This window comes from Nicotiana tomentosiformis, chromosome 10 (assembly GCF_000390325.3).
Source record: "Nicotiana tomentosiformis chromosome 10, ASM39032v3, whole genome shotgun sequence".
Classification (NCBI taxonomy): domain Eukaryota; kingdom Viridiplantae; phylum Streptophyta; class Magnoliopsida; order Solanales; family Solanaceae; genus Nicotiana; species Nicotiana tomentosiformis.
In genome coordinates, this window is record NC_090821.1 from 59,804,543 (window position 1) to 59,876,097 (window position 71,555).

At 36.6% G+C, this 71,555-nt stretch overlaps 6 protein-coding genes across 9 annotated transcripts; 4 read left to right on the top strand and 2 right to left on the bottom strand.

Annotated features, from left to right (window-relative positions):
- The first annotated feature begins 7,787 nt into the window (after positions 1-7,787).
- On the top strand, positions 7,788-12,463 carry LOC104089626 (uncharacterized). Its single transcript, XM_009594572.4, has 3 exons — positions 7,788-8,198; positions 10,625-10,698; positions 11,852-12,463. Exons 1-3 carry the CDS (start codon positions 7,956-7,958, stop codon positions 11,931-11,933), a joined length of 399 nt encoding a protein of 132 aa, XP_009592867.1. The 5' UTR covers positions 7,788-7,955; the 3' UTR covers positions 11,934-12,463.
- Positions 12,464-16,191: 3,728 nt separating this feature from the next.
- LOC104089632 (phosphate transporter PHO1 homolog 10) lies at positions 16,192-25,563 on the top strand. 4 transcript variants are annotated; one of them, XM_009594581.4, is made up of 14 exons: positions 16,192-16,326; positions 20,287-20,958; positions 21,134-21,470; positions 21,591-21,639; positions 21,782-21,853; positions 21,979-22,108; positions 22,272-22,392; positions 22,516-22,768; positions 22,849-22,953; positions 23,041-23,085; positions 23,170-23,319; positions 24,152-24,430; positions 24,519-24,655; positions 24,869-25,563. In XM_009594581.4, exons 2-14 carry the CDS (start codon positions 20,397-20,399, stop codon positions 24,972-24,974), a joined length of 2,346 nt encoding a protein of 781 aa, XP_009592876.1. In that variant the 5' UTR covers positions 16,192-16,326; positions 20,287-20,396; the 3' UTR covers positions 24,975-25,563. The 4 variants fall into 4 exon arrangements, with proteins under 4 accessions (XP_009592876.1, XP_070043873.1, XP_018624099.1 ...); XM_070187772.1 differs by having other exon boundaries at positions 16,218-16,326; positions 20,280-20,958; XM_018768583.3 differs by lacking the exon at positions 16,192-16,326 and adding an exon at positions 16,333-16,560.
- Positions 25,564-26,098: 535 nt separating this feature from the next.
- LOC104089643 (uncharacterized) lies at positions 26,099-27,189 on the top strand. Its single transcript, XM_009594592.4, has one exon. It carries the CDS (start codon positions 26,179-26,181, stop codon positions 26,770-26,772), a length of 594 nt encoding a protein of 197 aa, XP_009592887.1. The 5' UTR covers positions 26,099-26,178; the 3' UTR covers positions 26,773-27,189.
- Positions 27,190-31,417: 4,228 nt separating this feature from the next.
- LOC104089653 (ribulose-1,5 bisphosphate carboxylase/oxygenase large subunit N-methyltransferase, chloroplastic) lies at positions 31,418-36,464 on the top strand. The gene is made up of 6 exons (XM_009594598.3): positions 31,418-31,995; positions 32,594-32,622; positions 33,767-33,978; positions 34,171-34,296; positions 34,819-35,223; positions 35,844-36,464. The coding sequence occupies exons 1-6, from the start codon at positions 31,508-31,510 to the stop codon at positions 36,057-36,059; spliced, it is 1,476 nt and encodes a 491-aa protein (XP_009592893.1). The 5' UTR covers positions 31,418-31,507; the 3' UTR covers positions 36,060-36,464.
- Positions 36,465-37,038: 574 nt separating this feature from the next.
- On the bottom strand, positions 37,039-43,683 carry LOC104089664 (rhamnogalacturonan I rhamnosyltransferase 1). The gene is made up of 8 exons (XM_009594610.4): positions 42,812-43,683; positions 40,591-40,658; positions 40,343-40,431; positions 40,101-40,263; positions 39,483-39,772; positions 38,412-38,616; positions 37,865-38,022; positions 37,039-37,780 (listed from the first exon to the last, which is right to left on the bottom strand). Exons 1-8 carry the CDS (start codon positions 43,071-43,073, stop codon positions 37,507-37,509), a joined length of 1,509 nt encoding a protein of 502 aa, XP_009592905.1. The 5' UTR covers positions 43,074-43,683; the 3' UTR covers positions 37,039-37,506.
- A 6,885-nt stretch (positions 43,684-50,568) lies between these two features.
- Positions 50,569-51,045, bottom strand: LOC138900259 (uncharacterized). Its single transcript, XM_070186979.1, has one exon. The coding sequence runs from the start codon at positions 51,043-51,045 to the stop codon at positions 50,569-50,571; it is 477 nt and encodes a 158-aa protein (XP_070043080.1).
- Positions 51,046-71,555: the final 20,510 nt, after the last annotated feature.

Sequence of the window (71,555 nt, forward strand, 5' to 3'; positions counted from 1 at the left end):
CAATAACCTCTCTCTTCATCTCAATTCCTTATGCATGTTGCCTTCCATTGAAAGTTAATATCAAGTAATATAAACTAAGAGAAAGAAAGAAAATTGTGGTAAAGGCTACACTACTCAACACCAATTCAGCATGATGTTACTATGAATAATTCTGAGCTTCGACTTCTAGAATATCTTGACTTCCCATTTAGATGCAAGATTATTTGGTTCACCAAAAAAGCAAGGGTGTATGTGCTTACCCCATTTCTAACTCTGTCAGTTACCTTCACCTGAAGCCTGCCTATTCCAAGTGTATTGCAGCTTATTCTTCTGAGGTAGAACCAAGGTCCTTTTGTGAGGCTGATAAAGATCCTAAAAAGGTTGATTCTATGCAACAGGAGATTCAGGCTTTGGCGGACAATCAAACTTGGAGCTTAGTACCTCTGCTACCTGGGAAACAACTTATATGGTGTAAATGGGTATTAAAAATTAAACACCAAGCCTAAAGAGAGGTTGAGAGGTATAAAGTAAGACTTGTGGCTAAAGGGTAAACACAGAATGAGGGTCTGGAATACACTGACACTTTCTCACATGTTGCTAAGATGGTGACTGTCATATCCATCATAGCAGTAGCAGCTCACTCTGGATGTCTCTCTATCAAATAGATGTTCATAATGCCTTATTGTAAGGTTATTTAGTTGAAGAAGTCTACATGTTTATGCCTTCAAGATTTTCTAAGGGGACTACAAAGCAGGGGAGTATCTTCTATGCAGATTACATAAGGGTTTGTATAGCCTCAAGCAAGTATCCCAACAATGGAACATCAAACTAACTGAGGCACTACAAGCAATGTGATTTTCACAAAGCCACTATGATTATTCATTATTTTACCAGAAGGACAGATACTTGTATTGTCCTAGTGCTGTATATGTGGATGATTTGATGGTCACACCGAAGAAATCGACAAGACAAAGGAAAGCTTGCAACAGTTCTTTAAGATGAAGTACTAGGATAGTTAAAATTCTCAGACAAAGGCATATACATGAGTCAACTAACATATGCTCTAGAACTGATTTCAGAACATGGACTAGCAGAATCCAAACCTACTAGCACACCATTAGAAGTAAATCATAAGCTGACTTATGTGGTATCACGATCCAAAATTCCCACCTTCGGATCGTGATGGCGCCTAACATTTCACTTGCTAGGTAAGCCAACGTTAGAGTAATATTATCCATTTTTAAAATAATTTTAAATTTATTAATAACAAGGAAACAAATGCGGAAGCAAAGTTTGAAATATAGTGAAATAATCCATCAAAAAACGGTGTCTAAATACCATCCCAGAATTGGTGTCACAAGTACACGAGCTTCTAAAATAAATACAAATAAAGGTCTGAATAATATAAAGCTGTTTGGAAATAAACACACAGCTAAAGTCCAATAGACGGAGACTTCAGAACTGCGGACGCCATACAGTTATACCTCAAGTCTCCTCTGATAGCTGAAATCCGAGCAAGTCTATGGTACGCCGTTGGTACCAACTCCAAAATCTGCACAAGAAGTGCAGAGTGTAGTATCAGTACAACCGACCCCATGTACTAGTAAGTGCTGAGCCTAACCTCGACGAAGTAGTAACGAGGCTAAGGCGGTTCACTTACATTAACCTGTACGCAATATTAGTAACAACAACAATAATAGGAATAAATCATGTAATTCATTTATAATAATTGAAGGCAACTCAGCAGTCATAACCAATTATCATTTCTATTATTTCTGTTGCAGCGTGCAACCTGCTCTCACAATATATCCACATTCAGTTTTGTTGCGGCGTGCAACCCGCTCCTCCAACATATTCATTTTTAATCTAGTCTGTTGCGGCGTGCAACCCGATTCTCCAATATTAACTTTTTAACAAGTCTGTTGCAGCGTGCAACCCGATCCTCCAATATTGACTTTTAATAAGTCTGTTGCGGCATGCAACCCGATCCTCCAATATTGACTTTTAATAAGTCTGTTGCGGCGTGCAACCCGATCCTCCAATATGGACTTTTTAATAAGTCTGTTGCGGCGTACAACCCGATCCTCCAATATTGACTTTTAATAAGTCTGTTGCGGTGTGCAACCCGATCCTCCAATATTGACTTTTAATAAGTCTGTTGCGGCGTGCAACCCGATCCTCCAATATATTCACTATAATCAATCTTGTTGCGGCGTGCAACCCGCTCCTCCAACATATTCATTTACCAATCAATTCTTATAGAAGAAATTCCTCAATAAACGTAACAATTAATATAAAATCATAAGATAACAAGTATACAATAATTATAATTTAATTATGAAGCAAACAATGACAAATAGCAATTTATTATGGAAATCAGGGAGCAAATAGGCAATTTAATATTTAATATGGTAAATGTCAAATAACAATTAAGGCACATAATTCAAATAGCATGTAGCAATTAATGCAGGAATTTAAGAATTTATATTTGCAAAGAATAAGAGAAAAACAATTATTATAATAATTAATTTATGATTAAAAATAATTTATGATTTTTCAAGTAAGCAGGCAAACAATTAATTTGATGACGTATAGACACTCGTCACCTCGCCTATACATCGTTTACATGCAATTTACATAATAAATAATTTAAGGGTTCTATTCCCTCAAGTCAAGGTTAACCCCGACATTTACCTCGCTTTGCAAATTTCAATCAATTATTCAACCACAGCTTTTCCTTTTAAATTTGCCTCTGAAAGCTTCGAATCTATTCAAAAATAATTTAATATATTCAATACTAATCATAGGAATTAATTCCATATGAATTTATAATTTTTCCGGATAAAAATCCGAAATTCATTAAAATATTCGGCAGTGGGATCCACATCTCAAATCCCGGAAAAACTCGCGAAATCCGAACACACGTTCCGATACGAGTTCAACCATACCAAATTTGTCCAATTCCGATATCAAATGGACCTTTAAATCTTAATTTTTCGTTTTTGAAAAGTTTTACAAAAATCTCAATTTCTTGTATCTAAGTCCGAAATAAATGATGAATATAGATATGGATTTGTGAAATACAATCACTATATGATAAAGAACACTTACCCAGTCCGAAATCGTAAAAAAATCCTTTGAAATCGCCCCCAAGCCGAGTTATAATTGAGGGTTTGTGAAAAATGGGGAAAATCCCGTTTTTGGTTTTGTTTAAGTCACAGGGGTCAGGCCTTCTTCGCGTACGCGAAGGGCCTGTAGCGTTCGCGATGAGTAGCAGTCCGTGGCTTTCGCGTTCGCGAGTCCTCCTTCGCGTTCACGAAGGTCCCCCCGGCCTTCGCGTTCGCGAGGCATAGCTCGCGTTCGCGCTGAAGGAATGATCGACCCTCCCCCAGGTGTGCCTAACACTACGCGTTCGCGAGGAGATGGTCGCGTTCGCGAAGGGTAATGCCCCCATCGCTTCGCGTTCGCGAAAAAGAAAGATCCAGCTGCCCAGTTTACCCTTCGCGTTCGCGAGAGTACCTTCGCGAACGCGAAGAAGAACATGCCAGAACACCTGCTGTAGCAAAATACCACATTTTCAAAGTCAAAACATCCCGTAGCCTATCCGAAACTCACCCGAGCCCTCGGGGCTCCAAACCAAACATGAACATAAGTTTTAAAACATCATACGAACTTGCTCTCGTGATCGAATCGCCAAAATAACACCTAGAACTACGAATCGGACACCAAATCAATGAAAGTTTTCAAGAAAACTTTAAAACTTATATTTTTACAACCGGACGTCCGAATCACGTCAAATCAACTTCGATTCTCGCCAAATTTTGCAGACAAGTCATAAATATTATAGTGGACCTATACCGGGCTCCAGAACCAAAATACGAACCCGAGGTCAATAAATCCAACATCTGTAATTTCTTAAAAATCATTAAACTTTCAAGCTTTTAATTTTTCATCAAAATTCCATAACTCGGGCTAGGGACCTCGGAATTCGATTCCGGGAATATGCCCAAGTCCCAAATCATGATACGGACCTACCGGAATTTTTAAAACACTGATCCGGATCCGTTTGCTCAAAATATTAACCAAAGTCAACTTAGTTGAGTTTTAAAGCTCTATTTCTCATTTTAATCCATTTTTCACATAAAAACTTTCCGAAAAATTGTACGGACTGCGCACGTAAGTCGAAAAATAATAAATGATACTTTTCGAGGTCTTAGAACATAGAATTACTTATTAAATTTAAAGATGACATTTTGGGTCATCACATGTGGACTTTGGCAAGTTGTTGTCCCTCTAAGTAGATATGGTCAAGACACAATCTTGAACGATGCTAGTGAATATCAAATACTAGTGGGAAAGTTACTATACTTAACAATAACTAAGTCATATATATCCTTTGTTGTACAGACATTAAGTCAGTATATGCACTCTCCAAAACAATCTCACTTGGATGCAGCTATGAGGGTTGTCAGATATATCATGAGTGCACCAGAGCAAAGATTGTTAATTTGGTGATGGTAATCTCAAAGCATATTGTGATGCCAACTGGGGAACATGTCTTTAGACTAGAAGATTAGTCATTGGTTACTTGGTGTTCTATGGGAATGCTTTGGTTTCTTGGAAATCAAAGAAACAAGAGACGGTGGCAAGAAATTTAGTTGAAGCACAGTTTAGAAGTATGACATCAACTACAGCTGAAATAGTTTGGCTAATTGGTCTATTTTGTGAATTAGGAATTAAGCTACAATTGCATGTGCGTCTGTTATGTGATAGCAAGACTGTGATCGAGATTGCAGCAAATTCTATTTTTCATGAGCGTACAAAACACATAGACATCGACTGTCACTTTATCAGAGAGAAGCCATAACGAGTATGCATGTGAATACTAAGGAGTAGATAGCTGATCTGATAACAAAGGGTCTTGGTAAAGTACAACGTTATTGTTATTCCCGGTCAATATTGCTGTATTTGTAAATATTAATTCTGCAAAATATAAGTTAACGTAATGAAACAATAATAATAAATTCGAGCCCACTGAATTCACAGTGTTTCCTTAAGGAATTTAATCCCCTCCTAGTACCCAAGGTAATGGATTATTTCCTCCCAGGATAGAACGAATAACACACTGGTGTAGCGGTACTTCAAACCCCAGTGTTTCGGCGAACACAAAGTTCGGTAGCAAATCACACTTACAGTTGCTTTGTTTGAAGTTAAAAAACAATGCAGAACGAAGGAGTATATACTCAGAAAAACGTATGGAAGTTCTGAGAGGAAGGAGTGCAATGTATAGCCAATTTGTTGAGCGAATTGTATGTTGAGTTTAGTATTTTTCTTCAACATTTGCTGCTCATATATATAGCAGCCAAGAAGGAGTGCAAGACCAAACGTCCACCCCTTCATGGTGGATCAAGCATTACATATTTGTGGAGCAAGCACTTCATATTTGTGGAGCAAGCACTTCATGGTGGGAAGACCATTATCCGGCTGCCAAATTATCAATACACGGATTGAAAAATATCCGTTTACAAATACGGATAATCTTACGTTAATATTTACTATTAACAAATAAATTTGGTCCAAAAAATTAATCAATCAATCGATCATTTGACCAAGCGACGACGACGACGGCGCGAGGCTTGCTTTCTTCTTAACTCTTTAAGAGCTACAAGAAGAGCAATTATATATATACCCACCAAAAATGTCTTCCACTTCCAATATGGGACAATGTCTCATTGTTAAGAGGGGGAAACTTAAAATTTTACTCAAAATTTCATTTTCCCTCCATTTCCCATTCACCCTCATTTTAAGAATATTACATCTTAAAAATAAAACCTCAAATTTTTATAACTATTTTGTGAATGGGGAATGGCTACAATTGCATGTGCGTCTGTTATGTGATAGCAAGACTGTGATCGAGATTGCAGCAAATTCTATTTTTCATGAGCGTACAAAACACATAGACATCGACTGTCACTTTATCAGAGAGAAGCCATAACGAGTATGCATGTGAATACTAAGGAGTAGATAGCTGATCTGATAACAAAGGGTCTTGGTAAAGTACAACGTCATCATTTACTTTGCAAGCTAGGAGTGAAGAACATCTTTCTACCCTCCAACTTGAGGGGGAGTATTGAGCCAGGATAACAAGTAGTGTGTATGTATAGGAAGTTTAGGGGTCAAAATAAAAATACTGAAAGTTAGCAACTAACTTAACCAATTAATTGTATTAATAGTAATAGTTAGAGGTGTCTCTACAGAACCTAATTTTTCCTCTTCCTTTTATTTCCAATCGATAATGGAGTAATGGAGCTCTCAATAATATCTCTCTCAATCTAAATTCCTTATACATGTTTCCTTCCATTGAAAGTTAATATTAAGTAATATAAAACTAAGGGTAAGAAAGAAAATTATGGTAAATGCTACACTACTCAATCATGTTGTTGGTTAGCAAATTCCCTTTTTTTAAAAATATTTAAAACAAGAAATATATGACAAGGCATAAAAAAGAAAAGAAAAGGTTCCCTAAAAGCAATAACTTGAAGGACCGGAATTTCATAATTATCTTTAGCTTTTGATCCAAGCTTAAGCTGAACATCAAAGTTAAAAGTTAAAAGTGTTGTCATGGGACAAGCGATGCACAATACTTGTTAAGCTTAAAATTTTGCCCATAGGGCAAGCGGGGACAACAGACAAAAATTCAAGACCATTTACTTTGAGGGTTATTTATGTACTTCTAGGGATGGCAAGCAGTGCGGTACGGATTTTGTATAAACACACAAAATTTCAACCTGCCACGCCGCGCCCCACCCTACATAGCATTTCCACCCGTGTCCACCCGCCCCGCATATCTACCTGCCCCAACCCGCCCCACTTGAGTTTTTTCTCTCTTTATGTTGAACTTCTTAGTTTTTTTTAATTTATAATCTTTTGACTGAAATTTTCGAAGTCAGTTTAGGATTTAAGGATGGGTGCACCTGCTTTATTTAATTTTTCTAATATATTGTATATGATTAGAATTGCATAAAATCTAAAAATAATAACAGAGATCTTTAGACATTAAATTCTCACAAGGATGAAGAGAAATGGGATCTAAAACAGTAGGTATTGTTGATATTTTGTTGATTTTTAAATTTTTTGATGGTACTTCTTTGTTGAACATTAATAAATAATGACGGTATATGTCATGATTTTTCTATTCAATTATTCTTATTTTTCTCTATAGTATATTTCAAATTTTAAATTTCAAGAAAAAAGCTACCCACATAAGAGCTTTTCTATTTAAAACTGTAAATCATTTCAAAGTACAAATCAACTAAGTAATACATTACTAATCATAAAGGAGGAGAAGTATATTCTTTATACTTTTTGCTTGAATTAATCCTACTCAGGCATCTAAGTTGCTGCGCCAAAAATATATATTTCACTTATTCTTATTACCATTATTTTTAATTTAAAATGCAACATCTTTCTTCAAGTTTAGATATCTTAAAACTTGATTATATGCTTTGAAATGGAATAGGTATGTCCATTGTTGATATTATTATCACGGAGGTAAGATTTTAATATATCACCGAAAAGTTTGTAATCTTATAAAAAAAATTTATAACCCTAATCCGCACCCGTCCTGCACCCGTACAGAATATAAAGAAAATTTATTTCGACCCACCCGCCCCACACCCGTTTAAGGCTAAACCCGCCCCGCCCCGCCCCGCTCCGCTCCGCTCCGCTCCGTATATGTCTAAACCCGTCCCACACCCGCACCCCTCTATTGCCATCCCCAGTACTTCACCCCTCAAAGTATTCTATTTGTGCAAATTTTTGCTAAATGGGTAGTCCAAGCCCAATATTTTTGGCCCATATGAATCCATGTGCCTCAATTCAACCTGTGAAACCTTCTCCAACCTCTGTCACTTCGTCAGTTTCTTCAGCATCAACTGAACTGAGTTCCCTTCGTGCGGAGCAGCGATAAATTGAAAATGGCGTTGATGCTAAGAAGTAGCCGAATAAAATCCAATTATATATATAGCCTTCGAAGATTTTCCCACGCCATAGCCCAACCAGCGCCGCTTGATAGAGCAGTTAATTACCCGACAGCCTCATCACCATCGTTAGTTTTACCTGAATACGACAACAATAACAACAAAAATATAGGATTTATGCTCCCAAATTCACCTTTATTTGGTGGGTCCATGGATCTTATGGCTGTTCCTAAGAAAAAGGTAACAAGATCCTTTTTTTTTTTTTTGGTTCCTTTGTAATTAGGCTGCAAATGTATGACTTTTTGTAATTAGGCTGCAAATGAACGTCGTTTAAAGTGATGGTTAAGGTTATAAATATAGTTATTACCTGATGGATATTTCTATCCTTTTACGGTTCAGGGTTTAGGGTTTTAGGATAGCCATATTGCTTTGTGTTCTTTTAGGCGTCCTTACTGTTTAATTTGGGGTATGTTTTCTTTTGCGGATATAGATTCTCATAATATTGATTTGGAAATGTTGAGTTCACCTGATGATTAATATGTTACTTGTCTGTTGAGTCTTGAGTTATGCTTTGGATTTCCATGTATTCGGCTATGAAGGATAATGTTGAGTAGAACAATGTTGCTTTTTAGGGCCGGAGCTAGTAGAAGGGAGGAGGGTTCAATTGAATCCCCTTAGTCGAAAAACTATACTGTGCAAGTAGGGTATAATTGAATGTTTTTGGTTATATATAAACTGCTGAATCCCCTTGATACAAGGAAAAATTTTAGTGTAGCGGTAAAGGGGCTCAAAAATTGCTTTTGGTAACAAGTTCAATTCTCACCTGTGACATTCTAGTATTTCTTTTAATCCCCTTATATAAATTCCTGGCTCTGCCACTGTGCACAACTTATTCTTGCATTAAGTTTTACCTGTGTACTCTTTTTGTCTCCGTTCCCGAGATGTTATCGTCTTATTCAATTTAGGCAGTGAGATGAAATCAGTAATGGTACAAAGTCTCTTGTGATCATATGTGAGGCAAAACCTTTTATGTGTGCAGAGCTTTTGCGTATTTCTATTTTTGTATATGAGGTAATAGACTTGGTAGATGATTGTTTCAGGATGTTTTGAAAGATGTCTTTAGGGAAAACATTTACCATCATGATCTTTACTGGGGAAATAGAACAATCGGAGAACATAAGTACTGTTGGGGAAAAATGCATCCTAATTGAAGCGCTGAGAATATCTGAGCCCTGTAAATACATTTGCTGCAAGACTGCCCTTAACTATGTGGGTGCAAAATTTGGGAAGTGGCTTAATTTTATGTATTCCCTTGCAAAGTAGAAGAGATTAAGATAAAGTGTGAGCTTTGTCAGGGTATTGGTGAGTGCTGGGTCAAATGAAAATGGGGTGGAGGGAGCAAATAGCTCCGGCAACGTGGTGACTTAGAATACAAAATGACCCTCTTTAGTTTTTGTTTTCTTTTGGTCTTTATTCTCCTGCAAACCTTGAAGCTTGGATCAGACCAGGAAATTTCCAGACTGTTCCAAATGTGAAAGTACGCAATAAAACTAAGCTTAAAAGCATAAAATGAAGTTGGTCGGGACAAGCCACACCTCCTGCTAATTATTTTTTATATTATGGAAGCTAGAAACGATCAAAATGGGGGTGGCGGATGGGGAAGCTAATATAATTCCCATAAATACATGTATGCGGAGTTGAGACCCTTTTTTAAATAATTGTGGTGTCCAAGCAAGCTTGCGCGCACCTTGACTAATTCCATGGGTACGTGAAACCTCTGGAGTAATTCTGTTCACCAAGGTTTGGACAGCCGAGAAAAAATCACCTAGTGCTTTTGCCTCCACTGTGATTTCAACATGAGACGTCATGGTTCTCAACCCACTTAATTTACCAATAGGCCACACAGTTGAGTTCTTGGAGTTGAGACTTATATTAAGATGTCCAGATAGTACTGAAATTATGGGATTACATTTTGGCTGGTTATTTACAATTAGTAACAGTTTAGCTAAGTGCCTTAGAAATACTCTGATCTTAGCTATCCCTTTGGGCTTTGATGTAAACTGAATTCTGGTAAATTTTTGGCTTTGTAGAGGCCCCCACATATATATCTTTACCGGCTTTTTGTTAATAATTGGCAGCAAGATTAACCTTACACTTTGATAGGTTATTGATGTGGAGTGACTTTCTGCTTGCTTGTGCATATTCCACATGAAATATCTGCATTTTTTATTCCTTTTAAATTATAAATGATTTCACTGATGTTGCACTAAGATAGTGGCAAAAATATACAGTGTGCATCATTAAGCTTCCAGAAAAATATATCCAACCATCTACACAAAAAGGAATGTATACAATCCTTACAAGCACCCTTCTTCACTTTTCCCGGGGAGGAAGTCATAGACTCATAGATCAGATTTTATCTGAAAGATTGGAGCCTTGTCAATTAGGCTACCTCCTTGACCCCTTTCTTAGTGCTTTTTTTGCATAGTTTTGCATGCCAGCTTGGCTCACTAGTTTAAATTTCCATATTTGTTACACTTGCCAAAATGCATGTTCAAGCTGTGAGGTAGTGTGTTGCACCGAGAGACTGTGTATGCATATTCGTGTTACATAGTTCATATTTCATCACAGTTTGTTATGCTGATAGGGTATGCTTGATAATGCAGGTTTCCCCTCACAAGAGAGGCATAAGAAATGGACCAAAGGCTCTAAAACCAGTACCAGTGATTATGCGTTGCAAGTAAGAGCTTTATGCCAAGAAAATGAATAACATATATTTGATGCTTCTTCCCATAAATTAATCTCAATTGTAACGTATTCAAGCATGAAATGCTTAGCTAGTAAGCTAAAATCCTGACTTTTCTATTTAGCTTGTAAATAACAGAAGGTTGGATATATCGACATTTGTATGTCTTTCCTAGTGCTTCTGTAAATAATCAGAGACCAATGCAAGGCTCGACAAAACAAAAAGTATAGTGCATCATCTTTCCCTATAATGGAACTTTCATGCTGGAACAAAAACTAGCATAAAAGTCGATCTATGTCCCAAGGGTAGTTTTGATAGGCGGAAAGCCCCTAAAAAAAGGGGACAATGAAAAAGTAAAAGTGTACTTGGGTCACCAATAAATTGAAAAAAGGTCGTCAAGAAGGAAAAAGGGTGTTTTTCTTTCATCACATATCCCATTATTGAGCTTGCATTGGCTGTTGAATGGACTAAGTCTTTGAGATTTTACCTCGTTGTCTGATCTTAGCTCAGTAGACAGATTAAAGCCTTTTGCTTCTTAATGTTTTCCTAGTCAATGGGTCTTAAGTATGATTTGATGCAAGGTAACATCTTGCTTGAATGATTGTTAAACAATAAGATTATGATTGTTTACACATACATGCACAAGGACATAGTAAATAAAGATGCGGATGTGTGTTCATGATATAAAGTATGACTACTGCTAATTCAAGTATATCAACATTCTCAAGAATAGCACATCATTCCGAAATAAGCATCAAAAGCCTAGACATGATCTCTAACATGCACAAGAAAGCTCAAGTAGTCCTACAAGCAATTTAAAGCATATCACACGAATAACATATTCGAATCAAGTATATCAATAATTCTCAAGAATAGCTCACTAGTGAAATTGAAATTTTAAATGATGATATTTGAAAGACATGCATGATTTTGTGATTCGGGTGTGAGTTTTTATTGCCACCATGATGTTTATCTTGGTCCTCAGTAAGGAAGACAATTGCTTAGTGTCATGTTTCATTTTCTTGTCTAATGCAACGATTTTTGTTGTGCTCTCAGTTCCGCTTTTCTTTGTTGGTCTTCATCTAGGTCTCTACACTATTCCATGCTAATACTCTTGACGTTCTTCTGCTTGCAAATAAACTTGCAGGGTCTGCGGACGAGTCAAATTACCACATTTCTTTTGCTGCAGTGGAATTAAGCCTGGTGATGAGGATAGTTCCAACAGTTGATCAACTTGAAGTGGAGCGTCCAACATAATTTCTTCAATTTCAACTTTGTCGTTCTGGTAGAGTCCCTTTTGTTTGACAGAGAGAAGGCTGCACAATAGCATAGGCCGCTTGCTGAAGAACCTGTTTTGCATGTCTAAGTAGAACTGTGTTAGCTGTATTTCTTCCAAGTCTTTCCTTTGATTGATGACAATTAGTTCTTGAAAATCACAAAGCATAAGAATTCGGAGAGTAGAGCACGTAGTAGTGCAAGTTATCCCACATTCATTTCTCTGGAACGAGGTAAATTCAAGAGTTTTATAGCACAAAAATTCTTGATGCCCCCTGAGTGAAGAAACAAGAACTTATATCAAGATCGTGTATTCTCTGTGACTGTGTCAGAACTGCTCATGTACTTCCTGAAGTTGCACCTTATGCTAGCCGAGTATGAGGGGTTTTTATTTGTAACATGCTCCTTATTTAGTTTCTCCATTTACAGGTTAAGTTGTACCAAAGAGCAGAGTTCTTTTGTTGAAGATATGTTCTTCCCTCTATGGTATTGGTAGCTGTTATGTGTTAGAAACGATTAGGCTAGTAGAAGCTGCTAAACTGTGTTTATGCGAGTGAAGGGTTGGATTTCTTTCCCATGCAAGACATCTCAAAAATCATTTTTTTGAAATATTTATGAATTTTTATGTTGCATCGTGATTTGAATTTGTTTTACCTGTATCGAAAACCTGAAAAGTGGTGGTGTTACATGGTTTGGTTCGAAAAGAAAATTGTATTGTATAAATAGGGTAAAAACCAAACTTTTTTTGTATAAAAATTGCTTTAAATTCTTCAAATCCTAGGTGTCCTCCCCTTCACATTGTGTTTTATTTTGGTTGTCACAACATGGCATTAGTTTAAGCCTTTATTTTCTAGAAGAAATTCTTGCCAATTACTTCGTTTTAGGAATTGCCCTTTTTTAATGAGGAATGATATCATAGGAGTTGTTGGATGATAAACAATTAAGCATACTAACGTAGACATACTTGCATAGAATATGGAGACCAATTAATAAGAAACGTAGAAAGAGTTATAATGGGATAATCATGTCATAAATTACTCACATTGTTTCCATTGACAATCTAAGCAGTAGAATATTATTAAAGCAAGTTCTTGTGCTCCCCCCCCCCCCCCCCCCCAAAACCCACCCACCCACAAAAAAAAAAAAAAAAAAAACTAAAACTAGAAGCATGATGAGGAAACTTGACAGTCAAACATACATTGAAATAATATATTGCAATCAAAGGGGGAAGAGGAAGGAATATGCGGTTTTTGGGATAAGTAAGAACTTAGCCATGTTGTTTAACGTTAGATGATAAGTATAATATATCATTGCCAACATAGGTACAGTCCAAAATAACGTAGAAACAGTGCTTTTAGGATTAGCACGTTGACATTTAGCTCACATCTTTACATTTATGGGTACGTCAAACTTAGATCCTTGCCCAGGTAACGTGATTGCCCTTACTCTTTTTTTTTTTTTTTTTTTATATTGATAGTGTTTAAGTCAAGTTTACGTGTACATTGACTAATTTATTATGTTCTTTTTTTTTTACCTCCCACAAATAGAAATACTATGTGACTTTGTTTATCCAAATGTATAGATAAAATAAGTTAAAACAATCTGGTGTTGCTATTCTGATGCTCATGACGGAGGGCGTGCTGATGAGAGCGGGTCAAACATGACTGACAAGCTTTTAGGCTGGCAAACTTATAAAGAAGGGGTGCACATGTCACCTTAGGCGAATTTCATATCAAAATAGGCGAGAAAAGTGAAGAGTTTTATGAGGCATAATACAAATTCACATGGTACTGATACGCGTACTTTTGGAGTTCGAAGTGGCATAACCCAAAAGACAAATCCATGAGGGTCTAGGTCCAAAGCGGACAATACGTGTCATGAATTTGGGTCGTGACAAATATGGTACAAGAGCCGAATCTCTCTCAGTATGACGGTGGAGCAAAGAAAGTGAAGAGCTTTATGATACAAATTCACATCGTACACATCCTTTTGGGGCTCGAGATGACATAATCCGAAAAACAAATTCGTGAGAAAATTTCAAAGCAAACAATATTTGCTATGAGCTTGAATCATGACCGCTACTATTGAGATTCGAACAATCTAAGTCCAAACGCACAAAATAATCTCTTGTCAAGTTAGTGCGCAATGACAAATTACGAAACCAAGTTTAGAAAATACGTTACGGAAGTCATTTGAACAAGTTATACTCTTTCTATCTCAAAAACTTATTAAACTTATAATTAAAATCCCAACCTTCCCCCACCAACATTTGAGGGCCACACCTATAATATGAACATTCGAATTAAAATCTCTTATTTTCCAATGTAGCGAAGGAAAAAGGAATATACTCTCTCCGTTTTAATTTATGTGAACTTATTTCCTTTCTAATCCGTGCCAAAAATAATGATATCTTTCCTTATTTGTAAATAATTTATCTTTATGCAATGATTTATAGCCACACAAAATATATGTGCCTCATTTTACATTACAAGTTCAACAGTCTTTTCTTATTTTCTTAAACTTCGTGCGTAGTAAAATAAATTTAAATAAATTAAAACGGAAGGAGTATTTTTTTGGGCACGAAAAAGAGAATGTTTGACAAAAAAAATGTTGCGTATAAAATTGCAATAGCAATGAGGACCGCCACATTAGCATCAAATTCCGCAGAAATTCACACCATGAAACAGAAAAGCTAACGCACTTACATTTTGACGGACACGTGTTAAATAATGACGGCTAAACGAATCTTATAAGTAGAAAATGGCATATCCTCTGTTCTCAAGACCACCGTAAGCTTCTCTTTTAAGGGTCAACCATCAACTCATCAAGCTATAAAACAATCAATTCATTATGCTTCAAATCTAAATTAAGTAATTGTATTGTACTATAAGTTAATCATCATAATAGTGATATTTATGTTGACAATTAATTTACAGTAATTAAAATAATTTTATCAACTTGTTTATATTTTCGGTCTTAAGTATATGAACATAATAACGATTAGCATTATAATTATTGTAGGCATAATCAATGTTTTAAACAGCGAGGGCGTGAGCCGAAGCATTTTACGTAATACTGGGCGAGACGTAAATCCCGAAATATGAGGTGTAAACCCATGGATCTTTAAATTTTTTAATTTATAAATTAATAAAATAATATAATAACACAAAAAATATGAAAGCATGTTACAAGGTTATGAAAATTAAAAAAAGAACAAAGAAGCTCATTGAAAAAATAAGATATCTAACGTGTTTTTACAAGTATAAATAATGAAATAGTTAAATTTATTATGAGATACAAATTAATTATGACGTCTTAATTTTTAAATAATAAAAAGGTTAAAATTCTTAATATCAAATTACATATTTTACCTCCCTAAAAATGAATAATCAATAACTTTACAAAGACTTAAATTAAAATATTAATTCTTTATGAATAAATATAAAATTATTTTCAAATAGCATAATAATAAAAGTCTAACAATTTGAGAGACATAGAACTAAGACATGAATATCATTAGCAAGTGAAAATATAACATTCGGTTACTTATTTTCAGAAGAAATGATCAAATGATATTCACCATCAAGAAGTTCTCGATTAATAAATATTCAATTTTATGCCTCGTTATTTGAGTTAGTCTCAATTTTTTTTTAGATGAATAAAACTTTTATTATTCATTTGTTAAGGAATTTTTTCAAGTTGGTAGTGCTAACTAAGGAATTTCACGCACGATTTGCGTAGGAACTGTTGGGCAATCTCCCAGCGCTAAGCGTTAAGGCGTGTTTAGGACATAAGTCGGGCACTTGGGACGTAAACATCAAAGAATCAAGCTTCAAGCCCCGCATGTAATCCCCGTCCCGAGACGATTCCTGAAAAAACCTTTTAAAACACTAGTCATAAATAATGATAGGCAACCTACCCTAACGATCGTAGTCAATTTTGTGATAAATCATCATAATTCATGATACACTGGGGTGTGCTCTTTGCTTGAAATTTAGACGTAATAATAGTGATTGTTTTACAAATATAAAGATTCTCCTAATTAAGGGTCAACAAAGTGAGGAAAAAAATAAAGTCAACACAAAGCACGTCGGCGATTGCTTGAGAGCATAGTATTACGGTAGGTTAAGGAACACGAGATTACCCAGAGTCCTAACTAACTTAAACCAGCGCGTTACAGCTGATGTTTGTCTATTGACAGAAGCAACAAAAAAAAAAATAGAAAGTTGATAAAAACTCCATTTAAAAAGTTGTATTATAAAATCCCAGCATTTATTCACATTCTAAAAACTTCTTCTTCACCCGCTCTCCAGTTTCTGCATCACCTGCCATTTCAAACGGTGAACGGTGCCGACCAATTTCCCTCTTTTGTTGTATAATGCACTATGCATGTGTTTTGTGTAGTTTTCACAATATGTATGTGTGTGTGTGTGTGTATTTGGCACATAAATAACAGGGAAAATGAATTGTGACTCTGAGGCATTAAGCTCTACTTGTAATTCTATTTACATTCTGTTTTGAAGGAAGTTTCTGGTTTTGGGTTTTACATTTGAGTTGAAGCGTAATTGGTAAAGTGGAAAGGTTGTTGGTTTGTATTTCAATACTGTGTATGCTTAGTTCAATGTGCGTTATAATCTGCTTAATGATGTTCTTACGTGGAGTACTAATTAGTATAAGCATGAAAAGCGTCTTATAATGGAGGAGTTTTAAGTTTATGCCAACTATTGGAATTCTGAAGTTTTTGTCTAATTAGCTTCTCCACGTTTCTCGTTCAATGACCCAAATTGGTTTGACTGATTGTTTCTTACTCAAGTTGGCAACCTTGATTAAGATACTGGTGATTTCTGAGAGAAAGAGTATGAATTGCAGATTGCATAATACTTGATAGTAGGATTTATCAACTAAACAGAGAAAAAGCATGAGTTGCAGATCGCATATATATTTGATAGTGTTGATTTTTAGCACTTTTAATAAATTTTAACCTATAATAACTGGCTAGTGGCTACTTACCATTTTTACTAGGTCATCAATTAATGTTTATCATAGATAATTACTAGTAATTACCTTAGAAGTAATTGATTGTGTATACTTTCTTTTTTTATATAGTGTATAGAACTTAAACTCTACCTGATATGATAGGCCAATCGAGGTGATAGCTTCCTGTACAGTAGTGATGAATAGATACAAATGTGGATTCGTTGGATTCGTCAAAATGAGAAGTCCCTCTAGCTAGTCATTGCTTCACCTGATGATTGAAGAGATGCTGTAGGATCTCCAAACTTTAGCCCATCACTAAAATTGATATATAGACTTGTGTTTAAATGCTAGCTTTCTTCTTAGTGTTGGAAAGGTCCCAAGTAATACTATTCCAGTGCCACTTCAACCATAGCAAAACATCGTTTCTATCTGTCTTTGTTTCTTCTCATTCTTATTTGTGGGAAGGAGGAATAGTTTGTTAGTTTAGCCTCCTCTATTCATCTGATTTTATATCTTTGATTGTGTAACATGGCCAATATTTTGGCTAATGGAGTCCATCTCACATAAGCATAAACATCTTTGCAAAGTGTAGACTTTGTTGGCAATATTCTTTGGGACCCAAAAATATTGCATTGTGTGGTGGACATTATTTGCACAAGTTGTATCTCTTCTTTTACACCTAAGAGGCCAAGACTTTTTTGCCTATAAAAAGGAAGGCCATTAGTTCATTTTAATCACACCAACAAGACTTGAGTCTTCATTTCTTGTTTCTTCCTTTCCTCTTTTATTAAGAGTGTTTTGTTTGAGAGTTAGTGTTGGGAAGCACTTGTGTGAACCCTTTCTTTGGAGTTATCTTGTGAGGTTATTCTCTTAGGGTATTTGGGATTAATTAGAGTATTTACTCTAATTTTGTACTCTCTTTTGTACTCTTATTGGTATAGTGAAATTGCTCCTCTCCGCTTGTGGACGTAGGTCACTTTGACCGAACCACGTTAAATTTGTGTCTTCTTTATATGCTTTAATTACCGTTGTTATCAACTTCCATTGTCTTTGTTATTGTCATTATACCGTTGTTTGGCTAAATTCCGCACTACCCGGGCTCTCGATCCTAACAAATTGGTATCAGAGCCGGATCTAACCGGGTTTGTTTCAGTAGCCAATATGACTTTAACAAAGATTTATGTTGAGAAATTTGATCGAAGTGCAAACTTCGGAATGTGGCAATTAAAGATGGAGGCTATCCTAATTCAGGATGGCTTAGATTTGGCGTTGCAAGGAAAGGAGAAGAAGCCGGATAAAATGACGGATGGGGAGTTTGCCATCATAGATAAAAGGCAAAATAAGATATCATCTTAAATCTCTCAAATGAGGTTTTACGTGAAGTTTCTGTAGAAACTACAGCCAAAGGCATGTGGGAAAAATTGAAAACCTTATATTTGAAGAGGACGGTGGAAAATAGACTTTACCTGAAGCAAAAGCTTTATACAATTCGTATGGGTGAAGGTACCTCTATTCTCTCTCATCTTGACACCTTTGATTCCATTCTTGTGGATTTGAGTAATATAGATGCTGAAATTAAAGATGAGGATCAAGCTGTGTTACTATTTTGTTCTCTACCCCATCTTTTAAGCATATAAGAGATACTATGCTTTATGCAAAGGATAATATCTCTTAAAAGGATATTAAATCTATCTTAAAATCAAAAGAACAGATAGATAGTGATATTACTGGGGAAACTAGTGGAACTCAAGCGGAAGTTGACTTGTTTGTTAGGGGCAAATCCGACTCCATATCCAGATACAATAATTTAGAGTGTCGCTATTGTCATAAGAAATGTCACATTATCTCCGAATGCTATAAGCTGAAAAATAAAGAAAAGCATAAGGAAAGGAAAAATGAGCACAAAAATATTGACACTGCCGAAGCAAGTGTAGCTGCTGATGAGACTGAGGGAACTATTTTTTTTAGCAACTAATAATAGTTTCAAATCTAACAGTGAGTGGATTTTAGATTCGGGTTGTTCTTATCATATGTATCCAAATTGGGATTTATTTACCACATATGAATCTATTGGAGGTGGAGTTGTTTTGATGGGCAACAATGCTGCCTGCAAAGTTTTTGGAAAAGGTACAATCCGAATCAAAATGCACGATGGTGTGGTGAGAATTCTCACCGATGTTAGACATGTTCCTGACTTGAAGAAAAATCTTCTCTTTGGGCACTCTAGAATCTCTTGGGTGCAAGTACACAAGTTAAGTTGGAGTTCTGAAAGTTTCTCATAGTGCTCTTATGATCATGAAAGCACACAGATCTAGTTCGTTGTATACTTTATTGGGATCTACTATTATAGGCCCTACTACAGTTTCGGTATCAGACAACTTGTCTGATTTTGATGGCATTAAATTTTAACATATGCCCATTGGGGCTTTAGCGGAGAGGGTGGAGCAAATTTACTATATCAGCCAAAATTTGGCCAAGGTGGAGATTTGTAATATGGCTAATATTTTGGCTAATGGAGTCCATTTCACATAAGCATAAGTATCTTTGCAAAGTGTAGACTTTGTTGGCAATATTCTTTGGGACTCAAAAATATTGCATTGTGTGGTGGACATCATTTGCACAAGTTGTATCTCTTCTTTTACACTTAAGAGGCCAAGACTTTTTTGCCTATAAAAGAGAAGGCCATTAGTTCATTTTAAACACACCAACAAGACTTGAGTCTTCATTTCTTGTTTCTTCCTTTCCTCCTTTATTAAGAGTGTTTTGTATGAGAGTTAGTGTTGGGAAGCACTTGTGTGAACCCTTTCTTTGGAGTGATCTTGTGAGATTATTCTCTTAGGGTATTTGGGATTAATTAGAGTATTTACTCTAATTTTGTACTCTCTTTTGTACTCTTATTGGTATAGTGAAATTGCTCCTCTCCGCTTTTGGACGTAGGTCACTTTGACCGAACCACGTTAAATTTGTGTCTTTTTTATATGCTTTAATTGCCGTTGTTATCAATTTCCATTGTCTTTGTTATTGTCATTATACCGTTGTTTGGCTAAATTACGCACTACCCGGGTTCCCGATTCTAACAAATTGGGTGTTCATATTTTCTTCTGAAGCGCTGATCTGAGATATTATGAGCTAAATTGAAAGGTGGATAGAGTAAACTTTGTGATGCCCTTTTTTTGTGTAATTGGATGCCCAATTCTCATTTTCTATTTCAGTTGTTAATAGCACCTTGTTCTGGCATGCTAATCCTTGTGCAGGAAAAATACATAGTTCCATTTATTATTACTAATCTTTATCTCACTGAAACTCGATCATTTGAATGTGAGTTCGCAGATATATCCTCAGCAGTCAGGCTTTTGCTTTCAGTAAAGGGTATAACTATTAAGTTTCAGGCGGTCATAAACAAATAAAAATAAAACATTGGAGTTTGTTGAGTCGCAAGAATGAAGTTTGGTAAGGACTTCAAAAGGGAAATGGTCCCAGAGTGGATAGAAGCTTATGTGGATTACAATGGACTCAAACAAATATTACAGGATATCCGCCATTCCAAGGAAAGCAAACAGCCTCCAACTCCTGCAAGAAGTTTAGAGCAGAGGTTGGCATTATATCGGAACTTTAGTGGTCTAAATCTACAATCCAGTGCTCAGAATACTGGTGATATTGAGGACCAGGTGATATCAGTGAACACGGTGCACCATGAAAACTCTGGAAAGTTTTACATAACAAAGTTCCTGGGATCTCCTGAAGGAGCAGAGAATGAAATTAGGTTCTTTAACAAACTAGACCAAGAGTTCAACAAGGTTAATACCTTCTATAAGGACAAGGTGGATGAAGTCATGAGGGAAGTAACTTTGCTGAATAAACAGATGGACGCGTTGATTGCGTTACGTATCAAGGTGATGGATCCTGGTTTCGATGCTTTTGGTTCCCTTCAACGTCTTTCATTTGACATTAACAATTCAACGCCCTCGAGGATTACATCTCCTCTCAGAATGACAACTGTAGGTATGGGGGACAACCACATCCACTTCATGAATTTCACCTATAGACTATCTTTCCCTTCATGGTGGGATTAGGCAGAAATAAATAAGATTCAGGAGTAAATTTTTTCCTTAGCTGATGTTTATGTATATTTGGTTTTAGTGCATTTTCAGATTCTTAACTAACTGTCAATGTACAGATACAGATCATATGCCTGTCGGCACAAGTTTTGACCCAAGTTACAGCAGACAGGGTTCTAGTACTAATGCTTCACATCCTAAGGTTCCCATTAACCGCAATACTTTAAGAGAGAAGAGAGATATTGATTCACAGAAATCCGATCCTCTTGAAATCCTAGATCACATTAAGATTGTTAATACGTTTGAAAGTCCCATGTCGACTATAAGAGGCGTCTTGAAAGAATCCAAAGAGAATGATTTGAGTTATAAGAAAGAGGAACTAAAGAAGGTTGAACAGCGGCTGAAGATTATTTTCTTTGAGTTCTATCAAAAACTTCGCCTTCTAAAACACTTCAGGTACTGGAAAATAGAGCTTGGCTTGCTTTCCTTTCCAAAAATATTCTTTCAATTTACTTTAATTTTCTATACTCGATGGCTCTCATTCTGGCCTGCTAATTTTTGGATGAATTGTACCAGCTATATGAACCTTTCTGCATTGGCCAAGATCCTCAAAAAATATGAAAAGGTCAAGTTTCGCTAACCAAAATCTTATTTGCATTACATCAGTTACAAGTGAAAGCAACATTCTGAACAAGTACTAAAAATGCTTCAGTCTGTCACTTTGGATCTTGAGATCCTAAAATTTTGAATCTTTTTTCCGAGTGCAGATTACATCTAGAAAAGCAGCAAGGTCATACATGAAAATGGTGGATAAATCTTACCTTGGAAGCTCTGAGGAGGTTAGTCTAATCTATCTTTCCACCATTAGGATTATGTCATACTTTTAAAATGAAACTTTTTATCACGCAGGATGCCTTTTCTTGAAAATGACTATATACATTGATGGTATCATGTCATTCTTTAGGTTACTAGTCTTCTGGACAGGGTAGAGACCACCTTCATCAAGCATTTTTCACACTCAAACCGCAGAAAAGGCATGAAAATATTGCGTCCAAAGCATAAAATAGAGAAACATCGTATAACGTTCCTGTCAGGCAAGTAATGCAAACATATGATGTACTATCATTTTAAAGTATAGAACCGATGGGACAGTCACTTTTTTCTTCTGATATAACATGATTTCAGTTTTTGGTTTTATGAAACCCTTTGTATTTTGGGCCTTCACTTTGATTCAAACTTGTCCTTCACAATTTCCAGGTTTTCTCTCTGGTTGCTCGATTGCTCTACTAGTTGCTTTTATTCTATTAAGAGATGACAGAAAGCTGATGGATAAAGAAGAAGGGGCCTCTTATTTGGACAAGATAGTCCCACTTTACAGGTAAAGAAGGATCAAATTCGTTTCTATTTAGATTTTACTAATACAAGCACAGATGAAAATCCACATTTTTGAGTTTCCTGAGCCTGTAATTTGACTAGAGAAACGGTTTGAATTGTCTGGCAGTTTTTATGCATACATTGTGCTGCATATGCTTTTATATGCTGCAAACATATATTTCTGGAGGCGCTACAAAATAAACTATGCGTTTATCTTTGGTTTCAAGCAAGGAACCGAGTTAAGCTATAGGGAAGTCTTTCTTCTTAGTAATGGTCTCGCAATGCTTGTCTTTGCCGCTCTCCTGATGCATCTGCACATGAATTCAAGAGCTGAAGAATATGTAACACGTATTGAATATGTTCCTTTGGGATTGATGACGGTAAGATTTTAGAGCTTTCTGACTGATCGGTTCTAGTGCAGTTATATACTTTCTTTCACCAAAGATAATTCTGTATGCAGGTTCTTCTTTTTATTACTTTCTGCCCATTTAACATCATTTATCGCTCAAGTCGTTTGTTCCTTATAAGATGCGTCTTTCGCTGCATCTGCGCTCCTCTTTACAAGGTATAGTCAACCAATAAAGGTTGTAAATCAAAACTATATTGCTATCTCTGGGTGGGCTAATTCTCGTTAAATTCTCACTCCGTGCAGGTCACGCTTCCAGATTTCTTTCTAGCAGACCAGCTTACTAGCCAGGTTTTGTGATTTCCGGGCATTGTAAAGTTTCGTTTCTACTTGTCCGTCTGTTGTTGTAGTGGTTTAACTTCCTACATAACACAGGTTGAGGCAATAAGGAGTTTGGAGTACTACATTTGCTATTATACTTGGGTTAAATCTTCTCATGGACATAATACATGCCAAAGTCACAATGTCTATAACATATTTTACTTCATACTAGCGGTCATACCATATTGGTTTCGGTTTTTTCAGGTTTGACATCTTCTTCTGATTGTTATTTCTCTACGGTTAACTGTGCATGTGAAAAGATGAGTGACACTAAGGATCTACCATCCTTCTTTCAACTCTTATGATTCCTTGTCTCGACTTTTTTCCTAGACAAGTTAATCTTCTGGATTGTTTTCGCAATTATGAAATCTAACATCCCTTGTTCACCTACATCCTAGGTGGCTTCAAAGCATAAATCAGGTTTGTTAGGAATTCTTTTCTCTTAATATATTCGCATCTTCTCAATATAATACTGAATAACTGATATGTCTTGCTTCCATTGAAAATTGAAGTCTCAGCCATAAAATCGTTCATGGTTAAGGATGCCATAATTGGTTGTAAGTAGAAATTGTCATAAGCATTGAACCTATAATTCCACTATGATATCTATGAACAATCTGAGCATCCAAGCCAAGACCGTAAGATAACGATGTAGTAGTCCAAGACTTTATAAACCCTTTTAAAAGCCTATACATAATCCCTGTGGAACAACTATTTTCAACACCCTCCTGCATATGTAAACCAATTTTGTGCTTCATGCACGGATTTAAGTACAAACTTATGAGTGGCAGAATATGGGCTTACAAAGGTTAGCTCTAATAACATGTGAAAGAATATGAGCATCCAACTTAAAACCTCATAGTAGCGGATGGGGTAGCTCAAAACATATATAGACGGATGCCTTTGGAAGTCCTTACACAACCCACGTGGGCCAACTATATAACTGAACAATATTTTTATGACATTTCTTTCAATACTCGATCAGGAAATATTTTCCTTTAAAGTAAACTTACAGATGGTTATGCTTTTACTGTAGTGTATCCGTCGACTGTTTGAAGAAAAAGATCAAGCACAGGCATACAATGCCTTGAGATACTTTTTGACAATTCTGGCAGTTGTTATTAAAACAGCTTATAGTCTGAGAAAAAGTTTGACTTGGGAGGTGTTGGCTATTCTTAGCTCACTTGTCACAACTCTTTTCAACACATACTGGGATATAGTTGTAGATTGGGGGTTATTGAGAAGGAAGTCCAAGAACAAGTTCTTGCGGGATAAGCTCATATTGCGCCATAAAAGTGTATACTTCATAGCCATGGTAATTTCCATATGACAATTAAGTTGCTTCGATTCATCTTATGATGAGCTGTCAGCCACTCTAATCTTTTCTTCGACCTTCTCCACAGGTCTTGGATGTCTTGCTTAGATTTGCTTGGCTACAATTGGTATTAAAATTTAATGTGCCCTCTTTGCAAGGAAGTACTGTCTCAAGCATATTTGCTTGTCTAGAAGTAATTCGGCGTGGCATGTGGAATTTTTTCAGGTATGACCATCTTTCTTGCTGAATTTTCTGTTTGGGGAATCATTCCTATTCTCACTTCAATGATCACATTATGCCGAAGGGAGAATTTTTTGACTGACATATATTTATGATCTCGAAATTCTGTGAAATGACATTGGAACACTTTCCAGTCCAAGTTACAACTCTTCTTGATAATTGTACACGAACTGAGATAACATTTGGATTTGTTATCAGGTTGGAAAACGAGCACCTGAACAATGTAGGGAAATATCGCGCATTCAAGTCAGTACCACTTCCTTTCGTTTACCATGAAGAGGATGATGAGGACAAAGAAGAATAAAGATGAACATAATGTTTATTCATTAACTCATCAGATTGCTAGCAACTGCCAAAACTGTAGCAACCAATAAAAGTCATTCACCTGATATAGTACAACATCTAACATCAAAGGTCAAGAAATTTTCTACACTTCTGGACCTAAAGGAGGATCAGAAGAGTTGAACACATGTGAAACAAAGAACTAGGCAGACTACAGAAGCTGCAGATTTCTTTAAGGGCTATTTTATTGGCAAGATCAATGGTGATGAGGAGGAGAGAGAGAATACAAAAAGTTATAAAAAAGAAAAAGAAAAAGAATAGAAAATGGATATATTCTTTAAAATTATTTAAATGTATAGTTGAAGTTCACAAATAGTGGATGCAATCACACGTACTACATCTGCCCATGGTATAGCTAACCAAGCATAACTTTTTTCTATTATTTTTTTCAAGCCAATAGAGCAATTGTTCCTAGTTGAGAATGATTTTGAACTAGTGATATATTGATATGTTCCCCAAATTCATAGGTCACGACATTCCTTTTGTTAACGAAACAATACCAAATAGAGTATTTCGTTTTCCATTAAATGGTGCAATCCATATTATCTTTTTTATTTTTCGTTGCTAAGGTTGATTTCTATCTAAAAGATACTTAGTTATGCCAGCCCTGAAAAATCAAAAGGCTACTTTTTTTTTATTTGGTTACATTAACAATTTTGATTGAATAAAATTAAAAACTACCATTACCCATGAAACAAATTCGTTTGCTGATTCTCTTTTTAACTTGATAATATAAGTACTTAATCTGTTCCAAAATAATCAGCTATTAATCAAGTCTTTTTTTCTAGAATTTAATATTTCACACCGTAATTTTCTTTAAAAAGTCATGCATAATTTTAGTGCGAAAATATTATTCGAAATTAATCCTCCAAAAAATGATATAAAAAAATCCTCAAATAATAATGATAATGGAGATGTAGTATTTTCCTCTCTTAAACTAAAAAAAAAGGAATTTATATTCCAGTTTTCTTAACTAATCATCCTTGACTTGTCAAAAACGAAAATACATCTGACTTTCTTCCTAAAAAAAAGAGAGACATACTTTTATGGAGTATAAGAAGAAAAAGTATTCAAAAAAAAAAAAAAAAAGACCATGCCAAAAGAAAAAGAGAAAAAACTATTATTCTCTGGAAAAAGAGGGTTTAAGAAGAGGTTTATGAGAAGACATGGGAAACTTCTTTTCCACACTTTCAGATACAAACCCTAGCTCCCCCAATTCTACCACCACCATGTCTTCTTCCACTGAATCCTCACCGACCCACGAATCAAAATCCGATCTTGAACCGACCCACAAATCTAAATCCGAAATTGAACCGATCCGTCAACCCGAAACCGCTGAAACCCAAAACTCTAAAGAGGAAATCAACACAGAAACCCAAGAAGAAAATGGAGAAAAAGACAAAGATACCAATTTGGAAGAAGAAGAAGAAGAAGAGGAGGAGGAGGGTGAATGTGGGTTTTGTTTGTTTATGAAAGGGGGAGGATGTAAAGACACTTTTACTGAGTGGGAAAAATGCATTGAAGAAGGGGAAAAGAACAAAGAGGATATTGTGGATAAGTGTTTTGAGGTTACTTCTGCTTTGAAGAAGTGTATGGAAGCTCATAGTGATTATTATGCCCCTATATTACAGGCTGAGAAAGCTGCTGAGGCTGAATTGAACAAGGAGTTGGACAAAGAGAAGGAGCAAGGGAATGGTGGTGATGCTTCGGGATCCGTGTCGATGGACCCTACATTGGACGGGAATTCAAATAATTCTTAGCTAAATCAGGGTTAGTAAGTCTCTGCAGAAGCAAAAGAATTGATCTTTATAAATTTTGGGGGTGGGGGTTATAGGTGATTTTGATAATTAAAATGTGGGAAATTTAGGAGATTTTTTTGAATTGAGGGAAGAAAATTAAGAGCTTTTGGCTAATGCTATAATTCCAATAGTTGTACTGAATTTGCCTCAAATTTTAACATTATACGGGTTCTCTTGAACTGAATAATTAGTCGCACTTCCTTCGTGTCATTGAGTGTAGACTATAGTTTCTTCTGATTTATGATAATAATTATGCTGGATTGAGTAGAAGAAATCTTCCAGCTATGACATTCAACTCTTGATATGTAAGTTGTGTCATTTGGTTATTAGCTACTTTTGGATAAATAAGAATTTGATGTTAATTTTTTGCTGCTGGAATTGGTATAGTAAATGTTGATTTATGTGTAAATGCATCAATGAAAATCATATGGATTAACTACTTTCTATCTTGTATTCTTCATCACTTTAGGAGTATGTTGTTCTTTCTGCAAGATTGCATTTGTTAGAGCTTTGGTAATGTGCAAGATAAGAATGCAAAATTTTCTGCGTGTTTAGCGGAAAATCGACTGAGCAAGATAAGAATGCAAGATTGCATTTGTTAGAGCTCTGGTAATGTGCATATTGTATCTTGTTACATCCTTTGATCAGTTGTTAAGTTCCAAGAGCTAGTCATATAGTTTATCAAAGTAAATCTTAATATTAGTAGTGTTATAACAACGAGACATTGGTTTGATTACTCATTGATGACATCAATCCCTTGTTTCCCAGAGCTCCCTGAAAATTTTATATTAACTTTCTGAAAACTATTTTGTTTTAAAGTCAACTTCATTTGCTTATTCAATGCAGTACAAGAGTTTTTGATTTTTTTTTTCCAATTGCTTGCTAAAGACAAGTAGTGAATGGTGTAACGTATCCCAAAAAAGGTAGTGAATATGATACGATTGGCATTTTTAGTGTTTCCCAGTCTTTGCCTTGCTCCATCTTTCAGTGTTGTTGCCTGCAAAAATTTTAAGTCACTTAGCTGTTAATTCTATACATCCTGCCATATATAGCTTTTATTAATTTCCTCTAGAGACTTGACAGTTCAGTGAAGTACATTTTTTTTATTGTATCCTAGTGTTGCTGCTGATCACCTGATCTTTTATATGATGGAACATACTAAGTGTTCCATCATATCATAATAATGGTGGGTATCTGCATGTGCAATGCATTTTAAAGCAACTGATGTTGTCCTCTGCATATGTACTACAAAATGATGTGCCATCATGTTGCGCTGCTTCTCAGCCAGATATTATAAGGAGAATATTTGTTGTCATACCCAGAGGAAAGTACTGTTTTAAGTTGGTAAATATGGTTATTTTTTATGGCTTCTTAACATTACACCTGTATTCAGCAGTGTACCCCGGAAAGTGCGTGGAAAGCAAATCTGGAAAATGTGATTGAAGTTTTAGATTGAGCAAGTCAAGTGACAACTAGATTAGAGGATATCCTGGGGCTTATGTTAGTGGTCTTCATATATGACTTTTCTTGAGTTTTGTCCAGTATTTCTTGATTGAATCTCCTTATTCTGTGGCTAGCTAGAAATGGTCTTTTCCTCAAGTCAAATAAACTTCGTAGAAGGTAAGCTACTTCATGAAAGCTAAGGTGATGTAATGCTGTTTGTTTGTCTCATGCTTTCATTCATCTCAAAGTTGCTTCTGTTGTGCTCCAAATATCTAAAGAAATTATTTTCCATACAAATGGTAATTCGTTAAAGATCATCTGTATACCGGACTACACCAATGGCTGCATACTTCCTAGTGGCATGTACATTGTGGCATTCATCAAGTTGTGTCTTTCATGTTCATATGTGCAGTCTGGGTGCAGGTCCTAGCTCTACTTCCAATATGGTTCTCTGACATGATAGAAGCTAGACTATGGTCCATTTCACTTGTTATTTATCCTTTTTGGCGTAGGGCAGGGTAAAAGGGAAACCATAATAGTTTGATACTTGAAAAACGGGTAAAAGGAAGGGAACCATAACAGTTGAAAGTTTGAGCAGCGCTGTTGTTGAGCATCAAAAGATGGTGCTTACATCATAAACACCACTTCCTCTCTTAGTTTTGCTGATGTACTTGTCCTAATAGTCATATGGCCAGATAAAAGCTGACCTCATTCTACATGTTTACCTGTTTCCATGGCATATCATTGATTTTCAATTCGAGGCAGTTATGATTTTAGGCTGATGACTTACTGAAGGTCCTGAGATTTCACTGTGTTAGGATTTCTTGTGTGTTCTTGCTAATTCTGTGTAGGAAATCTGGAAGTACAACACCAACCGTCAAAAGAGTGAAAATTAAGCTTCTTTTGTGCCCTGAGGCAATCCTAAATGACCTTAAAAACTTTACCGGAATATGTGGATAATCGTTCCGTGGTACAGGGATGATTAACTCCAGGAGTTTAAAAGAGTAAAAAGTGAAGTTCTGCTGTGGTGGTTGAACATTTAATTCTGATGGCTTTTTTCTTTTTCTTCCTGTGGTTTGTTGCAAAAAAAATCTGCTTTGTCTAGTTAATTCATGATTTCTTGCAGCTAATTTCTTAGTGTTGCTGGAATCTTACATTTCTTCAGGGTGCTGTGTTCAGATGACCTATATATTAGTAGTTGCTTTCCTTGGGGGGGGGGGGGGGGGGGTGGATGGTGACACATTTGAACAAGGATTTGAATTATATTGTAGTTGTGCATTTCACTAATTGCTGCACACTGATTACAAATTAACTCTCCTTGACTTTGGTTTACATGTTGCACTCTTATCTCAGAAAAACAGATCTTTTTTCCTTTACATCTTGCCTATGCGGTGCGGATAAGTTTTTATCGTTCTAGAATTAAAGGTGTTTTAAACAGGGTAAAGGGTGGTAGAACCTTAATGATAAACTAGCATCAGATATATAAAAAATTGAACTCTCATAAATGCCAGGATATTATCACCTAAAGTGCAAAAAGGATCACAAAATCTAGGTGTAAGCGAACTATTTTAGAGTTGAGTACTTGAGTTCCCTGATAAATGATATATAAATGAATGTAACAAAAAACCAAATTGAACAACTATACTTTTAAACTTTACATATTTTTAGCCTTTTATAATTTTTCCTTTCCATTTACCTGAAATAAATATTAAGCTTGTTTTTCTTTGTGATTTTTTCTGAAAAAAGTGAAAAGAAATACTGAGACGAAGACCAAACAAAAGAATTCCAAAACCTTAATCGGGTAGACTGGGCCGCGCTTTAGTTTTTCAGCCCAAAAAAAGTGGTGGTTTAATTAGAGCAGCCCATCAGGCATTTATTGGGCTTAGATGACGCCGGCCTGTTATCCTTCCACTGCACAGAGCGGGAGCTATTCGTTGCTCTGTGAAACCAGCCTCACGCAGTCCACCCCACTTTAGGAGAGCCAAGCAGCCCACACCTTCGTTTGAGCCCCATGACCCAACTCTGAGCTTGGATAGGGCAGGCCAGAATTTAGCCACCCAAACCCTGCCATCTGAACAGGCCCAATATTCCACCACATTAATGCCCACACTTGAGTTACAAGCCCACGTAACTGAGCTCGGCGATATTGGTTCTCTTCTCTATCAAATATAAAGTGATAAATACTATGCTAAACTAACGATGTGGGATGCAACCTGTTTTGAAGATCTTATTCTTTCTTCATAATCTCTTATTGGATTAGTATTTAGTTCTTTTACTTTTGAACCAATGTTAAAAAATAAACTTCTTAAAAAGTTGGATGCCATAGTTTCTAAACTTTTATATGTTGACTTATTGCAATTAACGAAGAAGAGTTTTTTTTATGGCAATGAATTCAAAAGGTAAAATCCTCAGAAAGGGAGATGATGCATTTATTATTAGGGTTTTAGCTTATTTACAGTAAATAGTATAATGATTAGTATAATTTAACTATTATAGCAGTTTGTCTGTTTTATTTTTTACAGGTTACCAATTATTCTTATAAAGGACAAATACTTGTAATAATATTTTAGATGACTTGACAATATAAAAAAAAATCGTGTATTGTTGATGTAATAAAATTAAAATTGATAATAATATTGTTTAATGAAAGCAATGGATAAAAAAAATAGAAAATGCTCCTTGCTTGTAGCCTGATTGGCCAAATTAGTTTTATTATTATTTTTGTTTTTTGCCTAAAGTATTTTTTTTTTTGAAAGTTAAGGTAAATTGGCCAAGTTTTTTGAAGGAAAAAAATATTTTTGAGTAGAAACAGAAGTTATTTTTGGGAAGCTGAAAAACTAGTTTATCCACAAAAGTACTTTTTGAAAGTTACTTTTGAAAAAAAAATATACTTAGAAATACTTTTTTTAAAACTTGGCTAAACACTAATTGTTACCCAGAAATAATTTTCAAATTGATTAGCCAAATACAAATTAATTCTTATTAAAAATATTTCTTCAAAAATACTTTTAAAAATAATTTTTAAAATAAGGTGATTTTAGAAGTGGGGTGAAAGAGAATATTAGTTGCTTAAAGGAAAATAACGTCACCTAGTTTGACAGAATTACCGCAAATGCAACTCAAAGTACAAAAAAATGAAAAAAGAAAAAAGGTCGTGTGTTAACTGTATAACAACCTCATCTGGAAATCTAGCAACCGTAAAGCGAGTATCTCAACCTGCACTCAGTAGCAAGAGGGAAACAAAGCTAGAAAAATGGCTTCTGTTTTCTCTGTACACCCTTTACCTTCTTCTTCTTTCCTCTGTCCACTCAAAACCACAAAATCAAGAACAAAGCATCATCAAACTTTTTACACTTACCAAAAAACAATCTTGATAAATTCACTTCAGTTAACAGAACTTGACCCAAAAATACCACAACCAGTGCAAACATTTTGGCAATGGCTATGTAAAGAAGGGGTTGTAACAACAAAGACACCGGTAAAGCCAGGAATTGTACCAGAAGGTTTAGGACTTGTTGCTAAAAGAGATATAGCTAAAGGTGAAACTGTTTTACAAGTGCCTAAAAGATTTTGGATTAATCCAGATGCAGTTGCTGAATCTGAAATTGGGAATGTGTGTAGTGGATTGAAACCTTGGATTTCTGTTGCACTTTTCTTGCTTAGAGAGAAGTGGAGAGATGATTCCAAGTGGAAATATTATATGGATGTTCTTCCAAAGTCTACTGATTCTACTATATATTGGTGGGTTTGCCCTTCTTTTTTTTTCTTTTTTTTTAATAATATTTTTTGTCCCTTGTTTGTAATAGTAGCTTTATTACATTACTTCTACGCTGTGCGGACTCTCCAAAACAGTTGCCGCATCTGTATCGGATCCTCCAAAAATATACTAAATGTTGATGGGTGCGTATCGGATCCTCCAAAAATATACTACTTTTGGAGTATCCGACACGCACATTTTCGGAAAGTCCGAGCAACATAGCATTGCTTAGTATCTGTTGTGTATTTTCTTATTCTTAGACTTCTATTAGTACTTGTTATTGCTTTCATTTCGGTTTTCTGACTGCATTACTTTGTATTAGTCTTGTATTTTCGCTTCAGTTTTCCAATTGGTTTGCTTGTTGTTGCCCTTTTCTTTTATCTTTCCTGAGCCGAGGGTCTACCGGAAACAAACTCTCTGTCTTCTTAAAGGTATGGGTAAGGTTTGCGTACACACTACCCTCCCCAGACCCCACTTGTGAGAATACACTGGGTTAGTTGTTGTTGTTTTGTATAATAAATACTATTGTATTAGGAAGTTATGTTGCTGATGAAGGTTGCTTTGTATGTTATTCCAGTGCAGGTCTGAAGAGGAGCTCTCTGAGATTCAAGGTAATTTGGTTTCCTTGTACAAAATGCTATTAATAAGAAAATTGGAGATGTTTATGTTACAGAGTTAAGTTATATGCACTGATGATAATATAAAGAATTTGTACGCTATCGGTGTAGTTAAGTTTAACGTGTGATAGCATGTTAGTTTTCATTTTTACTAGGTTACTAATTATGTAATATTTATTGTTGAGATTTACCGATAATTGCCTTATAAGTAAAACTGCAGATTTTTTTTGTTCATTGTTTTACAGAATTAATCCTTCTTATTCGTAGATTTCTGTTGTTACATATTGTTGATTACTATCTTTCTCTTCAATTTTCTTAATATCTTATTGTTATTACTACTTGTTGCCACTGCTTCTTTTCATCTTCTCTTTAGACGAGGGTCTATCGAAAACAACCTCTCTGCCCTTCAAAGTAGGGGTAAGGTCTGCGTACGCACTACCCTCCCCAGGCCCTACTTGTGAGAATTCAGTGGGTTTGTTGTTATTGTTGTTGTTGATTGGTTAATTATCATTTTTACCAAGTTATTAAATACATAATGTTTATTGTCGAGGTTTACCTATAATTACGTTATAAATGACCTGATTGCGTAAAACTTACTCTTTTTTATTACTAAAGGTCTTACTCCATGACAAAGCACTCGTGGTCTTCCCCTTGCATTTACACAGGAGTTTGTTTTCGTGCCTTAAAACCCGTGACTGTTCTGCTACCAAAGCGAAACTCTTACCATTTCATCAACGCTCACACTCATTGTTTTATTATTTTTATTGTCTAATAATTCTGGCAGTATTAAGAGTTGTTATTAATTGGTTACATAATCTCTTGAACTTGGTCTGCACTTTGCAGCTTTGGATGCAATCTTGTATTATGTTGAAGGCTAGTTGATGATTTTCCTGTGACCTATGAAATTGTGATCTCTTATGACTTCGTTAAAGAAATCGGTTTGCCTTTATATAGGATAGTTACATGATTTTCTTGATTATACTCCATAACCAATATGTAGAATGGGATGCCATTGTCTATAAGCGAAGATGAAACGGCTCTTAGATAAGAAATGAGTTTCTCCTTGTTTGGCCAAATGATAATTAAGGTTCTTTCCCAGTACTTTTGATTAATTTGTTTGCCGTGCTATGGTTTGCAGGGACTCAACTGTTAAGCACGACGATGAGTGTGAAAGATTATGTGCAAAATGAATTTCAAAAAGTGGAAGAAGAAGTCATACTTCGTAACAAGCAGCTTTTCCCTTTTCCTATAACTTTGGATGATTTCTTCTGGGCATTTGGAATACTCAGATCAAGGGCATTTTCCCGTCTTCGGAATCAAAATCTTATTCTCGTCCCCTTTGCTGACCTGGTAAGATTCTAGGTAAATGAAAATCACTTAGATAGTGATGAATGACTACTTACAAACGAGTATCAATTGAGACCGAGGAAAGTTAACAGAATTTCTTTGTTTGTTAAAGTTATCTTTGGATATTGCATATCATCATACTTTTGGCTATACATCAATTGGTGAATAATGTCATATACATGGTTTAATTGTCAGACAAACCACAATGCCAGAGTGACAACAGAAGATCACGCGCATGAAGTTAGGGGACCAGCCGGTCTGTTCTCGTGGGATTTGTTATTTTCTTTACGAAGTCCATTGAAACTGAAAGCTGGAGACCAGGTAAGGAGTTCTTCAAAATTCAGAAACTCTCTTCACTCGTCTTTCGGAAATAGCCTCTCTACTCCTTCGGAGTAGGGGTAAGGTCTGCGTACACACTACCCTCCCCAGACCCCATTAGTGGAATTTTATTGGGTTGTTGTTGTTGTTGTTGTCTCTTCACTAGACAGATCAACTAGCTGGACAAGTTATTCTGCTTCTTGTTCATCGAAAAGCTAACATTGTAACAGCAGCCCGGTGCACTAAGCTCCCACTATGCCTGGGGTTCAGGGAAGGGCCGGACCACAGGGGTCTATTGTACGCAGCCTTACCCTGCATTTCTGCAAGAGGTTGTTTCCACAACTCAAACCCGTGACCTCCTGGTCATATGGCAGCAACTTTACCGGTTGCGCCAAGGAAAAGCTAGCATATTGTGAAAAATAATATTCATTACTTCGTGCCTCGTAATTGCATGTGTTATGTAGCAGTTGTTGTTGGGTCATCTAATTGCTATAGCTCACTTGTATAGATGTGGTGATTTGACAGCTTTTCATTCAATATGACCTGAACAAAAGTAATGCTGATATGGCGCTTGACTATGGTTTCATCGAACCAAGTTCAGCTCGTGATGCATTTACGTTAACATTAGAAATATCAGAGTCTGACGAGTTTTATGGAGACAAGCTGGATATAGCAGAGACAAATGGCATAGGAGAAACTGCTTACTTTGACATAAAGATTGGACAATCTCTCCCTCCTACTATGATTCCATATCTGAGGCTGGTTGCCCTAGGCGGAACTGATGCTTTCCTACTAGAATCAATTTTCAGAAATTCCGTTTGGGGTCATCTTGGTTTGCCTGTTAGCAGAGCAAATGAGGAGCTCATATGTAAAGTCGTACGAGATGCATGCAAATCTGCACTTTCTGGCTATCACACCACAATTGAAGAGGTAAATTTACATCATTAGAAGTATCAGTTGAGTTGCATTGCCTTCAGTGGTGGAGCCACATGTACACACCCCTTTGTCGGAAATATACACTATGTAGCTAGGTAACATTTTTTTTTTATGTGGGGGTAAGGTCTGCGTACACACTACCCTCCCCAAATACCACACTGTAGGAATATACTAGGTTAGTTGTTGTTGTACAATCAAATCTCTCTATAACAGCCGCGTCTGTTTCGACATTTTTTTGCTGCTATAGTGAAGTGTTGTTATAGAAAACATATATTATAACACAATATGAAAAACTGGTTTCAAAGAAAACTTGGCCATTATAGTAAAGTGCTGCTATAAATGATAGGGGTTATAGAGAGTTCTGACTGGATATATACTACATATTGACACCCTTTGGCTTCATGGGTTTACTTATTTATTTTTCGACCCCCTTTAGTGAAAATTCTGGCTCCGTCACTATTGCATTGCAACTTGTCCTACTTTATTTTGGTCATGCATGTTTCATTGTCACCTACCTCAAACTATTCTACTAAATGCTATGAATAAACCGCTTTATTTCTCCACTATGTAGTACATGTGGTCTTATTTCCGGCATTGAATACTGTGTATTGCAGGATGAGAAACTGATGGAGGAAGGAAACCTCAGTACAAGGCTTCAGATAGCAGTTGGGATAAGATTGGGGGAGAAGAGGGTATTGAAACAAATCGACGATATCTTTAGGGAAAGGGAACTGGAACTAGATGAATTAGAATACTACGGGGAAAGGAGGCTTAAAGATCTTGGCCTTGTTGGAGAGCAAGGAGATATCATATTTTGGGAGCCAAAGTAAGGACACTTCTACTGAATGCGGGATGCTTTGTGCACCTGCTGATCTTATGATCAGTCTAGTTGAGTTATTACAGCTTGGACTTGAGAGGTTGCTTTTATCTGATGTAAATAATGAAAGAGCGGTTCTATATTATCTTCTTGTGAAATCCTCAAGCATCAGAATTCTTCAGGACAGAAGAGTTCAGAAGATAACATCAGTCATCAGATTATTTCAAGGTTTTAGTCTTATTGTGTTTAAGATTAGTCTAAGCAAGTGAAACCTTTGATTGAGGCCACCATTATCTTCCCATTGGTCCTCAGATCTAAAGATGTTACTTATTGAAGAGTTCACATTTATGTATTGACAATATAAAAGAAATTTACACCATCAGTAACAAAATAATTACTGGTAAATTTTTATGATAAACATTGCAATTTACATACTACCACAGGTTAAACCAATGTTATTAAAAGCCACCTTAGCAATGCAGAGCGAGGGGTTATCACTTCACGGGTAAAGCCATGCACTTTATAGAAATGTGCATGTCAAACATGACGTGTGCAAAGTGTACCAATTAGTTACAGTTGATTTATTGAATCTTAACTTTGAAGAGTTGGTTGGATTAATATCCACATTGTTGTATATTGGGTACTGAAATTAGCTATTTTAACTGCAATTAGATCACTATAGTACTACATTTATATGTTTTTGATATTTTTTAATGTCACGAATTGTGCGCTTCACTTCACTTCAAAGAACACATGCGCTCCACTTCTCGCTTTTCACTTCAAACCCAGTAGACCTTATCACTTTTTTGCACTTCTCGCTTTTAAGAACATTGGGTTTAACTACACAAAAAAATGTGAAAAATCTTTACACTAATAGTATAACTAACTTGAACCTTTTTATGAAATGATTTTTATACTAGTTCACTACTTCCTCTTGCTTTCAAACAAAAGATGCACTAGAACTGATGAATCTATGGTCATCAAATTCAGAATTTGTTTCAACTTCCTTTTTTGGGCATGACATTTAGATAAATATTCAAACTGTTACACTGTTTGCTCCACAATTATAGCAAATTTAATTGTAACAAGGGTTATCTTCCTGTAAATAATTGTTGTATCATGTGACAGTCAGCACAGTTCAACTTGTTGAAGAGAGCAAATTATGAACAAAAATGAATGAACACATTAACATGACACTTTCTTTTCTTTTTGACAAGTATGACACATTTGGTTTCTTCATTTTTTTTTTCTCTTGCTTCTCCCAGTAATAAACTACCCATCTACGGAAAAACACCTCTCCAAAATGCCTGATGACCCAAGGCCGCATTCTGGCCTTTTGCTAACGGATCTCGAGTGTGTATACCAACAATGTTACGCCTTTCGCTTAGCTTTCTTCACGAAATGCCTGTGCATAACCATGGACTAAATATCCATGCAAGACATGCTCCGAATCGCATATTTCATTGGACCTCAGTTGAATTATCAGGGCCTAACAAATCATCACATCTTGCACTCTCACACAGACACTCCTGTGGATTTGCATAGAAATAATCTTCTTCTTTTGGTTTGTCTGCAATAACTCTGCGACGAGTCGGCTGCCCCATTCTTCCTTCATGTGACTGCCGGACTGCAGCTGTAAACTCATCCCACGTAAGTGTTCCGTTCTGATGCAAATCTAACAGCTGTACAAGTCTTTTGCGATCCAATCGAATGGTTTTTCTAAAACCAAGATACCTGCAACGGATCTATTCAGGATTCCTTTGACAAAATAGTTGTTAACGTTACAGAATCATTAACAGCACAGTAGGTAATATGTACCTACGATGACCTTCAACAACTTTAGCCATGTTCCCATCATAAGTAGGAACAAATACATTACTAGCAGTTGACACTATAAAATCGAGGGCTGCCATCTGAGATGAATGATTCTGGAACTGCCGCAACTCCCCAGGATCAAGCAGCATTTCCTTTTTCACCTGATATTTGAGCATAAAATTATAGCTTATATCAATCACATGCCATGCTGATAGATAAAAGAATAATCAGCTAAAAGTTTCCAGTTTTAGATGTAAAGATTAGCCACAACAACTCCTCAGCCATAAAAGCTGGCAGTAGAACACATCGAACATTTTCCAATACATAGCACAAATTCCACATTTCCAAGTTCAAATGTCTCAAAGCATGTTGTGCTGTCAATGAACAATAGAACACATGCAATAGATTATAAGAAATGTTGGCTAAGCCACCTTTTCCCTATTACAAGCAGCAAGTTATCGATAAATGTTTTAAGTAACAGCGCTAAGATTGGTAGTTTAGATGTCTCGGCAAAAGACACAATTAGAGTAGAGTAGCACTAATCACTTACAATCTTTGGGAAGGCAGCTCTCAAAGCAGCAAGCCTCCTTTCACCTCCGTAAATGTCACCAGATGCAATATATATTTGTATGTCTTTTTCAAAACCCAACGCTTGCAGAATCAAAGCTGCCTCCTCTGGGGTGAGGGGACACAAGCCCTGAGATCTCCTCTCCTCAGATATAATCTCTTTCTCCTTCCACCATGGGAATGCATACCTGAGGAAACAACGGGAACCAGAACGGAGTTTACTATATAGACAACAGGTTTCCGCGTTGGTCAAGACGAAAGGGTGAAATAGAGAAAATTGTATTGGTCGGAGTGGGAGAACCAAGTGAAACCATTAAATCATTCAACAATGTTAAACATCAAATTCATGAGCACTACTGCTACCATCAAGCTGCATTTTAGCTGTCGGGCCCATATGCTGAAAAATTACATGGAGTTACATAAATGCTGCAACATCGTCTCAATCAACAAACACCAAAAGCAAGTAAGCCGAAAAGTTGGGACCAAATCTTTGATACTAGACAGGTCCTTATATAGCAAAATTTGATCTGGCTGTTGACCACTAATGTAAGTCTGTGCATATGGAAATCGTAAAATACCACCCGTGTTTTCCCTCTTTGTGCCTGGTTCGAATTAGCGATTTAGGCAGAATTATATATTTTTTGCACAAAGAGATCTTGAAAGAACAAGAACAACTATGCCTCAACCCAAACGTGGTTGGGATCGGACATAAGAATCCTCAATGTTCCTCTCATTCCAATACTCGACAATTAGCCTTTTACCATAAATTAGGGATCCCTCTAAACACTTGAGCTCTCCACAAATTTCTGCTGACATACAAATATCTAAACAAACTAAAGCGACACTTGAAAATCACCAGATTTAATGTTAAGTGTACCAACCAACTAGGCCTTAATCCTAACTAAGTACTTCGTTTTACTTAGAATCCGTGCTAAGTCTGCAGGGATTCTGAGAGATTGTAAGTTTTCTTAGACAACTCCTTTCCATGTGATTTTAAAAGAAAAAGAAAAAAGAAAATAAAACTAAAATACAAAAGCCGTTCTTAGATGATCACCTTAACCGTTTGAGCTCCTCAGCTTCCTCTTCAGTGCAGCCATGAGTGCAACCAGAGAATGCCAACATATCCATCTCATATCGTAGATGCAATGCTACAAATGGTCCTCTCGCCTGAAGCATATGTACCAATTTTTCTCCCAAAGCCTCGATCTCTGGAGTGAATTTCAGTGCCTGAAAATTCACCCGACATCTGAGTTTTTGAAGCTCAGGAGGCATCCCGTTGTTTGCTAGTCTAGTATCTGTCTTGTTGAAATGTATCACTTGATGCTTGCTGAAGAGAGGCAGAATCTGCATTGTGTAGTCCGAATGCATTAGAGCAGGATAAACAAATGTAGCTTATGCATAAATTGCAACAGAGGTGAAATATTCAATTATCAAGGTATTAGAATCATTGTATACAGACTGATTCCAATATCAAAAGCAGCACATGAAATTACATACAGCAAACACAACGGTACTTTGCAAGTTGAGATGTATCGCGCCAATGCTTTATGATTTAAGCACTAGTCTTCTAAGTGACGACAAATGACAATGTCCATAATCATGAAGAAGAATCAACTATGTAGGTCAATCATGAAATATAATAAAAATGTATTACAGAAACAAGTAGATAAACCTGTTGCAAGTAGTACTTTTCGTTTGACCAGCTAACAGGAGGCATTACTAGTGGTTGGTATCCATATCTCCTGCTGAACCTCTTTGGCAATCTCTTTATTATCCGAACTTCATCTCTTAGTGAAGCAGTAAAATGTCTCACATCAAAAATATCATCAAAATTGCTGCCAAGAAATGTTACAAGCTGTTATAAAACACGAAGCAATAGGTCAAAGAAACACATCTACATAACACCAGAATTACCTAGGATCTGCCCAGAAAGATGCTTTATCAAGCTCTGGGACAACCAAAGTTAGATTCAGAAGCCGTGCAACAGTCACCATGTCACAGATCTACACTCAAAAAAATAGCGAATTATTTACAGATTAGGAGTATGAATTGAAATTATGGGAGCCTACTTTAGTTTGAATACAGTTTCCAGAGTTCCCAACTTTCTTGCTATTTGAATTGAATATTAATGTATAAAGAAAAGCAAAAGAACAAATACTAACGGCTGCACGCATTTGATTCAAGCCACCATTGCAGGACACTTGAAGAAACCCATTATTTGTATAATTTCCTGCATAATATCATGTATCAACGTTTTATATATGTTAGAAGGCGCAGAATTTGAAACTCAAAGAAAGATACAGTTCCTATTAATATGTTACACGTATGAGACTGGGTGATGGTACTTTTGGTCACTAAATGTTCAGTTAGTACAACGGCAGATATAAATTTCTTTTAGATAATTAAGTAAATCTTTAATTGACGCAAAACAGCACTAATCATCCCTAAAAGTGTGTTCACATCTAGCTCCTTATGGTAGAGACATTTCTTTTTCTCTTTTTATTGCTTCCTTACTGTTGAGACATTTCGTTTAGCAGCATTAATTTGCTCAAAAACTTCAGAAAATTTTGTGTTTATACTTTTACGACTAATGCTAGACGACTAACCCTGGGAAAATTAGAAGATTGAGACTTCTCACTCTATTTCGAATTAAGAAAATTCTGTCTTAAAAAAAGTAAGCTGTAATAAGGAATGCTACAGAGAGGATTAGAGAGGAAAGTCTTTCATCCAGTCCCTTTCTCGCCTTTCCTTCAAGGGAACACAATGTTTTTTGTTTTTATCTCTAGAAAATGCTTCCTACTAATCCAATTGATTGTTCCCCGACTGGCTTAGCATAGATCCAATGATTGATTTCATTAGCTTATCAGAATATATTTCTTTTAAATGGAAAAAGTACATATATTCTGGCGCGCGAAGTCACTCACTGGATCTATGCTGAGTCAGTCGAGGAACATTAGTTTAAGGTTCGATATTTCAGATGTGGTAACTTCATTAGCTTTTCCGAATATATTTAGTATAATGGTTCCATTTTTCAGAATGGTTACAGCAGCAAGTCTCAAGATTACGGGACCAAGTATACGGAAATCTAATTGCACCCCTGCAAAGTAAACCAATTACCAGAGGGAAATACCATTAAATGGATCCCAATTTGGGACAAAAAGAAGATATTCGGAAGCAAATTTAAACTCTACCTAATTCTAACTAAAAACCTTTATGCTGGCATTTGGACACCAAAGTGACAAAATTAAAATAGAGAAGACAAACTGACTAATATACCATCTCATCGGTAGTTCTGTCTAGATTACAGATCTGTTAAGGTTGAATTTCCAAATCATCAGATCTCACACACTAGCAAAACCACATTCAGGTCCTTCTCTTTCGTTTTCCTTTTTTGTTTAATCTATGTCAGTCAATGAATCAATCAGTCAACTGGCCTCAACCTCAAACTAGTTGGAGTCAATTATATAATAAATCCTCTTTTTCCATTCCGTTCTATTTAGGTCGACTTCATTCAAATACTAAACCTTTGACTTTTTCGGCAAGTAAGGGGTACTCAAAAACAAAAATTTCTCTAAATCTCACGTACAAGTTTCTATGAATCATTTGGTTTCATTGGTAATTAGTTATTAGCTAAAGAATTACAACTAACTTAATACACAGCAAACAGATCACATACTTCAATAGCATTACAACAACTTTGTCTTAACCCCAACTAGTAGGTATCCGCCCATATGAATCATTTGCTTTCATTGGTATTCAGTTATTAGCTAAAGAATTACAACTAACTTGATACACAGCAAACAGATCACATACTTCAATGACACTACAACAACAAATATGTCTTAATCCCAACTAGTAGGCATTCACCCATATGAATCAGTTGCTTTTATTGGTATTCAGTTATTAGCTAAAGAATTACAACTAACTTCATACACAGCAAACAGATCACATAATTCAATAACATTACAACAACAACTATGTCTTAATCCCAACTAGTAGGTATTCATCCATATGAATCATTTGTTTTCATTGGTGTTCGGTTATCAGCTAAAGAATCACAACCAACTTAATACACATCATACAGATCACACACTTCAATGACATTACAACAAAAATAACAACAACTACACCTCAGTGCCAAACAAGTTCTAAGGCATACTTCAATGACATTAACTGATAACGGACAGGCGGGAATACTCACCGCTATACTACAACTTAATATACAGCAAACATATCACACACTTCAATGACCTCACAACAACAACAACTACGCCTCAGTCCGAAACAAGTCGGACACATACTTCAATGCCATTAATTAACTAACTAAAGGCTAATGAAAAATCATACTATAACTAATAAAGATTCAAGCACACAGAAACTCACTAGCTGGAAGAAGAGGCAAAGGAGAAGGCAAAGTCTCTTCAACATGAAGAGAGAGCTTAGTATATCCAGTAAAACCAGAAAATAAACGTGGATGATAAAGTTCCCAAACAGCAATAAGCTGAACCAAACATGTCCATATCAAAATGCTGGAACAAACCCTTATGAACCAAACTTTTAATCTTGTTCTCTGTATCACTTGCCCTTGTTGTAATGGTACTTTTTCACTTCTAATATGTACCTCACTCTCAGATCTAACCTCCATTTCTCAAATCATCACACCCCTCAAATCTTCCCATGCATGTGATAATAATACACAATGGCATAAAAACTTTAACCACATTGGAAAATGGTATATTCTTGGCCCAGATTAACTCAAAGATTCAACACCCAAATGAAAAAAAATGAACTTTTCAAGACCCAATATAGAAAAGATTTGAACTTTGGAGCAAAACCAAGAAATGGGAAATTCCTACCCAGATTGACTAAAAGATTCAAGACAAAAACGAAAAGTAACCCAATATGGGGAAAAAATCTGAGCTTTTCAAGACCCAATATGGAAAAGATTTGAACTTTCGAGAAAAATCAAGAAATGGGAAAATGGGAAATATATGAATGAAGTAAAAGATGAGAAGCGGTGATGAAATTAAGTAAATTTAAGTTTTTTAGAATGCAGCAGAAGAAGAAAGGTGTAGTAGGGACAAGAGTCAATATTGCTTTAAATGAATTTTCCTTTGCGATCTTCTTATTGAAAGTTTTCTTCTCTATAAAAAGATTTAAAAGAATACTGTATCTGTCTTCAGGTTTCGTTGCAGGGATCTAATAAGAAAGAGAATGGCAGAGATGGGAGATCTCAGAATATTTCAAGAAAGAAACAATAAATTAACTATTTAGCTTTTAATTTTTTACCCAATAAATGTACCCTTTTATTAAATTAGCACTCTTATACAATTGTGTAAATTAACACTCTCAAAAACATAGTAATGGAAAAATTATAACTCCACCAGCGGATGATTTTCATTTTTTGTCTACTCCAGAGAAATGTCACATTTTTATATTTTTTAAATTTTTAATTAATAACATTTCATCTCTATAGAAATGACATGACTTATTTGAGCATAACATTCAAAGCATATTTTTGGCATGTTGTACATATATTTAGTTTGATTCAAAAGTCTTATTTATATTTTTAAATTTTGTACAACAACAACGATAATAACAAATTCAGTGAATTTCTGTGAGTGGCGTTTAGGAAGGATACGTAGCTTACCCCTGTCCTGGAAGGACAGAGAGTCTGTTTTCGATAAACTCTCGGTTAAAGAAAGAAATCAATGAAAATAAGTAACGACAACAAATAGCAACAACAAGATTAAAAAAAAGAAGACCGAAGCCAAGAAAGCAAGTAGACACTAGTTAGTAATAACAATCTAAGAATAAAGAGATATCATACTAACACTAATGCTATCGAACTGAGAAGACATATGAAGAACGTTCGACTACCTACTAACATACTACCATAATGCTCGACCGAGAAGATATTATTTAAATTTTATATCTAGTCAAATAAAATATATATAAATTGAATATTATGTAAGTTGAATACAAATGCATTCTTAAACAGGGATTAAACCTAAACTTCTATACGTTAACTTGATAATAATCACTAAATCAAAGCTTCCTTCCTCCAACAAATATTAATGACAGCAGTAAATTGTTTTAGTTTATAAGTCAAATCAAGTGGAATAAAGCTTGCTTGAACTTGTGATTAAATTAATCAACATTCAATTCTGAATTCTCTTTCTTCTAAATAAACAATTTCCTCTTAAATAAACAAAAGAGAAAGAAAGATTCCCTTTGACCTATATCACGCCAGATAGTGCGTGGTTTGGTGTATGGAATTTAAAGATTTTAGAATGACACGTGAGAGGTTAATTATTTTGTAATCCACTATTTTTTTTTTAAAAGGCTAAAATAAAACAAGTATTTTGATGGATAATTTATTTATAGGAATTAAATACGTTAACAATGTAATAATTACCTAATTGTTGGTGTTTTTATTCGCCATAGCATAGAATGGAAACTTCTTTTGGTATTGATGAAATAGGGAGTACTATAGTACTTACCTTAAATCATAATGATTAAATTCTATTATGAATATCTCTTTGGTATTGATGGAGTGAATTTAGAAGGAAATGGTTGATCGATTCCTTTTCGTTGTTTTTTAGTCTCAAATAAAGAGATAATTGCAGAAAAGTTCAGTCCAACTAGGTTCCGTCATTTTAAGCATGAAACCTCACAATATGACTTCACAAATCTACATGTGATTTTTTATTTTTTGCACACAACCAACTTAAATTGAGCATATACATTCATATTGCAACTACAACAATGCAAACCAACTATAATGCATCAATTGTGTGAGAAAAAGTGAGAAAATTTTTAATTTCAGTTTTAAGTCCACATATGTTGTACATGTATAAAAAAAATGTATAATTTTGTATAAACTCGTATATGAAATGTATAATAATATATTTCATATATAAACTCAATTCAACCCGGTACTCTAGATTCAAGTTAATTACTACAAGCTTTTTGAATATTTGTAGCTTCACTTAACTGATTTCACCGGTATTAATCAACACCCATTTGATTTTTTCGACCAAAATACATCTTCCTCAGGTTTGTACAAAAAAAAAACTCATAAATTTAAATAGGCTCAAAATCTCAGTCCAGAACTTCAATCTTGAAGAAATTTCGACAAAAATCAAGAACCCAGTTCGACTTTTCCCGATTTTACCTCACCAAACTCGTTCTCAAAGAGTTGAAAACTAGTCCAACTTAGCCAAATCTTCAGGTTGAAGCTTTTCGGATTATTATTAGTTAATTTCAATGGCACCCACTCGAATTTGAGCATGATTCTTTCATAAATTTTAGATCTGAAAAGCTTCTAACTCTCTCAAATTAATTTTTGGTTTGAATATCAAAATCTTGACTTTTTAACAAACTTAGAGGAGGTGGCCACTGGAGTGGAGATAAGAGGAGAAGATGGGAGACGAGTGAAGATTGTTTGGGTTAAACAATGAAGCTTTTATTTCAAGATATATATAATATGGGCTCCAACAAGTAAAATCCCAAAATATGGGCTCTTTTTGGTTATAGGACTGGGTCGAGGCGATATAAAGTGTAACTGTTCCTCAAATAAACTACAATATATCTACTACATCAAATGAAATCAATTCTTGACTCGAAAAAGCTAAAATGCTTAATGTCAAAAGGATAGCAAAAACTTTTACAAGTAACCTTATTCGAAATTATGTTAACATTTTCTTGCGAGTTTCAAATCATTTCATAGAGGAATGTAATTGTAGACTTGTAGTTTTTACATTTTCGATCCTTTCTGTTTGACCCAAAATTTAGATTCGGGTTCAACAAATTAGATTTAAATAAAGTACAGTCAATCTTAGATAATATTAATATCCAAAAGACTAGATAACCGATTTTGTAATGATATAATACATGTATATTTGGTCGAATGACAATAAATATGGACAACACTAACAATATTTAATGACTCAAAAGAAGGGAGATAACATTAACTAACAATAAATAATAATGGATGACATTTAAGTAAATAAGAACATATGAGTCACCCGTAAAGGGGTAAGATTTGTGGATATTTCTTCTGACAATGATGAATGATTGATGAGCCTTTGAACACTCAGGTTGTTCTTGGATCAAGTGAAAAAGTTAGACAAGAATCTTAGTAAAAAGGTATTTTTCGTATGTTTGCAATAAGACCAGATTCTCTCTATAAAGTTAATGTGTTTTCTTACAAGTAAATATATTATGTCCCCTATCACTATGTCTCTTTCTATTTATAGGGAACATATATCTAAAATCCTAATAGTACAAGTACAGAGAATATTCACTAGAATATTCTCTTTGGTGTCTTATCCTAAAACTGGTTGTTATAACTCTGTCTAAGATGCTCGACTTCGACCTTGGTCTTCACTGACTCTTCGACTGCATCCTTTATATCTTATGGGACCACTTCGGTCTTGTGCAAGTCTTTGTTGAAGTCGTACTGATAGCACGTGGTAGCCGATGAAGGCTATCTTGATGCTGACGTGGCTTGCTTATATCAAAGGCATTTTTTGGCCCATAAAGTTAGTCCCTTCGCTTGTTGAGGTTGTCCTCGCGGGTTAGTTCGATGAGCGGATAATGTAGTTTGTGATCGAGCTTATCGAGCAGACTATACGGGTCGTGGTCATTAGTGATCAGGTAACGTGGCTCTCTGCGGGTCGCGTATTTCAAATTCCTTAAATTTTCTAGATAATTTGTTGGAGCCATCTGGTTCAAGAGAAAGAGTGAAGTCATGACGTCATGCGTCATGATGACGTCGTTTTCCGACGTATTGCATCGATTCTCGTATAGCCCTTGATTGGTTTCGCCGTTTTGATCTTTGTGCTAATCATGATCAGCCCTTTCGATTCTGGTGCCCCCAAATCTTATAAATTTGGGGTTTGTTGATTTTGAAATTTTTCCCACACTCCTTCTATTTCCTAAGCAGAACTCCTTCTCCCCCTTGTAGAACTTTATCGCTTCTCTGTTGCTTTCTCTACTTCCTTATCTCTCTCTACAACAATGCCGAACCTCCCATCTGATATCCATATGGAAGATCATTCTATCCCTTTAGACGTCGTTTTCCCTGATCAGGGGGAAGACAACGGAGTTGTTGTTGAGGAGGAAACTCTCCTTACTGTAGAGTACTCGTGTTTGTTTACGTTTTCTATTTAACATTTTGTTGTGGGTTGGTTAATCAGCTCTTTCTTTTCTGCAGCTACTATTCGACCTCTCCAGATGGTGACCCATATTGCTGATTGGGTCAGACAAATCCTTCCTCATACGGCGGGGATACGTGACTGGTCGAGTTTCTCTCAGAAATTCAAGTTGTCTCTTCCTTCGGCAGTTAGTCTCTTCCTTATCGTTGGCATTGTGGTTCTTCCGTCTATGTTTGTCCCTTATGTTGATTCCTTCCTTTTCAATTTTTCTCTAAGTTCGATCAGAGGGGCTGCGAGGAGGTCGAGGGTCCCCGTACCTTCGTTCTCGAAGAGGAGGGCCACTATGTCTTCAGTCTCTGGCCCCATCTCAACCATTGCCACTCCTGCCTTCGTCACAATTCCAACCGTCGCCGCTTCTGGCCCCATCCATGTTTTGACTGTTGTGACTTCCGCTCCTCACCTATTTTCACTTATTAACGAGAATGATGAACACTCACCCAGTGACGGGGATCTTCAACCTCTAAAAAGAAGGTCCGTGGACGTGGGTAAGGGAGTCCCTTCAACCGTTAATGATGCGGAAGGGGATTTCACGTTATGTGAGACAACGACAATTTTTGTAAATGATGTTGAACCGAGTCTTGAGTACCCGAGGCCGGTAGAAGTTAATGAAGTCATGTCCCTATATTCCTAGGGGAGAGAGACCGAGGAGGTGGCTGCTGCTGGCAGCCATGCACTTCCGCGACAAGAGGAGGCTTCAACCTCCCGAACAGTCGTGGATGCTTCTTCGCCTAATGATGATAGGGGGAAGAATGTTGCTGAAGATGGAGATGAGTCAGGTTCTGATGTCGATTTGGATGACCTCAGAATGATCGACAAGGGGCTCACCCAGCTCGAGGTGAGGTTGGAGGGGGGTTCGAGGACTATCACAATCCCGATGGATCGTGACTTATTGGTGAACACAGAGGAGGTAGTCTGGAAGCATTGGATGCACTTTCGGTGTATAGGACCCATAGGTCTTGTGTTTGGAGAGAATCTTGGATGGCTTCCTTCTTGACCTCAGACATTATCTTTGCGCTGAAGTCTGCGATGAAGTCGGCGAGCACTTGTGACTTTATCGATGGCCACTGCTGATATGTGATATTGTGCTCACTTAGCTTGATGGCCCACTTGGTCAGCCTCCCCAATAATTTGGGTTTACGTAAAATGCTTCTTAGAGGAAAGGTGGTAACGACCGAGATAAGGTGGCACTGGAAATAAGGTCTAAGCTTTCGTGAATCTACGACAAGTGTTAGGGCCAGTTTCTCGAGGTGTAGGTACCTTGTCTCTGCGTCGACGAGTGTTTTGCTAATGTAATAAATGGGAGATTGCGTACCTTTACTTTCTCGGATCAGTACTGCACTTACTGCCACTTCGAAAATGACAAGGTAGACGAGGAGGTGTTCTACGGGTTCGAGCTTTGAGAGTAGAGGTGGTGACGACAGATATGCCTTTAGCTCTCGCAGAGCTTGTATGCAACCGAATGTCCACTTAAGGCTGTTATCCTTTTTGAGTACTCCAAAAAATCTGTGACATCTATCGGATGACCGCGAGATAAATCTCGATAGGGTGGCGATTCAACAGTTAATGTTTGGACTTTCTTCTTAGTAGTCAGTTGCTCCGGTATCCCGTTGATAACTTTGATTTGGTTCAGGTTAACTTCGATCCCTCGTTGTGACACTAAGAAATCCAAAAACTTCCCCGAGGCTACGTTAAACGCGCATTTCTCTAGGTTTAGTTCATTTTGTGTCGTCTCATAATGTCGAAAGCTTCTTTCAAATGATCGATATGGTCCTCCGCCCTTACGGATTTGACCAGTATGTCGTCGATATATACCTTCATGGTCTTGCTAATCTGATCTTTGAACATTTTTGTGACCAATCTTTGATAGGTAGCTCTTGCGTTCTTCAGCCCAAATGACATAACCCTATAACAATATGTTCCTCAGAGGGTGATGAACATGGTTTTCTCACGGTCTTCTTCTTCCATAAGTATCTGATTATAGCCCTAGTACGCATCTAGAAAATTCAGCAACTCTTGTCCGGCGGTCGCATTGATGAGTTGATCGATATGTGGAAATTGGAACGAATCCTTCGGGATTGCTTTTGTTTAAATCTGTGAAGTCTACATATATCCTCCATTTCCCATTTTTTTCTTTTTGACCATCACTACCTTGGCTATCGACTTGGGGTATTTTGACTCCTTGATAAAGTCATTTTCTAATAGCTTCTCCACTTCCTCGTGGGCGACATCATTGATGGCATGGTTGAATTTTCGTCTGACCTGCCTTACCGGGGGATAGAATGGATAGTCGTTTAATTTGTGTGTGGATATCTCCTTGGGTATTCCCGGCATATCTGCATGGCTGAAGGGAAAAAAATCCGTATTAGTTATTAAAAATTAGCTAAATTTACTCGGTTCTCGAAGTTTGCAGCCGATGTAGGCCTTTTTGGTGGAGTCGCTGGGGTCTAATTGAACGGGGTCGAGGTCTTCTATAGTTGAGTCCGTGGCTTTGACCATTAGGGGGTCCATGATGACGTCTCTAGTTTCTTCTTGCGTCGACCTAGACCCTGTTGATTGTTATGCCTCTTTTTCCTTGTCTTTCGTTTGTTGGATTGTCATGCTATCTAAGGCAATGCGGTATCACTCCTGGGATGTGTAATGTTCTCCCAGTATGTTGAATATCCCCCAAGGTGTTGGGAACTTGATTACTTGGTATAGGCTGGAAGGGACAACTCTCATGGGATGTATCTGTGGTCTTACTACTATGGCATTTTATGTGGTGGCCTGGTCCATGATGTCGAACGTTGTCTCCAGGGTTATGTTGCCAGCCAAGACGGGGAGTGTAATTTCGCCCAATGTCCGTTCAACTATATTTTTAAAACCGGTTAGTGTGATGCAGCGCGACACTATCTTGTCCTCGAGTCTCATCTGGGCGAGGACTCAGGGATGGATAATGCATGCTCCACTCCCATCGTCTACCATGATACGTTTTACATTAGTATCTAAAATTCGTAAAGTAATGACGAGAGCATCGTTGTGAGGGGAAGTCAAACTGTTGGCATTTGACTCGTCGAAGATGATACTTTCTTCGAGTATGTCATATCGCTCATGGGTGATAGATCTTTTGAGCTTGTGAGTGGCAGTGAATTTAACGTTGTTGATGGAGGCGTTGTCGTTGTCGCCAATGAACATGTTGATGGTGCGAGCCAGTGATGGCAGCTTAGGCAGACCTTGGCGTTCACGACCTCTGGCGAAATTGTTTCTTTCTTTATCGCTCAACAGCTCTTTGAGGTGTCCTTGCCGCAACATGTTCACAACCTCTTGCCTGAGGGCGATGCATTCTTCCGTATTGTGTCCGCTTTCCTGGTGGAATTCACAGAGGGCGTCGGATTTTCTGGTGCTCGGGTCAGACCTCATCTTTGGCGGCCATTTCACCTTCGTTCCGAGTTTCTCCAAGGCATAGACTATTTATGTAGGTGACACATAAAAGTTGTGAGCAAACAATAAGGGGCATATACCTCTCTCATTCCGGTGAGTCCCCGACCTCAGCCTAGATGGGCCATCAACATAGCGGAAGGAAGACGAGGCGTGTTACCTGATGTATGGCTGATATAGTTCCCTATTTGGTCGTGGGACCAGGTGATCCCTCCTTATGTTATCTCTTAGTTCTTTACTGGGCTCGGCTTGTACCGAGACGAGCCATCGAGTTGGTCCATTGAGGTCGTCATCATTTGCTCGGTCTTCGGCATAGTAAGTATTGTGGATTTCATCCCAAGTGATTGGAGGGTACTTCATCAATCGTCTCAGCAATTTTTTGGTCGCTCTTGAACCCTCTCTACTCAACCCATTCTAAAAGCTCGTGACTACCATCCCTTCAAAAACGTTTGGCGGGGTTATCCTTACCCTGTTAAATTGGGTGAGAAAGTCCCGCAGTCTCTCTCCCAAGGACTGCTTGATGGCGAAAATGTCGTTTACTCTTGTTTCGGCTCTCTTGGGCTAGACATGCGCCATCATGAACCTATCAGCCATTTCTTCGAAGGTTTCTATGGATCGGGCTGGTAGTTGTGAATACCATGTTAATGCCCCTCTTGTGAGGGTTTCGCCAAATTTCTTCAGCAAAATAGAGGACATTTGTTCCTTGGTGAGGTCATTTCCCTTCACGGCGGTGACGTAATCAGTCACGTGATCTTCGTGGTCAGTCGTTCCGTCATATATCCTGAGATACGACGACATTTTAAAGGTCTTTGGTATGGCATGTGGGGCTGCTTCCTCGCTATACGGCTGCTCTATGAATCTGTCGACGTCCCTCTTTGGTAGTAGCTTAGGGGCGCCTGGTATCTTGTCGACTCGTTCTTGATGTTCTTTCATTTGATCTCTGAGCGTTTTGTTTTCATTCTTTATTTCTTCCATCCTCTTTAGAACAACGACGAGGATGTTGTCACCTGCATTTTTAGTAACATTATGAGTTATACCTGGTGTTGGAGGGTCTGGTTGGTCGCCCTGCTCGTTTGCTCGTTGCACGGTGTGGGCTCTTACGGTCTCTATGGTCGTGCATGAAGCAGGTTTGTTGAGCACGCTTACTAGTGTATCGGTCAACCATGCTTCGAGGAGCTTTTTCATGGCCGGTGGCGTCCCTTATCTTGTGGACGTGGAGGCTCTTTTTTCATTTGGCTTTATTGTGCTACAATGGGGGGAAGCGACCTCTCACGCTTGGGGGAGGGAGTGGGTGTCACGTCATCGCCTAACATTTCATAGCTCTCGTTAATAGCGTTCATGAGGTTGCCAGGGAAGTCACATGTCACTTTAGTCCTATCTCCTTGGTTACCTGCCATGTAAGTTTCGGTACGTGCAATTAAAGAAAAAAATCTTGTGGTTCGTTAGGTTAGCAACTCACATGAGTTGTAGATCTAAAGAAAACTAAAAGATTAGGTAAGAAGTCCCCACAGACAGCGCCAAACTGTTTGACCCAAACTTTAGATCCGTGTTCAACCAATTAGATCTAAATGAATTAGAGTTAATCTTAGCTAATATTAATATCCAAAAGACAAGATAATCGACTTTGTAATAAAATAATACATATATGTTTGGTCGAATGACAATAAATGTGGACAACACTAATAATATTTAATGATTCAAAAGGAGAGAGATATCATTAACTAACAATAAATAACAATGGATTATCGGTGGGCATAAAATCCGAAAAATCGAATTCTGAATCGAACCGAACCGAACCGAATTAATTTGGTATTTCGATTTCGGTTTTTTCGGTATTTCGGTACGATATACGGTATTGGGTTTTTGATATTTCGGTATTTCGTTATACTGAAATACCGAAATAGTTTAGTCCAAGCCCCACTTTATTTTTATTTTTTAGCCCAATAACCTTAAGTCCACACCCCCAAAAGTCCAAAACCCCTAATTTCTTAATCCCTTATCCTTAGCATAGCGTGGCTTAAGACCAAATATTAACCCCGTTAAAGGGGCCCTTTGCCGTTTGCATAACCATTGTGGAAAAAGTATTTCTTCCAGCAAATATTTTATGGTAAGAACTCAAGAGTAGCTCAACTACACCAAGTAAATACAGTTACTAGTGCAAAGGTAAAATCCATGGGTCATTCATTCATATAGAGACTTCTCAGCTTACACAAAAGGCAACTGCGTTCCATACCATTAATGAATTGCCTGGTGGAATCTCAAACAACATGGATTACATTAGTTAATGGAGTAGGGAAGACAATGAAGATTTGGTTTAAACCGAAACCGTACCGAACCAAAATAAAAAATACCGAACAATACCGAATTAATTTGGTATGGTATTTGGTATACACAATTGATAAACCGAATACCGAACCGAAATTCCTAATACCGAATGCTCACCCCTACAATGGATAACATTTAAGTAAATAAGAACATATGAGTCACCCGAAAAAGGGTGAGATTTGCGGATATTACTTCTGATAATGATGAATGATTGATAAGTCTTTGAGCACTCAAGTTGTTCTTGGATCAAGTGAAAAAGTTAGACAAGAATCTTAGTAAAAAGGTATTTTTCGTATGTTTGCAATAAAGCCAGATTCTCTTTATAAAGCCAATGTATTTTCTTAAAAGTGAATATCTTTTGTCCCATATCATTGTGTCTATTTCTATTTATAGGGAACATATACCTAAAGATCCTAATAGTATAAGTATAGAAAATATCCACTAGAATATTCTCTTTTGTGTCTTATCTTAAAACTAACCGTTATAAATCTTTCTAAGATACTCGACCTCGACCTTGGTCTTCACTAACTCTTCGACCGCATCCTTCATCTCTTAAGGGACCACTTCGACCTTGGGCAGGTCTTTGTTAAAGTCATACTAATAGCACGTGGCAACCGATGAAGGCTATCTTGATGCTAACGTGGCTTGCTTATATCAAAGACGTTTTTTGGCTCACACACTCTACATCATTTTGTATAAACCTAAAGGTTTTTTCTTTTTTGTCTACTAAAAGAAATGTACTCCCTATGTTTCAATTTAGATGACTTACTTTTCTTATTAATCCGTTTAAAAAAGAATGACACGTTTCCACAATTGGAAATAATTCAACTTTAAACTTTTTATTTTACTCATTTACCCTTAATGAAATTTTTGTATAACCATACAAATATCATGACCTCACAAAGCTTTTACTCATTAAGCTTTTAAGACCACAAGTTTCAAAAGTCTTTTTTTTTTCTTCTTAAACTTCATGTCGAGTCAGACTATCCCATCTAAATTGAAACGATAGGAGTATATATTTCAGTGCATATACTGTATATATTCAGTTAAATAGTAGACGTGAGCCACTGACAAAAGTCTTTCATAAAAGGAAGAAAGAGAAATTAATAAAATTCGATCATAATTAATTCTTTATTTCTTGTAAGAGGTTCTTTTAATTGATTTTTCCAAGGAACTTTCCCCCGGTTATACTTTGGTAGAATTGAATGTTCTTTTCCATTTAAGTAATTTTTTTTCTCTTTTCACGGAATTTATATTTTAACATTAATTAACAATAAAATTGATCATATTAACCTTAGTTTGCTCATTAAAAATATAACAACTTATTCCTATGTTCTTTACTCCCAAAGGCAACTTTGGAAAGAAAAAGTTAATTTCTTTTTAATATATGAAAAAATCAAATATTATGGACTACAAAAAAAGTTTAAAAAATCACTTAAAGTGGACCGGAGGAAATAGTAAAAAGGATAAAAATATATATGTGTTCATATTAAACCTAAACGGAGAAAACAAAGGAAAACAGAGATATCTAAGCCGGAGGGAATCTAACAAGGATACAGGAGAGAGAGAGAGAGATGGGTCGACTGTCGCTGGCGCACACGTGTTGATCAAAAACACCCACAACACTCAGATTCAAATTACCAAAATAACCCCGAAGTAGGATGGTGAATTCCGACAAATATCCCAAGCAGGACGATGAAGAGGCCCTTACTCTCACTTCTAAATAGTAGTTAAGAAAGTGATTTAATGAGATAAAAATACTTACTCCCTCCTATCCATTTTAATTAATTTGTTGGATATTTTCATACATATTAAGAATTTTACCTTTTAGTATTAATTAATAATAAAATTGATTATATTAACTTTAATTTGTTCATTGAAAATGCAACAAATACTCCTACACTCTTTACTTCAAGGGCAACTTTAAAAAAAAGTTAATTCTTTCTTAATATATAAAAAAATCAAATATTGTGAAGCACAAAAAAAAGCCCAAAAAATTAATTAAAGTGGACCAGAGGGAGTACTAGTTAACTATGTTTAGGTAAACAAAGTCTATATGCAATATATTTATTGATTTGATATAAAATTTAGTGTGAATAGATTTTGCAATAGTATAAGAGGAGAAATTAGAGGGATAAGGGTAGGGGTGTAAATGGTTCAGTTCGGCCGGTTATTTTATAAAATTTATACCATACTAATTTTTTGATTATTCTATTATGTATAACCAGAATTAGACTTTTTGAAACTGTCCCAATCATGTTGGTTTCTCTTCGGTATCGGTACGGTTCAGCTAATTTTCGGTATTTTTTTAAATATCATGTAAAATTCACCAGTAGAAGTAGAATACAATAACATACGTTCTTTTATAGGACTTAGCAAAACTTTCTAGACATTTTTACTGTTTAAAGGGTGATGAATTAAAAAAAATGAAAGATGACTAGAGTATAGATCCATCAACTATTCTACAACAGCGTAAAAGAAATCAAGCAAAGACAAAGAAAATATAAATCACACGAGTGGAAAGATATCAACCAAGATGAGACTCAAGAATAAAGTCTATAGAAGATTAGATATTTAAAAAGATAAATCTAAATTATATGAAAGGAAACATATTCAATATATTGTAGTTTGCTACTCATTATCGCTAGAATACTTTGTGTCTTGCTAATAAAGATACTTGAAATAACTTAGTTTAAGTAGATGTAGCATAATAGGTTTTAGGAATTAGTATTTTGAGTTTAATTACTTGTTGACTTATAATAGTTTTCATAATTCCAAGGCACAAAGAAAAATTTAATGCATTATTATTTTTAAACTTACTAGATAAATATATTTTTCACATGTAAAATTTATTCGGTACGGTTCGATATTTTTTCGGTTTATTTTTATAAAATAAAAAACTTACCATAATTATCGATTCGATTATAGATTTGTATAAAAAACTACTATTCCTTTAAAAAAAACCTAAAAATCAATTTGATGTGGTACGATTCGATCGGTTTAGTCGGTTTCCGACTGACAGGGGAGAAGAAGCGTTTCTTTGAAGTGAAGATTGTTTTATGCAAATTCATGAAAAAAGCCAGTACAAGAAGATAGCAATCATATCTGTTATTATTATGCCGAGTGAACTAAAAAGAAAAAGAGTTGGCTTTTCTCAACCATATAACTCTCCAGAGAAGGCACACTTCTCAAGGATCTCCCCTAGTAATTATATTTTGTACAATTCTGTCAATTAACACATAATTTTGGCTAAACATCAGGGCTCGTTTCATAGTATGCATTAGCGAAAATAATATATTTATTAGTTTTTAGTATTACTAATCACTTATTTGGTACACTTTTTTCAAGCTATGTATTACTAATGCAAGTTTAGTTATACAACCTACTTGGTATTATCGTATGTATAACTAATATCTAGCAAATTATGGTATTAATAATACCAAGGCTATTAATGCATGCATTAGCATGGTTAAAGACAAAATTATACTTAAAGTCCCTTAAATCTAAAGAATATGGAGGGTATTTTTGAAAACAACTAATTTTTTAAAAAATTATACAATGCATTCTAATTTTTAATACACCATCTTTACATAACTAATGCTTGCATTACTACCCCATGTATTACTAATCCTTGCATTACTAATTGTTAGTAATATGTATTTGCAAAGTAATTTTGGAAATAGAATAACGTAAAAACAGAAATGTAGAAGAAACAGAATTTAATCCGAACCCACTGAATTCACAGTGTTTCCTTAAGGAATTTAATCCCCTCCTAGTACTCGAAGTTGTGGATTATTTCCTCCCAGGATAGAACGGATCACACACTGGTGTAGCGACACTTCAAACACCAGTGTTTCAGTGAACACAATGATCGGTAGCAAATCACACTTATTGTTGCTTTCTTTTAGTTGAAATAATGCAGAAGAAAGAAGAAGAGTTTAGAATTTTCATAAGGAAAAATCTGAGGGAATGGCCTGCTATTTATAGCCAACAGGTTGGGTTTAACCGAAGAGGTGTAACTCTTCAAGATGACTGTTCGCGTAAAAACGGTCAGTACATACATGATTATTTACGCAAAATAAAACGGAAAAATCAAACGCAGAGGAAAATTAATTTACCGTTACAAAAACAGCTAATTTGAATTAAAATAATATTACGTTAATCTTAGTATTAATAAATAAATTTGATCCAAAAAATTAATCAATCAGATCATTTGACCAAATCCGAAATCGAAACCGAAGCCGAAGCCGAGCCGAGCGACGACGACGGCGACGGCGCGAGGCTTACCTTCTTCTCAACTCTTTAAGAGTTAGAAGAAGAGCAATTGTATATAAACCAATCAAAACTCTTTTTCTTCTCAAATATGGGACAATGTCCCTTTGTCAAAGAGAAAAATTCAAATATTTTATTTTTCCCTCCATTTTCCATTTACTCTTTTTTAAGCTTTTAACAAGCTTAAACCCAACAATCCCCCACATGAATGGGGAATGGCCATATCACGTAAATATGCATGAAAAACTGTGTGATTCGCAATCAAGGATTAATCGCATCTGGATAAGTAGGTTGTCCTTTGAGCTTTCTGTAGTGAACTTATGCCGGATATACTCGGTCAATTGGTAGATTTGATATCTTTGAACCGTCGAACTTTGGTGTATATCTAGACAACCATAAATTACACAATCAACCCTTATCCGTCTTTGGTTCTCATTGTTATGTTCGTTTCAGCCATAAACACTGCCTAGTTTCATAAGTGCCTAGAGAACTGGCATTGCAAAATTCTTCTTGAAGCGGCAAACACTTCACACTTACATAGGTGATTTCTAAACGTGTCATCCCATAGATACACTATTTGATATACCTCGTATCAAATTTAGAAACCATTAAAAAGTCTTAATGCTTTATCCTTGGTACTGAATATTGTCTCATCATGATAATGGATTAAAACTTTAGTTGACAATATTGAACCGTCATTAATGACTTTGTTTGATCTCCTTGAACCTAGATCTTGAGATCTCCAGTCTTCTAGGTAGAGTTACCACCACAATGACTTGTCTCGGGCATAGTCTCATTCTCATCGATGATTTCACAATTACCTCTCTAGTTAGGCCTTTCATAAGTGGATCCGACACATTATCGCTTGACTTTACGCAGTCAATCGTGATAATTCCTCTAAAGAGTAATTGCTTAACAGTTTTATGTCTTCATCGTATATGACGAGATTTTCCGTTATACATAGCTCTTCCAGCCCTTCCAATTGTTGCTTGACTATCGCAATGTATACATATTGAGGCTAACAGTTTGGCCCAAAATGGAATATCTTAACAAGAAATTTTGGAGCCATTCAGCTTCTTCACCGGCTTTATCTGAGGCTATGAACTCAGCCTCCATTGTAGAGCGGGCAATACAAGTTTGTTTGGATGACTTCTAAGATACCGCTCCTCCACCAATAGTGAATACATATCCACTTGTGGACTTATAATCAGTTGAACCGGTGATCCAATTTGCATCACAATATCCCTCAATCACCGCATGATATTTACTGTAGTGCAAAGCAAAGTCATGGGTATGTTTTAAATATTTCAAAACTCGTTTCATTGCCATCCAATGAGATTGACCTGGATTACTCATGTATCGACTCAATTTACTTATAGCACAAGCTATATTTGGTCGTGTACAATTCATGATATACATTAAACATCCCAACACACGAGCATAATCCAATTGTGATATGCTTTGGCCTTTGTTCTTTGCTAGTGCAAGATTCACGTCAATTAGAGTCTTTGTAACTTTAAAATCTAAGCGCTTGAATTTTTCAAGTACTGTTTTAATGTAATGAGATTGTGATAATGCCAGACCTTGAAGACTCTTATGGATCTTAATGCCCAGAATTAAATCGACAACTCCCAAATCTTTCATATCAAACTTGCTAGTTAGCATACGCTTAGTTACATTTATGTTGGCAATATCATTACTCATTATCATCATATCATCCACATATAAGCAAACAATGACTATGTGATTTGGAATATTTTTAATGTACACACATTTATCACATTCATTTATCTTAAAACCATTTGATAATATTGTTTGGTCAAATTTCGTATGCCATTGTTTGGGTACTTGTTTTAGTCCGTAAAGGGAATTAACAAGTCTACATACCTTTTTTTCTTTAAGTGGAACCACAAACCCTTCAGGTTATTCCATGTAGATTTCTTCCTCCAAATTTCCATTTAAGAAGGCCGTCTTAACGTTCATTTGATGAATTTCAAGACCATATACCGCAGCTAATGCTACTAACGTTTGTATGGACGTGATTCTTGTAACTAGAGAGTATGTATCAAAATAGTCATGACCTTCTCGTCGTCTATACTCTTTGACCACAAGTCTTACCTTATATTTATCAATAGTGCCACCATCTTTCATTTTCATCTTAAAAATTTATTTAGAACCCAACGGTTTATTTCCAGGAGAAAGATCAACCAATTCTCATATATGGTTGTTCAATATGGATTCTATTTCACTATTGTCACGATTTAAAATCCAACTAGTCGTGATAGCATCTAACCCAACCCTCTAGGTAAGCCAATTAACAACTATTCAATTTAACGAGATTTATTGAGACAAATGAATGATAAAATAATTGAACCTTTATACATTTCCCAAGGACTGGTAGTACAAATCATGAGTTTCTAAGATTTAGAATTTACAAAGCCGGTATGAAATAAAATACATCATCTGTTTGAAATATACATGAACATATTAAAATTCTAAAGCTACCAAGATCAAGAGGCAGCTATGACTAGGGCTGTGCATAATTTGGTAAATACCGAATTACCATACCGAAATCGAATTTTTTGGTATTTGGTTTATATTTTAAAAACAATTGGTATTAGGTATGGTATTTGGTATTTTTTTTTTTAAAATACCGAAATACCAATACCGTATCAAAGTATATATTGGATTAATTTTAAATATCATGTCATCCTTGCAGCCCACAGTTACCAGAGGGCTTCAAGAGAATGTTTCTAATTCCATGTTCTTTTGTTAAAGCCTGTGCGCCACTTATTTTTATCTATGTGGTTAATGGATATTACTAGAATGGTTTCTATAAATAACACTTGTGAAAAACATATTTTGGTCACATTTTGAGAAGCTAATTGGTGTCTGGTGCATTATGAAGATGCAAGTTAGAGCTTTAGACCAGACGTACTTACATGTTGATGAAGTTTGTAAACATTATTCTAATCTTATGCTCCTGTTTATAGAAGTCTCATCTATGATGTGTAGTGTTGTTGTATTCATAAGATTGATTTTGCTGGCTAGTTATAATTTTAATTTTGCTAGCTAGTTAAGGTGTTATTCTCCCTTAAATATAAGGTTCAGAAGCTGCTTTAGAACCGAATAACTGAAGTTACCATATCGAATAAACCGAAATCGAAAGGTGAAAAACTGAATCATACCAAATTTAATTAGGTACGATATTGGTATAGCATTTTAGGATACCAAATACCAAAAATACAGAACTGAAATGTCTAAATATCATACTGTACCGACCAACAAACACCTCTAGCTATGACCGGAACGCAGGTACATCTTTAAATCCAGCTCCCGCTATACACAACAACACCAACATCCAACATCTACACGCAAGGTACAGAAGTGTAGTATGAGTACAACCGGCCCCATGTACTCAATAAGTAACAAACCTAGCCTTAGGTTGAAAGTAGTGACAAGCTTGGACAAGAGTCAGAGTCCAACACCAACAGCCAGGAACAACTCATAACAATATAACTAAATCGGTACAAGTAATAACTCAAAGATATAATGCTCAACTCGTTCACAATTCCGAAAAATAGGCATGCTTTTCAAGTATAACAGTAAAACCCAAATCTTTTACCGAAATCACCAAAATATGAGTAAGTTTATAAAACTGTAATTTTTTCCAAAACTTTCAACATGTAAATATTTCATTATCATATGGCATGAGGAAAGTACATACATATCAATGTGTATAAGAAGTCACGAATGACAAAATACTGTATATCATGAGGAAAATGCATCTATATGCCTGCATGGGCGGTGTGCATGTCAAATGCAATGCAACACAACGATAAAACCATATGCATACTCTCAGAGTATCAATTCACTCAGTCCTCACAGTCACTCAGTCCTCTCAATCACTCGGCACTTGCTCTCGGCACTCGCACTCGGCACTGTATAGGAAAAATTCAGCCCAGGGCAGATCCAGCCCAAAGAATCAATAGCAATTGCGCTCACGGTGGGTGTGCAGACTCCGGAGGGGCGAATCCAGCCCAAGCGCTATAATAAGCCAATCATGACATGAATCAATAATACCTTCTGCGGCGTGTAACCCGATCCCATTATGAATCAATAATACCTGCTGCGGCGTGCAGCCCGGTCCCATCAGTATCATTCACAAACAGACCCTCGGCCTCACTCAGTCATCAATCTCTCCACTCTCTCGGGCTCGTAATGTCATGAAAATTAACCCAAAAATGATGATATAATGTATGGATAAATGGCAATAGAGACTGAGATATGATATGCAAATGAATGAGTATGATTGAGCATGTAACTGTAATTTAAGCATATAACTCAATAGGAGATATGACCTCAATGGTCCCAACAGAATAAACATATAGCCTAAACATTATTTCTAACATGTATCACAACTCAATCATTCTAGCACGTAGAGACCTCATGGATAAAAACAAGATCGGTTAACTACACCGTACCACAGAAACAACCGAGTCAAAATTCATACGGTGCACGCCGACACGCCCGTCACCTAACCTGTGCATTACCACAGCACCAACACATAACACATATATTCATGGGTTCATACCCTCAGCACCAAATTTAGAAATTACTTACCTCGAACAAGCCAATTCCAATACCGAGCAAGCCAAACGATACTCCAAAAATTCCATCTCGCGCATACCGACCTCTGAACGGCTCGAAACTAGCCAAAAATAACTCAAATAGATCAAATAATACCAAAGGAAACAATTCCAAATGATAAAGGTCGAATTTTTAATCAAAGGCCCAAAGTCAACCAAAATATCAAACCCGGGCCCGCGTCTCGGAACACGATGAAACTTACAAAATCCGATAACCCATTCAATTACGAGTCCAACCATACTAGTTTCACTCAAATCCGATTCCAAATCGACGTTCAAAACTTAAAAATTCACTCTATGAAACTTTAGACAAAAAAAACCCAATTTCCCTTTTGAAATCCTCAATCAAATGCCAAAAATGAAGATAGATTCATGAAATAAAATCAAAACTGAGTAGATAACACTTATCCCAATCCATGTGGTGAAAATTGCCTAAAACTTGCTTCAATCCGAGCCCATAGCTCCAAATATGATAAAATGACCGAAACCTCCGAATCGCGATCGTGGAAATACCATCGCGATCGCGAAGAAGAAAAATGCACTGACTAGAATTACCCTACGCGATCGTGTAACAACCTTTGCTAACACGAAGAACAACCAACACTGCCTCCCAACAATATGCTATGCGATCGCTAAACATCCATGTGAATGCGAAGCACACATGCGACCAAGCATCGTGAACGCGTCTCATCTTGCGCGAACGCGTTGAAGAATTTCTAGCTCCCAGCTTCCCGCCTCAGCTCTATGCGAACACGGCCTCCACCATTTGAACGCGAACAATATCCAGCTCCAAGCTACGCGATCGCAGCCCTCCAATCGCGACCGTGATTAAGAAACTGCCCAGCTCCAAGTTTTCCTCTACGCAATCACATCATATACGTCGTGATCGGGAACACTATTTGGCACACCAGACTTCAGCATAAACCAACAATGCAATATGAAGAAGGAATGGTCCGAAATCGATCCGAAACACGCCCGAGCCCCTCGGGATCACGTCCTAATATTCCAACAAGTCCCATAACATAACACGAACATACTCAAAGCCTCAAATAATGCATAACAATATCAAAACCACGAATCGCACCTCAATTCAAACTTAATGAACTTTGAATCTTTTAACTTCCAAAACGCGTGCCGAACATATAAGATCAACAAGGAATGAACTCAAATTTTGCATAGAAGCCCCAAATGACATAACAAAACTATTTCTATTACTGGAACCACAATCCGAACCCGATTTCATCAAAGTCAACTCCCGGTCAAAATTATGAACATTCCAAACTTTTAAATTTCCAACTTTCGCTAATTAGTGTCGAAACCTTCTAGAAATATTTAAATGCAAATTCGGGCACACGCTCGAGTCCAAAATCACCATCGGGACGTAACAGAACCATCGAAACTCCAATCCAAGGCCAAATACTAAAAAGTCAAAATTGGTCAACTCTTCCAACTTAAAGCTTATATCATGAAATTTATTCTTCCAAATCAATTCTAAATAACCTGAAAACCAAACCGACGATTCACCCAAGTCATAATACATCATATGATGCTGCTCAAGACTTCAAATAGTTGAATATAATACAAATGCTTAAAACGACCGGTCGGATCTTTACAACTATTGACTGCCTCTTTCTAAAATAATGATTCCGTAGAAGACTTAACTTCTTTAAATGTTCGAGGCTCATTTTCCAATAAGAAAGTCACAAAATCTGGTCCAAATAAAGTAGACGTTCTTTGACATTTACTACGTCTTGGATCCTCCTGATTTGACGTACTTTCTTTTATTTCTTCTCGAGGTTATTTAGATCGTTCACCAATCGACTCACATTCCTTTATATATATATATATATTCGAAGAATTCAGTATTATCTGATTCTATACCCGTATAATTATGAATGTCGAGATTTTCTGATTTATGAACCATAAATTGATATGTTTTACTATTGGTCGCATATCCCATGAAAACACAATCAACGGCTTTCGGTCCTATCTTTACTCTTTTGGGTTTAGGAACTTGCACTTTTTCCAAATACCCCCACACTTTAAAATAATTCAAGTTGAGCTTCGTTCCTTTCCAATTTTTCATTTGAAATGGATTAAGCTTTGCTATGGGGTACTCGATTTAGTATCCGGTTAACCGTAAGAATGGCTTCCCTCACAAGTTCTGTGGCAAACCAAATTTTATCAACAAAGCGTTCATCATCTCCTTTAATGAATGATTCTTTCTTTTCGCAATCCCATTGGATTGGGGCATGTAATGGGCCGTTGTTTGATGAATAATTTTATATTCTAAACATATTTCTTCAAAAGGAGATTCGTATTCACGACCCCTATCACTTCTTATCATTTTGATTTTCTTGTTAAGATGCGTTTCAACTTCATTTTTGTATTGCTTGAATGCATATATTGCTTCATCTTTACTATTAAGTAAGTAAACATAGAAATATCGGGTATTGTCCTCCATAAAAGTTATGAAATACTTCTTTCCACCGCGAGATGGTATTGACTTCATGTAGCAAATATTTATGTGAATTAAGTCTAAAGGATTTGAATTCCTTTCAACTGACTTATAAGGATGTTTAACATACTTAGATTCCACACATATTAGACATTTTGATTTGTCGCATTCAAATTTAGACGATACTTCCAAATTAATCATTTTTCGCAAGGTTTTATAATTGACATGTCCCAAACGTATAAGCCATAAAGCATTTGACTCAAGTAAGTAAGAAGAAGCTGAAATTTTATTATTCTCAACGACCATTACATGTAGTTTGAAAAGGCCTTCAGTGAGGTAACCTTTTCCTACAAATATTTTATTTTTACTTTTTACAACCTTATCAGATACAAAACGCACTTAAACCCATTCTTGATGAGAAGTGCAGTAGAGACTAAGCTCTTCCTAATTTCAGGAACATGAAGGATGTTGTTTAGAGTCACTACCTTGCCAGAAGTCATTTTCAGAAATATCTTGCCACATCCTTCAATCTTGGTCGTTGCAAAATTTCCCCTTGAAAGCGTCTCTCTGGGTCTAATGGGAGCATATGTAGCAAACGCTTCTCTAACAGCACAAACATGGCGAGTGGCTCTAGATTCAATCTACCATTCCTTAGGATTTCCCACCAGGTTGAATTCAAAAAGCATAGAACACAAGTCATCGATATCCTCGTGCTTTTCAACCATGTTTGCTTGACCCTTCTTCTTGACTTTCTTTGGAGCACGACAATCTGCAGATTTGTGTCCAGCTTTTCCACAGTTGTAGCAATTTCCTTTGAATCGCTTCTTTCTTGGGTTGCTTTTTGGTCCATAAGGCTTCTTCCTCTTTTTATTATTTTTTGGAGCAACATCAACAATATTTTTGCTCCCATTATTGTTAAGTTTCCATGACCCTTCTTTTCAGCAGCTTTTTTGTCCTCTTCGATCCTCAACCGAACAATGAGATCTTCGAGCGACATCTCCTTGGGTTTGTGTTTCAAGTAATTTTTGAAGTCCTTATACAAAGGAGGCAACTTTTCAATCATTGCTGCAACTTGGAATGCTTCATTGATGACAAGACCTTCAATGAAAATTATATTAGTAATAATAATATAATTAATACTTTCAACAAAAGTATTAATTCGACTTATACCTTCAGCAAGGAGGTCGTGAATAATCACTTGCAATTCTTGGACTTGGGTAATAACAGACTTGCTATCTACCGTTTTGTAGTCCAAAAATTTTGCGGCAACAAATTTCTTCAACCCGGCATCCTCAGTTTTGTGATTCTTTTCAAGCGCAATCCATAATTTTTTTGATGTCTCCATATTACTGTAGACGTTATACAAATCGTCCTCCAGTCCGCTAAGAATATAATTGTAACAACTAAATTTCGTTCCTGAAAAATAATAATCAAGACAAGAAATATAGTGACAAATATTATATTCAATTTCAAGTGATGAGGTTACAATCTCTAGAATATCTCGAATCTAAAGAGATGTAGTCCTCTGATTCTTCTCCTCACGAATGATGATTCAAGAGCTTGAGAGTTTGATCTTGAACTTGACAGATTTCAAATTTATAGTGCGTCATGAACAACTTGAAGGTCGTCACGAATCAGAATTTGTTATTGGGTTATCACGAACGGAAGATTTAAAGCCGCCCGCTTATGATTTGCGTTCGCCTTTGGGATTTGACCACATACGAAGATTGCTGATGTGGTTGGAGACCTTGATGTTATTCTTCAGAGTTTCTTTAGCCTTTCCTTCTGCTTACTTGATTGATCCTCTAGCCTTCTCCTGTGACCCCTTTATATAGGTGTGGGGTAGAGCAGTCTCCAAAAATATCCTAGTGGGTTGATGCATCCATATACATTTTCAATGCATCGACTATCATTTTAATTCCTTCTTCTAGTTCCGGAGGAGCGTCCTTTACATCTTCGTCTTCTTGGGGATCACCATCATTAAAAGATATATGGCCACACCAAGAGGCATCTCCCAAATATTCGTCGACCTTCCTTAGAAATAAAGTGTATTGCTCCTCATTCGCAGTAATGTGATATGAAGATCCTACACTTTCTTCATCTTCGTCATGCTCTCTAGTGTGGACCACTGTGCGAGTCTTCACTTTGAGTACCTCTCCACATGAAATCAAAAGTTCTGATTGTCGCCTCATTCTGGAAGGGATTAGGCTTTGACACTCTTTGGAGATACTTTGGACTCTAGATGGCAAAGGTCTTCTTATTTTTTGATAATTTCTTTGGGACTTGTTCTCCTTCCTTTTCAATGGACCCAACCTCTCAAATACAGAAGTTCTTGTAGTTGGTTCTCCAAGTCGATCAAAGACAAAAGGCCTTTTATTAGGATCATCGGGTTCATCTTCCATCATGATATAGTTACTACTTGCTCTTCTAATAGAGATGCGAACTGGTGGGGGTTGTTTGTAACCTAGACCCTCACGTGATTGCTTCACCACATGCTTCTTATCCTTCATCGTGTTTGCTTTCCTAGTAGCTTCAGGTGGGAGCTTCCCTACCTTAGATGGTTCGTTGGGATCATATCCAGCCTTTGCGAACAACCTGTAAGTATTCATATCAAAACCTTCATTTGTGCGTTTCATGGGGAGTGCCTTATTTTGAGGCATGTTAGGGGCCACAAACTTTTCCAGTAGCTTTGAAGATAACTTTATGGTATCAATCTGCTTGATAGGAAGGGTTAATTCTCTTAGTTCATCTTTTTGGAGGCTTGATGATTCTCCTTCATCTTTCTTCACTTTTGGGACGTAACGAAATAAAGGAGCTGTTTTCTTGCCTGCAGTTGCAGCATTCTTTTTGTGAGCTTTCGAAACTTGGTATGCTTCTATTGTAACTTTATCTTCACCAGAAGCTACTTCAGCCCTTTTGGACACGATATTATCACCTTTGGCCTTCGTGATGTCCAACTGTCCGTGCCAAAATTTGTAACAACTAAATTTCATTCCTGAAAAATAATAATCAAGACAAAAAATATAGCGATAAATATTATATTCAATTTCAAGTGATAGGGTTACAATCTCTAGAATATCTCGAATCTAATGAGATGTAGTCCTCTGATTTTTCTCCTCACGAACGATGGTTCAAGAGCTTGAGAGCTCGATCTTGAACTTGACGGATTTCAAATTTGTGGTGCGTCACGAACAACTTAAAGGTCGTCACGAACCAGAATTTGTTGTTGGGTTATCACGAACGGAAGATTTGAAGCCGCCCGCTTATGATTTGCGTTCGCCTTTGGGATTTGACCACAGACGAAGATTGCAAATGTGGATGGAGACCTTGATGCTATTCTTCAGAGCTTCTTTAGCCTTTCCTTCTGCTTACTTGATTGATCCTCTAGCCTTTTCCTATGACCCCTTTATATAGGTGTGGGGTGGAGCAGTCTCCAAGAAAACCCTAGTGGGTTATTGGGCTTGAGGCTCATGGGTCGACCCAATTGACAGAAGACCAACTAATGGGCTAGCCCAATAAAATATTGGACCTTTATTTAAATCAATTTAATTAGATTTAAATAATTGACCCGATCATACTAGTCCATAATATTTATTTTGACTAATATATATTTAATTTATGATAAAATCTAAATTTCTTATGGATTTAAATTTAGTAAAATTTTAATTGTCTACAAATGCCCCTTGCTTCAAGGCTTTTCGGGGGTTAGGCTTACTGAAACATGAAGACATGCTTGAAATACCGATGCAGTCATCTGTCTTTTTTATTTTTATTTTAGTAGATTCCTTTCGAAAATTCCTTCTTTCCAAGGTTACTACTTTGTTATGACTCATTCTCAAATCGTCTGATCATGGCTCCAATTTGTACCCCTTTTTTATAATATGAAAGAGCAGTAATTTCATCTCCTAATTGGGTTGAGCAAACTTCTAGTTTGAGTAACCATGGAGTATTTTATAAGACAACTTGCGAAAACTTTCTTAATTGCCTTACTTTCTTGCCAAAAGGATTTCCTTAATTGCCTTACTTTCTTGCCAAAAGAATTTCCTTAATTGCCTTTGTTTCTTGCCGTAGGAATTCCTTAATTGCCTTTCTTTCTCCTTGTTTCCTAGTTTCAAACTAGTCCATGTACAAACTTGTTCCTATAAATTCGCCCCTTTCTCCTTGTATCGTTGCTATAGCAGCAGTCCTCCAATTTTGATGAAAGTAGCAGTACCACCTTTTGGTTGGTCTTAGTAGGTACTCTTCAATTGTTGACATTACACAATCCCGTCGCTCGATTCTCCTGAGAGCAGACTTACGTTTTTCTTTTGCTGCAGTTGCTGCTAGAAATTATCAACTTTGCGCGTCTTCACCAAAAAAATCATATCTTGGTATAGGAGCATCAAAATCATAAGAGGATTATAGCTAGGGAAACTAGACTTCTGGAGCTACAACATAGGTAAAAATCATAATCAGAATGTCCTGATATCTTCCCACATATTTTCTCGAATTTAGGCAATATATTGTGACATGCTGCCCCTTTCAGTTCTGCTGGTTTTCATAGATTCTTCCCTTTTCTTTTCACAGACTCTCAGAGCAGCACATCGGACTGTGAATTCCATCAGCAAGGATGCATTTTATCGACCACGATACACCATATCCACACCTTGAGATTATTAGCGACAAGCAGAATCCGTGCGCCCAAGTTCTCGCTTTAAAAGCCCATCCTCCGGTGATAGGTGCTTTCCCACTCGTTAGTAAGCCGCTTAAAGCCTCCCTTGATCTTGCATAATGGTCTACTAGAGAGACGAAGGATGCATTGGACAGATATTTGGGCAAAGCAACCAACATGAAGATCCTACTTTTGAAGTCTTCCACCCATTAGAAGGTCGCGTCTGCTAGTCCTCCTTATTGTGATCACGATGGTCGTCTCGCCACTTGGAGTGTTCCTCCTTCTGGCTTAGGTTAAGTTCGCTATACATCCAAATATTGGGAGTGGGTAGAAGATGTTCTTGCCCGCAACGAGTTGACTCTAGATGGCGTCAAGGTCTATGACGCCATCTTTGCTTCGTTGTTCACATATGACTACAATGAGAATGTCCTCTGTGACTTTTGTGAGCTTTGGCGTCCATCTACCAACACAATTTATACCTCTATTGGTGAACTCTCCATCTCCTTGTGGGACTTGCGAGCAATTGGAGGCCTTCCGGTGCATGGGTCCTTCTATGACGAAGTTATCCCCTCGGGTAAGGAGTTGACACAAGCGGACGATCAAGGAAAACCTTTCCTCCCAAGAAGTTGTCTGCATCTATTCTCGGCGTTCTACAAACTCATGAAGGATGATGTCCATGAGGTCTCCATTTGTGATTAGGTGGAGTTTTAGTTTCGAGGTCCGAGTAGGTATGCCAATCCTCCGCAAAAGTCATCAAGGAATCGAACTACAAGGCCGAAGTTGAATCATAATCCTTCTGGAAATATTGACGCGAGCTTCCTACCACGAACCGATGGGGAGAATGCCCCCTTTATTGAGATTGGTGTGGAGGAGTCACTTAGAGCTGAGACTTATTTGGCGGCTTTCCTTGCATGTTGGCTTTGCAATTTTGTGTTCCCCAAAAATAAGATCAACTACATTCATGCTAATGTCTTCAAAATTGCGAGTTTGATGGCTCATGGAGAGAAGCTTTCCTTGGCGGTTCCAGTCCTTGCAAGTATCTACCATGGCTTGAAGGAGGTCTCCACTTCTCAAGATTTGGACGCCTGTAAAGCACTTTTTCCTATTCATTATGTATATGTATAGATAAGAGCATATTTTGACACCTACTATCGTGTTAAGCGTCCACAACGAGGTCCGCAAATGTGCAAGGTTTCTGGCAAGAAGATGGCCAAGCATTTTGACCTTAGTAATGCCCGTGAGTTGTTTCAACAAGTTAGTGCACGATAACTTCACCATTTGGCTATGCTACAAGGGAGGGAATTGCATCTTACCGATCGTAACGAACAATCGAATTCTTGGAGTGACTTTTTTTATAAGTCTTCGCTCAAGCTTCATCACCCTTAGACATGATGACATTCATATTGTGGAATCTTATAGCCCCCATAGGTTTAGTCGTCAATTCGTATTTTGTCAAGATGTTCCTGGCAACCTCATAGATCGACCTTATAACGGCTCACTGAAAATGCTAGTGCAATTCTGAGACTCCTGTGTTCGTCTTGGAGGTCCATCAGAAGAGGGGCCTCTAATGACTCGTGAGTATGGAGATTGGTGGTCAGCTTGTCGGGTGCACTCTTCCCGACAAAGTACTCACATCATTTTGAAAGTTCCAAGGAAAGATGATATTCCTTTATCCTCCAAAGATGATAAACGTCAAAAGAACACTCACGAAGGGTCTTTCAAGTCCAAGTTAAGATCGAAAGATCCTTCGCCAAGCACCAAGGTCTTATCCAAATCTACCCCTTCGACGGGCGGGGTGCCCATGTGGACAAAGGATCTAAACATGTTTTGTTGACTTCCAAGACAACTACTGCCACTGTGGAGGTGACGAACAATCCTTGCAAAAGGAAAGCGCCTCCTACTTCACCAAACAAAGATGTTGCAAAGACAAAAAACGTCGTGCCAACAAACGAGGAAAGGACTCAAGCTTCTGCTTTGCCTAATGAGATTGTGAATGTTAGTGCGACTTCCAGTTCGAACGAGAATGATGTTAGTCATGACATACATTGGAATCATTCAAAGAAGAAGGTTAAGGACACGAGCCATAGTGAGTTTGCTGACTTGGATGCTCTTAGTATCGATACTGGATTTTTTGTAA

What these genes read in the sequence shown, in the direction of transcription:
- LOC104089643 (XM_009594592.4), top strand. Translation starts at nt 26,179, where the DNA reads ATGGGAAACTTCTTTTCCACACTTTCAGATACAAACCCTAGCTCCCCC.
- LOC138900259 (XM_070186979.1), bottom strand. Translation starts at nt 51,045, where the DNA reads ATGAGGTCTGACCCGAGCACCAGAAAATCCGACGCCCTCTGTGAATTC.
- LOC104089632 (XM_009594581.4), top strand. Translation starts at nt 20,397, where the DNA reads ATGAAGTTTGGTAAGGACTTCAAAAGGGAAATGGTCCCAGAGTGGATA. An exon ending in TCTGCGCTCCTCTTTACAAG is followed by an intron (nt 22,954 to 23,040) that starts GTATAGTCAACC and finishes CACTCCGTGCAG; the next exon opens with GTCACGCTTCCAGATTTCTT. An exon ending in CAGACCAGCTTACTAGCCAG is followed by an intron (nt 23,086 to 23,169) that starts GTTTTGTGATTT and finishes TACATAACACAG; the next exon opens with GTTGAGGCAATAAGGAGTTT.
- LOC104089653 (XM_009594598.3), top strand. Translation starts at nt 31,508, where the DNA reads ATGGCTTCTGTTTTCTCTGTACACCCTTTACCTTCTTCTTCTTTCCTC. An exon ending in TCGTCCCCTTTGCTGACCTG is followed by an intron (nt 33,979 to 34,170) that starts GTAAGATTCTAG and finishes TTTAATTGTCAG; the next exon opens with ACAAACCACAATGCCAGAGT. An exon ending in AACTGAAAGCTGGAGACCAG is followed by an intron (nt 34,297 to 34,818) that starts GTAAGGAGTTCT and finishes GTGATTTGACAG; the next exon opens with CTTTTCATTCAATATGACCT.
- LOC104089626 (XM_009594572.4), top strand. Translation starts at nt 7,956, where the DNA reads ATGGCGTTGATGCTAAGAAGTAGCCGAATAAAATCCAATTATATATAT. An exon ending in TGGCTGTTCCTAAGAAAAAG is followed by an intron (nt 8,199 to 10,624) that starts GTAACAAGATCC and finishes TTGATAATGCAG; the next exon opens with GTTTCCCCTCACAAGAGAGG. An exon ending in CCAGTGATTATGCGTTGCAA is followed by an intron (nt 10,699 to 11,851) that starts GTAAGAGCTTTA and finishes ATAAACTTGCAG; the next exon opens with GGTCTGCGGACGAGTCAAAT.
- LOC104089664 (XM_009594610.4), bottom strand. Translation starts at nt 43,073, where the DNA reads ATGGAGGTTAGATCTGAGAGTGAGGTACATATTAGAAGTGAAAAAGTA. An exon ending in TGAATCAAATGCGTGCAGCC is followed by an intron (nt 40,432 to 40,590) that starts GTTAGTATTTGT and finishes TTTTGAGTGTAG; the next exon opens with ATCTGTGACATGGTGACTGT. An exon ending in GTTGTTGAAGGTCATCGTAG is followed by an intron (nt 37,781 to 37,864) that starts GTACATATTACC and finishes GATCCGTTGCAG; the next exon opens with GTATCTTGGTTTTAGAAAAA.